This window comes from Mytilus trossulus, chromosome 8 (assembly GCF_036588685.1).
Source record: "Mytilus trossulus isolate FHL-02 chromosome 8, PNRI_Mtr1.1.1.hap1, whole genome shotgun sequence".
In the NCBI taxonomy this organism is placed as follows: Eukaryota; Metazoa; Mollusca; class Bivalvia; order Mytilida; family Mytilidae; genus Mytilus; species Mytilus trossulus.
In genome coordinates this window covers 18,421,594-18,493,682 of record NC_086380.1, presented here as the reverse complement: position 1 = coordinate 18,493,682, position 72,089 = coordinate 18,421,594, and the positions used below count along the sequence as shown (strand labels likewise).

Genomic DNA, 72,089 nt, shown 5'->3' with positions numbered 1-72,089 from the left:
AGATGGAAAAATTATCGCTAGAATCTAAGATGATACGTAGCGTTGCTAATGAAATTCACATGAAAGTGACAACATCGTCATAGGTAAAATAACGATCAACAGATTATTATTGGTCAACTCAACTCGATTGCTTTTCTCGCTTTCGCCGTGACCGGCTCAATCGAGAAAATCAATCTCGTTGAGATAACCAACGATAACCTATAAACATTACCATTATTACCTATTTATTATATAACTCAGTTAGTACCTGTGTAATAGTCCATCGCATCCCCATTATTACCGATATATTATATAATTCAGTTAGTACCTGTGTAATAGTCCATCGCATCCCCATTATTACCGATATATTATATAATTCAGTTAGTACCTGTGTAATAGTCCATCACATCCCCATTGTTACCTGTTTATTATATAATTCAGTTAGTACCTGTGTAATAGTCCATCGCATCACCATTATTACCTATTTATTATATAATTCAGTTAGTACCTGCGTAATAGTCCATCACATCCCCATTGTTACCTATTTATTATATAATTCAGTTAGTACCTGTGTAATAGTCCATCACATCCATATTGTTACCTATTTATTATATAATTCAGTTAGTACCTGTGTAATAGTCCATCACATCCCCATTGTTACCTATTTATTATATAATTCAGTTAGTACCTGTGTAATAGTCCATCACATCCCCATTGTTACCTATTTATTAAATAATTCAGTTAGTACCTGTGTAATAGTCCATCGCATCACCATTATTACCTATTTATTATATAATTCAGTTAGTACCTGTGTAATAGTCCATCACATCCCCATTGTTACCTATTTATTATATAATTCAGTTAGTACCTGTGTAATAGTCCATCACATCCCCATTGTTACCGATATATTATATAATTCAGTTAGTACCTGTGTAATAGTCCATCACATCACCCTTACTACCGATATATTATATAATTCAGTAAGTACCTGTGTAATAGTCCATCACATCACCATTATTACCTATTTATCATATAATTCAGTTGGTACCTGTATAATAGTCCATTGCATCCCCATTGTTACCTATTTATTATATAATTCAGTTAGTACCTGTGTAATAGTCCATCACATCCCCATTGTTACCTATTTATTATATAATTCAGTAAGTACCTGTGTAATATAGTCCATCACATCCCAATTGTTACCTATTTATTATATAATTCAGTTAGTACCTGTGTAATAGTCCATCGCATCCCCATTGTTACCTATTTATTATATAATTCAGTTAGTACCTGTGTAATAATCCATCACATCACCATTATTACCGATATATTATAGAATTCAGTAAGTACCTGTGTAATAGTCCATCACATCACCATTATTACCGATATATTATATAATTCAGTAAGTACCTGTGTAACGTGTGTAATAGTCCATCACATCTCCATTATTACCGATATATTATATAATTCAGTTAGTACCTGTGTAATAATCCATCACATCACCATTATTACCGATATATTATAGAATTCAGTAAGTACCTGTGTAATAGTCCATCACATCACCATTATTACCGATATATTATATAATTCAGTTAGTTCCTGTGTAATAGTCCATCACATCTCTATGCATTATTACCGATATATTATATAACTCAGTTAGTACCTGTGTAAAAGTCCATCGCATCCCCATTATTACCGATATATTATATAATTCAGTTAGTACCTGTGTAATAGTCCATCGCATCCCCATTATTACCGATATATTATATAATTCAGTTAGTACCTGTGTAATAGTCCATCACATCACCATTATTACCTATTTATCATATAATTCAGTTGGTACCTGTGTAATTAAATCTCCATGCATTATTACCGAAATATTATATAAATTCAGTTAGTACCTGTGTAATAGTCCATCGCACCACCATTGTTACCGATATATTATATAAATTCAGTTAGTACCTGTCTTATAGTCCATCGCATCACCATTATTACCGATATATTCGATATAACCAGTGTGATAATTGACAACCATTGCCTGTACAGGATTGGAATGCCACGAATCAGCTTTAGGATCAACAGTATAAATTACACCGTTTGTGTAAATATTGAATCTTTCTAGATTCCTATAATATCTGCCATAAACCTCACTAAATGCTACAAGAACGTATATTAACTTGATGATGAGCTTTTCTGAATTCTCCATTGCTTCAAAGTATAACTTTAAAATTTTAATCTGACCTGAAAATAAAAACGAAATTTATGGGTTAATTTCTTCATAACTATCCCTACGGCTATCATTCTATCGTTGTATTTCTTTAATTGCAATAGTTGTATGTCCTCTACATGTCAAAACAAACTATTGAACACGTTAAATATTTTAATAATTAAAGAAAAGTTTTATTCTGTGGTAATGTATTCCCCCTTTTATAAGTTGAAAAGGTTATATTGTTTCCTTATTTCAAAACCGAAGCTTGCTTGTAGCGTCCATATATGTCCCAACTGTTAAGGGTTCGACCTCTGCGGTCGTATAAAGCTGCGCCATGTGGAGCGTTGGTTGTAACATGTACAACAATCAAACATCAACTCGCACCAAACTGAATGTAATTGAAAAACATCTAGAGGTCAATATAGTCTCAAACTATATACAAAAAAAAAATGAAAAAATATAGCGAATTTTGGGGAATTTATATTATTACATGCACATGCATTTAAAATATTTAACATATATTGTTTCTAATTTCCTAGTTTAAAGTTCCACCTACATTGTAGCTAATATTTTAGTAAACTTATTGATTGGATTTCATTGCTTGTCTATTAGAGGGATATTTGATTTTCATTGGTTGTAGATATGAAATCTTTTTTTATCATAAAGTCAGATTCGAAAATGACTTTGGGAATGAAGATGTAGTAAAGACCCAATGTCAGTTTTAGTCTTATATACTGAGCCAAAAAAGTTTAGCAACAAAAGTTTTATTTTATTACAAAATCATAACAACATACAATTTTGATAATAGAAAAAACATGTCAGAAGCAACATGAATGTTTAACACTCATATTCCCCCGTTTCTAAGCCTCATCTTTATATCGTTGATATGTCAAGTCACTGCACTATTATTGTCTATTTATTTACTAGTTTTGAATGTTTCTTCATCAGTTGACTAAAATTAGGTGGAGGTGTGTTCTTATTTCCAACAGATGGGCACTCAACCTATATCAATTTGTGCATGAAGTTGCTAGATACTGAATGATTATACCACAAGAAAGTTTGAACCTGTGCAGATATACTTAAAATACAATAAAAAAAAAAATATCTTTTTCAGGACTTCTGATTCGACCATGTAGTATAGCATGTTATTGAGATATGGTTTTGGTTGATGAATGTTCATGAAGGACCTGTAGTATAAAGTTTATCCCTGGATTTAGCTCTTTGTCTAAGTGTGCCATCAAAGTATTTTGCTTTGACCTCAGTTCGTTGTTATGCAATTCATTCTTTGTAAAATAAAGATTTGACAGACAAATCTCATGTACAAGGATTTGTCAAAGTAATATCACCTATATGTACAATGTAAGAAATAGGGAGATAAAAACATTCTATTTTAATTTGAACCAACGTTATATGTCCATTGACCAAATTTAAAAAAAAAAAGAACAAATTTACCTGACAATGCTACTCCCGCTACTAGCAATATGATGCTAGGTTGTTTTAATACACCTATTGCCTACTGATGACTCGGTCCTGAGTGTAAATGGTCCTTCAATTATGTTATAAAAAACTTATAAGGCCTATCTGGCCTAATCGATTTCTAAAACTATATTTCATTATACATGTTCAACATTTTTCATTCACTTGTTTTTCTTAGTTTGTGTGAATTAACATTGTTACAGTAAATGTTATAATTACTACACTTTCATATCACAACAAATACTGTATTGGTATATGTATCATTTATATTTGTATCCATATAACAAAAAAAATGAAAAGAAAATAATTTTGCAATACCTTTTGAATACTATAACTTTTTAGATATTTAGACATATTAAGACTAAAAAGTAGATGTTGATAATACCCACTTGACATGCTTGAAATTCTAGCAGATTACATTTGGAGCAGCTATGAGTCTTTGAAGCATGCTCACAAAGGTCCTTTTGGTGAAATTATTTTCATATTAGTCAATATTTTCTTTGCTTCGACCAGCTTTGAGGGAGATATTATCAAAGACTTGATACTTATCATCACATAAATTTACTTCCTAGCTCATCTAGCCCAAAGCATCATGTCAGACATTGTCATTACTACAAACCAATAAAGTATTCTAATCTGAGGAACAATTCGACATTTTAAATGATACTAACGTTTGTAACAAAGTCTATTTACGAACAACATCTGCATGCATTATTAAAAGTTCAAACAGGTTCATTAACGACTTATTAAACGATGTATTTTTCTACTTTTGTAGCGTTTAGAAAACAACAACAAACGCGACACAACGTTTACAAAATTTTGGTTAGAAGGAAATGCACTCATAATCTGAACTTACCTGTTAACTGCAATCCTACATTTGAAGTAAGCTATGATTTTCTGACCTTTTATATAGACACATATTTTAAAATATACTTATACTTTTAACATAAATTAGTACATTTCATATTTAATGTGTTTTCCAGTTTGGATTTATTAACCAAATCACTGCATTTTGATACAATCTGAATGAAATATTGAACTTTTCAGGTTCAAAAAGAATATAAAAAACCAAGCGGTATATGATTCAAACTGTTATGTGATGCAGGTGAACACTTTTAGTTATGTAATAAAATAGTTAAGTACTAAGAAAACCAAATCATTTACTTTCAAAGATTTCCGCTTTTGGCATTACACGGGTAAAATTTGACCGAAAATGCACTAGATTTTTTTTATTATTTTCTAGCACTTGAACCATTCAGCCTTTTATTGGCAGATCTCAAACAAAATCTACGTTATGATTTTATGTTCCCGACAAAGTTATATTCAATAAAACGCCTCATAAAATGCCTTGCGTTAATCAAGTTTTGCTTTTACGTTCTATCAACATATCTAGAAAATGTTTAAGTCAGACTTGTGTGTTGACAATTTTCCTCATATCAAGACATGATATTAAGAATAAAATTTAAACGATTGATATCCCATATTTTAAAATAACCATATAAAAAAGAAAATTTGTAACTCAAACTTCCTGCTTAATTTGTTCTTGTCATGGTATCTAGATTTGTGTAGACAAGTCACATGGTACAGATATATGTGAAATTATAAGCAATATATATTTGATGAGTTTTCATATATCTTACCAATCAACACTAAAAAGACATTCTTCATTGTCATATAAACGAGTCAGAAATAGTTTTAAATGATGTTTTGACATTTTGTTTTGAGCTTGTCTTGATGCTTTTGTACTTGTTCATCCTTGGATACCATATGGTTCTTAAATACGTTCTCCTTGATATTAACTTCTTTTTCATAGTTTTACTTGTGATAAACAATGTTAAATAAAGAGAATGCATAACAAAGTATAACAATAAGACTGAACTTCAAGGTTAATTCAAAAAGGACAACTCAAATGTTATCAACGGAATAAGTGAAAACCAACTGTTGTTGATTTAGTATAAGCATTTTCCAAAGAAAACAGTAGTTCAAACGTTGTTAATTGCTATCTAAACGTCCCATGGGTATGACCGTTCAAATTGAACTGAATAAATCTAACAAAGACACAAAAAGAGTAAACTGTAAACTGACAAATACGCCGATAAAACATATGTTTGCAGTTGTTAGTTCATACCATGTATGGTAGAATGTTTCTCGATACAGTACAAATTAAGAAAAACAAACACAGTTTCAAGGATGAACAAAAAAGAAACAACACTGTAACAACCTCTTTCATCCGAATCTTAAATTAACAGACACGTGAGCAGTTGTTCAACTTAAACGAAAAATACAAACAGAAAAACAACAGTACGGAAAACACAACATAGAGAACTAACAGTTCAACAGTAATCCCTCCAAAACTGGTAGCGATCTTAGGGGCTCCGTAAGGTTAGCAGATACTGCTGTTTATCAACCATTTGAGAAAAAGGAGACGTCATGTTTATCTTTATTACGCAGTGCAATATCTCACGATCTTTCAGACAACTAGGTAAAAAGTAAAATAAAAAACAAAATAACTGAATTCAGAGGAAAATCTAATCGGAAATTCCATAATCATATATAAGTGACACTCTCTTGTACAAGCATCATTTGCAAATCATATAACGCTATGGATACTGAATGTATCAAATCTGCAGTAACAGAAAGAACTATTTGTTATTGTACTAGAATATAGATTGTGAAGACGAAAGCAAAAAGTCAGAAGAGACTACTTTTTAGACTTTAGACACAATTCATACCCCAGTAGAACGTCATTCAAATATATGAAGATGACCCATTTTAATCACTAAGAAAAAACTGAATACAAATTAGAAGATACGGTCTGATTCACAACTCTCCCCAATAGACCAAAGTACAGAGAAGATTACCAAATGTAGATCACAATACGTTCTACAACAGTGAGATAACCCACTAACCCGAAATGACAAACGTAAAATAATTCAAATAAGAAGACTAACGGCCTGATAAGATAAAAGCCTGGCGCGATATGTTAATACATAGAAAATTTCGTTTAGTTTCGTTTTGCAATCTTCTTACCTCGGTCACATAATATTAAACAATTTTTTTAAATCGTTATAACACATTACCTGATATTTGATCTAGCATTTAAATGTACAGATTGTATCGTTAATGACACTTTCAATGCACCTATCCTTGAACTAAAACGTTTAAAAACAGTCAACTATGTGCAAGTTAAGCATTATTTTGTCCTAAAACGTTTCAACAAAAAAGATGTATGGTTCAATATCATTATATTCTAAGTATGTCATTACAATATAGCAAACTTATTTCTTGATTTAACACTACATGTACATATAAGTAGATATTTAGTTATCAATGAACGGCACTTTTTGTATAATTTTTTCAACCGTTGTTTGTATCAATGTTGATTAATAAACGTTCTCAAGCATATGAAAAACATCCGATCTATAATATTAGTTAGCATTATCTTCTCAAATATGCAATATAGGATAAAACAACCATTTTGGACTGTACATTTTGTTGTTATCAACTAACAAGTCAAAATTTCGAATTATTTTTAGTAGTTGATGAAAGTCATATTTGGAAGGTATAGACATATGTAATCGAATATGTATATATTACTGAAAAAGATAATCATCCATATTTTCAATTCACATACAGTTTATAGGTAACACTTTATATATCTAGAATAAGAAAAATATAGGAATAAGATTATTCATTTCATTCAATAAAAGGGTCCGTTTCGGAGCATATACATATATTTGATAATATAATTCATGCAGTAATTTTAAAGATATATTAAATTAAACATCAATGATATATAAATATATAAATACCTATACTCTTTACCAACTATTGTTGAAAATAAATAAATACAATGTTTGTCTGTCTTACACATAATAACAATATCCGTTTAAAACAATGCAGTTGCTAGTTCAAGCCGTATATAGTAGAAACGTTTCTTGGTACAGTTCAAATTAAGTAAAACACAATGTCATGGATGAACAAAAAAGAATCAACACTGTAAACACCTCTTTCATCCGAAGTTCACCTCATGACCCAACAGCACCTGAAACGCCAAACGTAAACAAAACGATACCGGAATGCTTAAATTAACAGTCGCATTAAATAAAATGCAAAATACCAACAGTCTAACAACAATTCGTAAAACACAACCTAAAGAACTAACGACTGAGCAACATTAACCCCTCTAAACCTGGTAGCGAACTCAGGTGCTCCGGAGTGGTTAGCAGATCCTGCTTTATATCAACCGTTTGAGAGAAGTAGAAAAAGGAGACATCATGTTTACCTCTATTGCGCACGCTATATATTTCAGATAGCTAAGTAAGTGACAGTCTAGTGTATAAGCATCATTTGTAAATCATATTTCGCTATGGATACTGAATGTATCAAACCTCGAGTAACAGAGAGAACTACGTGTTAGTGTTATTGTATGAGTACATAGATCAGTAAAACGAAATTCAGAAGTCAGAGGAAACTGGATTCTCGACTTAAGACACAATTCATACATCTGGTTTTTTTTAAACTTAAATTAAACACAAATATATGATCAATTTGATATGCTAATTTCTAAGTAAAAACCTGTACAGATATAAGAAGATAAGGGACGAGTTACAATGTAACAACTCTCCTAAAGTGATCAAAAGGACGTAGAAGATTACCAAATATGGATCACAATACGTTCTACAACAGTATGCAAAACCGACAAACCGAAATGCAAAATGTAAATGCTTTGCTTAGCAGGATATGTTAAAAGACCGTGCAAGGGCTGTTAGCTAGTCAATTTCATTAAAAAGTTCATACATAAATATATGTTAATTCACAGATCAAAGATGATTTCGTTTCGTTTCGCAAGCTTCTATCCTTATTCACATTACATTAAACAATATTTGTAAATCGTTATAACACATTACCTGATATTTGATCAAGCAGTAAAAGGTACATATTTTATCTTTTAAACTTTCAATGTTCCTATCCTTTATCTATGTATAATACTGTTGCTTTTGTCTAAAATGTTTAAAAAAAAAAACCAGTCAAAACATGTATAAGGCCAGCAAATATTTTGTCCTAAAGCAGTTTCAACGAAAAAGATGTAGGTCGTATCAAGAGGGCATTGAGTTCTAATTCAATATCAGTATCTTCTAAGTATGTCTTTTTAATATACTAAACTTATTTCGTTGATTTAATCTATAAGTAGTTATATAAAAGTGTAATCACGGCACGACACTTTTTGTTTATTTTTTAAACCGTTGTATTAGTAGAGACTAACAATAACATGTCTAGCAGAGCTATCAATCTGTCGTTTGTGCATTGGGGACAATTTAGGGGTATTCTGAAAGTTTGAGAGGCAGAAAATAGAAGGGGATAACTGTAGAACAAACGCAGTCTTCCGTATTGAGAACAGGACAACAGCACAAATAAAAATATAGTGCGAGTCTTTTTGGGTCATCCTACCTGATTTTATCTTGTAAACATTCGCAATCTTTACCCCTAAACCATGTATATACTTTAATGGGACAATAAAACAAATAAAATAAAAATAATTTGGGGAAGTCTATTCGAAATTGCAAACGGTCGAGATCCCAACCTTTAACCATATTAATTCATATTTGGGACAATATAACAAATCAACTCGAATATAGGGGGTCCATGGGGTTACCCCAACCTCTCCGGTTCTAGAACTTGTTAGCGGGTGAGATACCCACTACTAAACCATATTTATTCCTGTTCAACATTTCAAAACGATTTAAATGACATACAGGGTCAATCTTCTAGGCATCACATATGGATATCACTTGACTTGACTAAACCAATATGTATAATACTTTGCCCAATGTCAGACGACGATGGGAATGACGAATTATGCTTAGGAGACTTCGTAGCCATGGTAGCAACGTCCTGTTACAGCTATTTCTTGTTGATTATAAAAATTGTATTGATGCAAAAAAATAGTCTAGTTTAATTGAATTTACTTTCACTATTTATTTTCTGGGTCTATATAATTTTTCATTCATGGCCAATTGTAAAGAAAAGAAATACATCTTTCTAGCCCAAAAATGTTTTACCAACTGTTTTATAATCACCACTTTTATTTCAAACTTGGTATGGAGTGACATCATGGACTTAAGGTGAAGGTGGTTTCATTTACAAATAATATGGGCAGGTAAGTCAGATTTGTCTGATTTATATAATTATGGCTCATAACTTCTGTGCTGTAGAACCCAAACTCAGTGTTCCTTCCAGGGAAGCAAGTTCATAACAAATTTGTACCATGTCAACTTGCAATTGTACCACTAAACGTCAACTGGTACCAGCCTTTACTATCAACTAAAACAAATGCAATGATTGCGAACCTATACCACGACAGACTAACAATTGAAAATATACATTGATATATGCCTTGCTCTTGAAAACCTTGATAAAATATTAATTAATATACCTTGATAATCAATTAAATAAACATAAATGTAGAAAATACGAATGTTTAATGTTTTTTCTTTCAAATCTTAAAACAAATGTGAAGCAACACCGCCAGTTTTCATGGTTAATTGGCTACAGCGCTACAGTTCTTTGAATTTTTATGGGACTTATTTATTATGTCTAGGTATTGAAACCTCATCGTGTTCTATTTTGCATAGCATAACCAATCTTTGATATTTTTCTCTGTCAGAGAGGCTGTGCCATTCAATGTTAAACGCTTGAGGTGTTTCTGTTTTTGTACAAAACGCGCAGTCCTGCTTTAAACTTTTTCAATGCTGTCCATGTCTTGTTGAAAGTATTGATTCCAAACATAGCAAGCCTTGATCCAAGAGCTGACCCCTGTGAAACCTCTGACTTCACTGTAACATTGTCATATATCCACCTCCAGAACTACTGTCTGTTTATGATTGCTTAAAAAAATGTATCCAGAAATTTAATTCCATTGTATCTTGTAACGGTGAACTTAATTAATTTGAAATTGTAAAACGATATCGAATGCTTTACAGGAATACATGACCAAAATGTCGTTTTTTTACTGTGAAATGTTACATTCAAGTAGTTATAATTCACAAGATCGACCTCTGTGAAATCCCTGTTGTAGGGGGTTATTTAAGTTGATGTGATGATCTGCATGTTTCATGATGTGTTTAACTACTATGTGTTCTAAAAGTTTGCAACAAATATATGTATGAGTGATATTGGGTGGTAGTTTTCGTGGTTATATGTTTGGCCTTTTTTTTTTATACAGGAGGGACATGGCCTGATTACTCAAAGATAATGATTTGTATTGGTGCAATTCATGTGAGTGTTCTATTAAAAATTTTGGTTTAATTTCACCTGGTCCGCCTGCTTTGCTAGGATTTTGGTTGTTTAACAGTTTTTGTATACCTCCTGTTTTTATGATTAATTTTGATATGGGTGGAGAAAAAGAATTTATGATATTGCTTTGCCATCTTGTATATGGGGATATTAAGATACACATGCATGCCATTAATAACTACACAGGTGGCTTGATTCGTATGCGTCATAGCAGTGTTAATGTCTTTTATCGAAATTGAATACTCGTTCACATTTGGAATATTGTCATCATTGTCAACATGTGCATGATGTAAAACATGTGACTTACAGGTATGTGATAGAGCTGTACCGGTGCTCTGGATTTGGGCTTTGTGGGGGTATGGACCGATGAATAATTAGCTTCTGTCCCTAGTGCTGGCCTACGGTTAGGATGATGGATTGAAGAGCAATGTTAGTGTGCAACTGTGATATTTCAGTGAAAAGTGTAAAAACAAATGATGATGGATCAGTCTTCGGACTGTTTATGTTAATATCGGAAGTCAATGGAAACACAATAAGGAACAACAAATCATGAGACAATTTTGGCCGTAAATTTTCGAGGTTCCTTACATATTCTACTAGTGGTCAATATGTTTCTTTTTTTTTTGCAAGACTGAGGTATCAAGTCACTACTAAAAATACTTCTTCTAAATGTTCTGCACAGTAAAATTTGGGAAAATATAACAACGACATTAGAGAAATTTTCTCTGAGCTAAGAACATCTGACTTAGACTTGATGCATGCGCCGCCTCATAAAATTAAAGTTTCAACCAATCATTTGCTGAGAAAAGATATTTCACTAGTGAGGGGACATATTTCTCTCACACCGATAAAAAAATGTGAAAATAGAATAACAATTAGAGAAACATAAGTCTTCCATTATCCGGGTTTTAAATACTTTTACAGTTCTTTCTGATAGGTAGCATTACATGACTTCCATCATCAGTGATTTTCAATACTTTCATAGCCCTATTTTATGAGGAGAATCGTGCGCCTTTCGTCGTCAATGTTTTTCAATACTTTGACTTTGTCCGATAAGGACCAACACATTACTTTCATCATCAATGCTTTTCAATACTTTGACAGCGTCCTTCTTATGATGAGAAACATACGTCTTTCATCATCAGTGTTTTTCAATACTTTGACAGCCTTTTCCAAGGAGAAGAAACATACGTCTCTCATCATCAGAGTTTTTCAATACTTTGACCAATTTTTCTTATGAGAAGAAACATACATCTTTCATCATCAGTGTTTTCCGATACTTTTACCATTCTATCTTATGAGAAGAAACACACGTCTTTCGTCAGCAGAGTTTTTCAATTCTTTGACCGCTCTTTCTTAAGAGAAGAAACTTACGCCTCTAATTATCCGAGTTTTTCAATATTGTTACAACCCTTTCTGATGAAAAGTAACATACGACTTTCATCATCAGTGTTTTTCAATACTGTTACAGCCCTATCTGATGAAAAGAAACATACGACTTTCATCACCAGTGTTTTTCAATACTGTTACAGCCCTATCTGATGAAAAGAAACATACGACTTTCATCATCAGTGTTTTTCAATACTGTTACAGTCCTATCTGATGAAAAGAAACATACGACTTTCATCATCAGGGTTTTTCAATACAGTTACAGACCTATCTGATGAAAAGAAACATACGACTTTCATCACTAGTGTTTTTTAATACTGTCACAGCCCTATCTGATGAAAAGAAACATACGACTTTCATCATCAGTGTTTTTCAATACTGTTACAGACATATCTGATGAAAAGAAACATACGACTTTCGTCATCAGTGTTTTTCAGTACTTTTACAGACCTATCTGATGAAAAGAAAAATACGACTTTCATCATCAGTGTTTTTCAATACTGTAACAGCCCTATCTGATGAAAAGAAACCTACGTCTTTCATCATCAGTGTTTATCAATACCTTTACAGCCCTATCTGATGAAAAGAAACATACGACTTTCATCATCAGTGTTTTTCAATACTGTTACAGCCCTATCTGGTGAAACAAAACTTACGACTTTCATCATCAGTGTTTTTCAATACTGTTAAAGACCTATCTGATGAAAAGAAACATACGTCTTTCGTCATCAGTGTTTTTCAGAACTTTTACAGACCTATCTGATGAAAAGAAACATACGTCTTTCGTCATCAGTGTTTTTCAGTACTTTTACAGACCTATCTGATGAAAAGAAACATACGACTTTCATCATCAGTGTTTTTCAATACTGTTACAGACCTATCTGATGAAAAGAAACATACGACTTTCATCATCAGTGTTTTTCTATACTGTTACAGACCTATCTGATGAAAAGAAACATACGTCTTTCATCATCAGTGTTTTTTAATACTGTTACAGCCCTATCTGATGAAAAGAAACATACGACTTTCATCATCAGTGTTTTTCAATACTGTTACAGACCTATCTGATGAAAAGAAACATACGACTTTCATCATCAGTGTTTTACAATACTGTTACAGACCTATCTGATGAAAAGAAACATACGACTTTCATCATCAGTGTTTTACAATACTGTTACAGACCTATCTGATGAAAAGAAACATACGACTTTCATCATCAGTGTTTTTCAATACTGTTACAGACCTATCTGATGAAAAGAAACATACGACTTTCATCATCAGTGTTTTACAATACTGTTACAGACCTATCTGATGAAAAGAAACATACGTCTTTCATCATCAGTGTTTTTTAATACTGTTACAGCCCTATCTGATGAAAAGAAACATACGACTTTCATCATCAGTGTTTTTCAATACTGTTACAGCCCTATCTGATGAAAAGAAACATACGACTTTCATCATCAGTGTTTTTCAATACTGTTACAGACCTATCTGATGAAAAGAAACATACGACTTTCATCACCAGTGTTTTTTCAATACTGTTACAGCCCTATCTGATGAAAAGAAACATACGACTTTCATCACCAGTGTTTTTCAATACTGTTACAGCCCTATCTGATGAAAAGAAACATACGACTTTCATCATCAGTGTTTTTCAATACTGTTACAGACCTATTTGATGAAATGAAACATACGACTTTCATCATCAGTGTTTTTCAATACTGTTACAGACCTATCTGATGAAAAGAAACATTCGACTTTCATCGTCAGTGTTTTACAATACTGTTACAGACCTATCTGATTAAAAGAAACATACGACTTTCATCATCAGTGTTTTTTAATACTGTTACAGACCTATCTGATGAAAAGAAACATACGACTTTCATCATCAGTGTTTTTCAATACTGTTACAGCCATATCTGATGAAAAGAAACATACGACTTTCATCATCAGTGTTTTTCAATACTGTTACAGACCTATCTGATGAAAAGAAACATACGACTTTCATCATCAGTGTTTTTCAATACTGTTACAGCCATATCTGATGAAAAGAAACATACGACTTTCATCACCAGTGTTTTTCAATACTGTTACAGCCCTATCTGATGAAAAGAAACATACGACTTTCATCACCAGTGTTTTTCAATACTGTTACAGCCCTATCTGATGAAAAGAAACATACGACTTTCATCATCAGTGTTTTTCAATACTGTTACAGACCTATTTGATGAAATGAAACATACGACTTTCATCATCAGTGTTTTTCAATACTGTTACAGACCTATCTGATGAAAAGAAACATTCGACTTTCATCGTCAGTGTTTTACAATACTGTTACAGACCTATCTGATTAAAAGAAACATTCGACTTTCATCGTCAGTGTTTTACAATACTGTTACAGACCTATCTGATTAAAAGAAACATACGACTTTCATCATCAGTGTTTTTTAATACTGTTACAGCCATATCTGATGAAAAAAAAAACATTTCGTTATCAGTGTAACGCAATACTTTTACAGCCTTGTCTGATGGAGGGAACAAACGCCTTTAATTATCAAATGCTTCGATATCTAGGTTGTTATATTTTTAAGAGCCAGTCTGCCAGAAAACCATGCAATAGGCTCCAAATGCAATGTTATCATATTGACCTGAAATTTTGCATACATGATACCTTCATAACAATAACTCTTTGTGCAAAATATTTTATAAAAATATTTAATGGTTGTCTCTGTATGAAGCGCCATCTATAAATAGCCGTTTTTGGTCAAAATAAAGCAGAAAATTAGGCAATTTCAGCAATTTCAGCTGAAAAATATCAGTTTTTATCATCATGTAACTGTTTAATAGGTAAGATAATGTTGTAATACTGTATTGAAACTGTCAAAATATGTTAATACCTGAGGTAAAAAAAAATTCCTATATTTGCGAATTCTGGTCTATATATCTATATATTTAGAAAATAGCCAAAAAGGTGAAATTTTCAAATTTTTAAAAGTGTATATTTTCTAAAGTGGGAAAAATATTTGAATGCCATTCGATTTTTCTTGAACCCTGATCATATATCTACAAAATATAAAAAATCCAATTTTGGCAAATGATCATAGTGCTGATGTGAATATAATTAGTTTTTCAGGATTTGTGGTTTTTCAGGAATTACCTTATATTATGGTACATCTATTCAAATCTGTCATTACCCCTCCACCCGCCCCCCTTATGGATCATTGTGGGAAATAAATGCATTACACACAACTACAATATTTAGTCAGTATCTCATATAACTTCACATCAAACCCTTTAGTGGTTTAGCATGAGTTGCAAGTTGCAGGGAGTTACATTACACTGCTACTGATTTTCTCCTTTTTGGTCCAAAGTTCCCCGATTTACCCTAAATGGATGAAAAAAAATACATGATGCACACCTTCACTTTACCCTCACAAGAAATAAAGTTATGTTAAAATCCATTCAGTTCTTTAAGAAGAGTTGTGGATTATAGATAAATAACGAACAAACAAACTGACAGACAACAAACATGTTTTTAACACCCCAAAGTATTGCTCTTATCAATATTCCCTAATGAATATCTAGAAAACTCGCCAGGAGCTATATCTTAATTGAAAGGAAGTGACATGTTGTATAGATTCATGCCAAAAAATACCCTAACCCTAACCCTAAAATTCCAGCAAATGAAAGAGCTTTTATTGTTGTTCTTCATCCAAAAGTTACATTGAGGTCTACAACATGGACTTAAACCTCACATCTCACTACTAGTTTTAAATGACCCCTAGAATTGGTTTATTTCATCCAGATTTCAACTGTCAGATCTTTTGGAAAATAAAACATGTTTCAATCATTTTTTATTTTATAATAATTCAAAATATCAAGGCATAATACTGGAAAGTAAAACAATAATACGATGACAGTGTGATTTTTTCATACAAGTTTCCACATAGAATTTTATAAGCATATGCATATCACAGGCATTTATTGGCAGATTTTAAGAATGTAGACAAAAGTAGAATACAAGTGTACTGGTTAACAAATTTTTAACAGATTTTTTATACAAACATGCAGCTTGGACTTCAAAAACTCCCTTCATTCATATATCGAAAATTTCCAAAAATCGTAACACTTATATATATTTGAATGCAAAATCATTCTCAATTATCACATACACAATTTTGACTGATCTTCAGCTGATCTAAAGGTTTAACAGCATATATACAGATATTTAATCAAAAGATGAAAATTACTGACCCAATCACAATTTACGTTGGTGAAAATGTAACCAATAGATATATATATATATATTATAACATATAAATGTAAAAAAACATGAGGAACACCTGAGCCTGTATTGCTCTTCTGGCGAAGAAAAAACCCACCAGCTTGCTAATGAGAACTTTTATATGTTCATACTTTACTTAGTTTTTGTGTTGCAGATAATTTTTGCAATTTACTTGTTTGACCTACATGTAGTTTTTTTAGACAACAAATCTGTAAACAAACAGTAAAAATCTAAATTTCACGGGAATTGACCTCAAAATGGATTGTCATAGTAGATATATCTTCTCATGTTGATTTTATTTTTTGGCATACCAAAACAGGTTGACAGATTACTCTTTAATTTTCAGGGTAGATACATCTTGTTATGCTGATCTCTTTTTGCTATCAATACTTCTAACCATAACAGCCACTTCAGCAACTGCTAAAATTTCCACCCCCCCCCCCCCAAAAAAAAAAAATCAATAAATTGGCAAAGGGCCTTCATATTTACAATGTACAAGTTACACTACACTGCACTGTTTCTGCAACAAGAATGAAAGTTAAGTTGAAATGGCTGCCATAATATCTGTTGCTAAGTCCTCAGAAATAGCATGAACATCAGCACTGTCCATTTCTGCCAAGGTGTTTTGCAAATCCTCATCATCAACTTCATTCAAATTCTCTATTTTAACAAGAGATGACTTTGTTGGCTCTTTAGATCCAAGTTTTACAAAGTTTGCAAATAAACTCCTCACTTGAGATGTGGTTAACCACTCATCAGTGTTAAATTTCTTTGTTCCATCATCGTTTCTTAATAGCTTCAAGTTGCTACAGATTTGATCAAAATTTGGTCTTTTTCCTGTAGCACTGCATTCCATATATATCTCATGCAAAAATTCCTTAACCTTAGCACTAAAGCGTTTCAATGGCTTAGAAATCTTAAGGGCCCAGCCTTCTGCAATATCTAAATTAGTTGTCATAACCGATTGTAGCAAAACCTTGTGCTCATGATCCACAGCTACACATGTCTCTCCCCAAAGAAGCTTCACTTTGTCATAACTATTTTCTTTGTTTGCATATAAATGCTTGCCTATGCATATATGTTGTTCTAAGAAGTGAGGTTTTGTGTAAACCTTTGTGCAATTTTGTTCTGGACAAGCAAATAAAGCTTCATTATCTGAATTATCAGAATTCCCTGCCATAACATTTGGTACATGTATTGGAAAATCGTCAGTTTCTGTTGTTACATCAGTGTTTTCAATGTTATATTTGTAATTTGTAACAGAGCCTGGCATGAATAACCATATTATCATAATTTATACTGAACAGTCAAATGGCATTTACCCTATATTTAACATTGATATACAGTACTGACCTTATATCTCCTTGTTTATGATATTGACAATGTGTTTTCATAAGGTTTTAACAATGACGTCAATGAAGAATAGAATTTCACAGAACTTTTTTTAATTGTCTGCTTTAAATTGAAAATTTATGCAATCGTATCAAGCAGTGCCCTGAGGAGCATTTTATTATTTATTTGCTGTTCAGTTCCAGTGGCATTTTTCACAAAAATAAAAACATCTTGATAATTTCAAAATTTACAGTTGAATACATAGGTCGAATTGACAAAGTTTGCATCGCCTTGTATTGACAACACAAATATAAATTTAGAGTGTTTTCATTGCTACACTAACTGCCCAAATTTGAACTCTGTCTATTTGTTGTAGTTCTCAGCATTGTGTGTTTAATAAAATTTAAATGACAAAAACTTAAGTTAGAGTGCAGAAACTGAAAATTTGTAATTTTCTAAGTTAAAAAGAGGCATAACTCTTGAATGGTAAATGGCTCACTACCAAAATTTAGAACTCTGTCTGTTTGTTGTGGTTATTAGCCATGTTAGCATTGTGTGTAAGTTTCATAAACTATGGTTGAGAAAAACTTGTAGTAGGAGTGTGGAGAAGAAGAAAAATTGCAATTTTCCAAGTTATTAAGTGGCATAACTCTAGAAGGTAAGTGACTCTGCGCCCAAATTTGAACTTTGGTTCTCAGAATTGTGTATGAGATACAAAAAGCTAAAGTAAATGGTAGGGAGAAAAGGAAAAATGAATAACAGATGGATGGATGGATGGACAGTCAAGTGTAAAACTTAATCCCCGCATTGCCTACTGCAGGGTATAAAAGGTATTACAATTCATTTCATTGATAAATATACCACATAGAATTAGTAAGGAATGTACAGTAAATTCAGAAATTATTGCATGGTTTTTATTAGTACTGTGACTTGATATCAATAGCAAGATAATAAGATCTGGCATTCTGATATCTGATGCATATATATCTGTATTTAGCTTTTCTTGAATAGCAATAATTAAATTTCCATTTTTGTTCATTCTTCAATAATCACAATAATAATTGCATGCAATAATTTCTGAATATATATACATGAATTAAAGCAACATTGTTTGACCTTCCTCTTTTTAGCGAGAAAATAGCAGAAAAATTAATATAGCATACCTCAAATCCTTTTAATAATTCATGATCTTTAAACTGGTCACTGGACATAAAATAACCTTTGCCAATACTATAAGCCTTTCTAAAGGTGACACCATTTGCCTCAAAGGTTATGTTGTTCATTTGACTAACATTTGGAATTTTTGTCTTCATCTTAACCTCTTCCCTCATGTCCACAGATACAACTGATGCTATCACTCCTTTTATTCCTCCATTTGAATAAATGGCAGTCAACATATCATATGGGGTAACTACATCATGCCCTTCATGTGAATACCTACAAGATAACATACTGTACTGATGAAGTAAGCATTTATATTAATATGTGTAAGTTCTCCATATTGAATCAAATATCCACCAATTATTAACTGGAAAAACAAATTAGTGCACTGTTGAAAATGTAGGGTAAATTAATTTGCTGGTTTTATTATATAATATTTGAATTAAAAAAAAAAACCAGTTTGATGTTAATGATTTTTATTGCCCTACCTCCGATAGTAGAGGGGCATTATGTTTTCTAGTCAGCGCATCTGTCTATCTGTCCCGCTTCAGGTAAAGTTTTGCCTGTCACAAGTCAGGAGCCTCTGATTCAGTGTTGTCATTTGTTGCTGTTTATCGTATATGTTTTTTTCCTTCATAGTTGAAGGCAGTATGGTGACCTAAAGTTGTTAACTTCTACTTCATTCAGTCTCTGATGGAGAGTTGTCTCATTGGCATTCATTATAACATCTTCTTATTTTTATATACATGATATATATGTACCTTATTATGTGCATCTTGCAGTGAGCTGTTTTGGCATCACATATATCTTTTCCAGCCTGAGGTTCACTGAAGTTGTACTCCATAACTGTAATTGGTGACAAGGTGTTTAAATGTTTTAAATATGCAATAAGTCCGGTAGAGTGGTAGCATCCAGCATTGTCACTTTTCAGGAAAACCTGTTTGAGACCGACATCAATACTAGACAATTGTTTTAACAAGTCTGTAAGAATATGGGCTACTGAAAACCATCCCTGTGTACCAAGTTCCATGATGTGAATATATGTATTTGCATCATACTTGTTCTCAGTATTTTCAGTATTTCTTGCCAAAGTAATGACAGATGATACATGCCAACCGATTCCTTTTTTCCCGAAGAAATCACTTTGAGCTTCACGATGTTTCAAAGGTAAAAATTTCATGGCCCAGTCCATGACGACTAATGCTTGATAGGGCTTCAGTTGATCAAGAATGTCATGCTTTGCTTGGTCCTGGTGTACAGTTCTTACACAATGGGCCTTCCATGCAAGTATACTGGTCCTTGATCTATCAATTTCATGTACAATTTCTTCAGATACATCCTGTGGAATAGTGGAATGTGATTGCAAGTTCTGGTATGATTCACTTAGTTCATTTAGTGATTTTTCCACTACTTCACATTCTTCACAATCTGTACAGTGTTCATGGTCACATTTCTTTTGGAATACAACAGATTTGGGGTCACTCAAACTATATACTGTGCAGTGATCTATGCATGGCGATTGCACTTTTAGGTGACCTTTAATTTCAAACTTTAGGTGTTGATTCAAGGATGCCATAAGATTGTTTAACTGATCTACTTTTTCTCCAGGTAATCCAAACATTTGTAGCTTTGAAACAATACCTGTTAAAACATCCACCGCTTTCATACCTTCTGCAGTAATGTTGTCCAGACCATGTAAATTTTTCTTTTGTGAAGAAATGCAAACATTTAATATGTTGAACAAAGTTGATCTACTGAATGTCTCAAAATTTTGATCCTCACAAAATGCAAGATAAGTTTTAATTAGTCTTGCAGAAATAATAAAATATCATTTTGAGCTGTTTTGTTTGTAATGACTAGTCTATTGTATGTGCAATATATAATAATGATGATTAAGACAACAGTTGCATATGGATCCTTGTAGATTGATGTTAAATTTGATAAAGTCATCTTTAACATAAACTATCGATTATAAATACATTTCTCGTTTGAGGGAAACTAGTGTGATAATCTCTCAAATCACCTACTGAATGAAATACGATTAACATTAGAAAGAGGTGATTGAATAAATATTTGATATAATACTGCTTTCCAAAAGTGGATATACATTAAAATAATTTTTTTTTTTATAAAACACACTGACTACTGTTGTGATCAAAGCACAAACAACCTATTAAAGGAATTAAGACAACAAAGACATCCTAAATACACAATAAATATGATGAGTTTGAACGTACATTTCCATAAATATCCTCTGTTTAAATTAAGTCATGATATTTACAAAAGGATTCTTTACATTCATTTGTATAGCAATGTAGAAAAAGTAGGATCACTCCAAGGGAAATTAAAAACGGAAAGTCATTAAAATGTTATCTTTGATAACTATTATCACTATAATCAAACTTAGTTTACAATCCCGAATGACCTTGATGGTGAAGAAAGGTGATGGTACATGCAGTTGAAAATGTGCAAACTATTACTTTTGCACCATGTTTTAAATTTGTGACACCGTTAGTTCAAGCGGCTGTAAAACTTTGAAAACGTTACGATGTTCAAAGGGAAATAACCCCGTTCAATTTTGAACGTTGCTTTTTATATAAATAAAATATTTGAAATAAGATAATACATTTGTAGCTATCCACCATACACCAAATGGCATATAATTGTACAGCTTGGGAAACCATATGACCTTGAACATTGAGCTAGACGCATCGCGGATAGTAACCCATAGTTGTAAAAAAATCATAGATGCACGGGTGAAAACCAACGATCTGGTTTATATACGAAAAATTAGCGCTAAGCCAATTTTGATATGTACACCAACAAAAGAACATATCAAAATCACAAAAACAAATGAGGTCAGAGGAAGATTCCATACGGAAAGTCGCTAATTAAATGACTAATTATAAGCTCAAATAAATCAAGCTAATGGACAACATCTGGCATATCCCTGACTTGGTACAGTCATTTTTCGACTCAATTATCTTACTTTGTGCAATCACATACATAATGCGGCATGGTTAAACAAATTTGCGATTTGAATGCCTTACCTATGACAGTGGTACCGGTGTACTAGCACAACATAACAACAAAAGTCAGTTGACAAAGGCTCCTCCGGTACAAACCGACCAAAGAACATCTATAGGGTACTTGTGTACAAGTCTTTAACTTAAATCTCTGAGGCATATAAACATATTTTAAATGTTTATGCTTCGTATTTTGGCAGTTTATAGTACAACATGTACAATGGGATAAGCCCTGTATCCATAAACTGTTAGATCTTACAGACTTTATATATCATTCTGTGGGCGAGTTCTTACAAACATTATGTATTATTCTGTGGTGAGTTCTTAGAGACGTTATGTATTATTCTGTGGCGAGTTCTTTCAATTTAAAACGTTATTAGATTTTATATAGTTATGACGAGCTTTGTTCACATTTTAATTTGTTTTCTCTGTTAAAAATACATGACGGTCACCATAATATTGCCTTTAAAGTGATTTTTGTTAAGAATTGAAGGTTTCTGTTATTCTGGTGGCGTGTTTTTTTTTAACGATACGTGTATTACATATACAGGTAGTGCTGGTTCGATGGTAAGTTTGGTTTATCTAAACTCTTTCATTTGCAGCAGATGCACGTCATGAATCAACACTCACTACCAATTTAAAGAATGTTTGAAACAGATCAAACACTTTTTTCTGACATAAAAGATATTTCATTTCATTTGCATTTGGATAGATGTGAAAATGAATGATAATGCTAGCTTTACTTCATGCTGCTTCATGACTGCTTCTTGTTATAAAGGAATAATTCAGTCATTTGCCTAGTTGAAGACATAACCATCTTGCTTAACACAATCTTTTTATTTTACTAGTAATTTTTTTCCTATTATGATAGCGTTTAGAGGTTAGTTAAGATATACCCTAGCAAGCGTGATGTCCCTCGTAAATGGTATTCAGAGTTATCAAAACTCGCAGCTACATTGAAAGGAAAAGTGTTGTCCCTACGGTAATCGACTTTGTATTTAGTGATATAAACAGTAGCGTATACTTCTATATATAGCAAACGCAAAGTATCTCCGGTCTCTTGTCCAACACAAAAGTAGATATTACCAATGTAATTTCAATTGATCGGGCTTACGCTTTAAGTCGCATTATGACATTCTATTTGAAGATGTGTGTGACAAGGATGATTGTCCTTATGATTATTACTGATTTCTAATCACCTATCAGTTTCATCAAAGGAATTGTTATTATAATAATAATTGCTAAACACTTCTATGATGAGTTTATCCTAAAACACCTCCTATTTATAGATGGACTGGTTTATTATGAGCGAACCGGGTTACTCCGCCTAGTCAAGTGAAATAAAGTAAAACACCCCAAGAAAAGTACGGTCTTTCACGGAAGTTACGTGATAACAAAGGATATTAAGACTAGTATACAATAGTATTAAAAAAAAAGCAAAATCCTTCTTCAAATCTTCTTTCAATGTTTTTAAACTATCACCAATACCCTAAAAGGAATATTGAAATTCCACAGAACAATAAAAAGGTATTTATCGTTATCAAACGTTTATTCTACTCAATATCATAAATAATTAATGCTTTATAATCAATATATATATTCATAAAGTATGTAGGAAAGTATTCAGAAATTGCTTAGATTGTTTTACATGCAATCATAAGCTCAGAAGTGTACGTTCTCGTTAAATACAGTCTACTACTATTCACAGTCAATATTTTTTTTTGGTAAATCCGAATTAACATAAATCGGTGAACGATAAAGTATACAGTATATAGTATTTATACAATATAGTACATTCCGGTCATAGTTAACTTTTTGTAAATTACTTGATATAATAAAAAAAACACCAATTTGTGTGTACAGGTGTTAGTTCCGGTTTTATTATGATCTTGATCTATTGAGTTGCAACAATTTTAAAGCTTCCGTCTTCCTTTTGTTATACAGGTGAATAGTATATGTTTTATCATTAGAATGAAATTGATGTCGATTTAAGGTGAGTTTTATTTTAAATTATGTGTTCACATTGTCGGCATTAGTCTTTTTAAATTGGTTTATGTGTCTTGCACTTGAGCAAAATACATGCATGTTTTTGTGCTTATACAGTTTGCATTCTTGAAAATATAACAAATAACATATCACAGTTTACAGACTATGTTGGGTGTTTGTCTTTTTAATTTTAAATTTGGCGTTGTCAGTTTATTTTCGATTTATGAGTTTGATTGCCATCTTCTATCTTTCGTCTCTCTTTTACATTTGTGCAAACATTTCTTTATTTGACTAGGGGTAGCTATCGGGAACAGCTAGTTACCTCAGATATGTGTGTTTTTATTTGTTAGCGATTGTTACGATCATCTATTTCATTTAAAATAATTATCACATGTTGATAGATTAGAGATAAAGAATACTTTTATTAATTCATAAATTTGGAACTATAATTAAAGATTGTCAGCGGCTTGACCGCAAATATTTATGTATCCGGTATCTTGTTTATTTTAACCACGTGCAATATGAAAATGTCAGGGTTTTCCCATAGTTGTAATATTTCAATAAATCGTTGTCAAAGTCTATCCCAGCACCCAAACTCCATAGATCATAAGGTGTTTCGAACATAGAAAAATCGTACTTTATTCAAAACGCGCTTACGATATTACTGTCTTTCGTTAAACTCCGACGTTATAGAATGGGTAAAGTCTTGCGTAATGTGCAGCCAACGTAAGCGACCACAAACATTAACAAAAGCTAAATTAATGTCCATGCCTGTCCCCAGTCAACTATTTGAAGCCGTTAGTACTGATATTTTAGGACCAATGCGTAAGACTGTAACCAATGGAAATAAATATGTACTTGTATTTATTTGTCACTTGACCAAATATGTGGAACTTATACCTGTGAAAGACATTACCGCTGTTACTGTAGCAGACGCCTTTTTAATGAATGTCATATGCCGCCATGGTATCTGTAAAACTTTGCACTCTGATCGTGGAACGAACTATTTATCGAACATTGTTCGTGAAACTTGTCGTCTTTTAGATGTAAAGAAAACACAGACAACTAGTTTTCATCCACAGTGTGTAACGGTCAGAGCGAGAGAATGATGTCAACTATAGTGAATTCTATGTCCAAGCGTATTGATGATGACGAAGACAATTGGGATAGATTTATTCCGTTCATTCAATATTCGTACAACAATACCCCTTGTCTTGACAGTACTGAATATACTAGTACACCATTTTTTCTTACACATGGACGATATCCTAGATCCTTGCTTGATATAAGTTTTGACAATTTCGATTTGCCAGTGACTTGCCGTGATTATATAATTCGTTTATTGGAAAATCTGGACAAATCACGAGAAGTAGCCGTAGAAATTCTCAAGGAACGAAAACAACAAATGGTAACAACAGCAAACAGAAAGACACATGAACTACAGTTCGCTGTCGGCGATATTGTGTACATATATCGGCCAGTTGTAACTCCAGGAAAGCATTGAAAATTCATGCGACCGTGGATTGGACCGTACTATATTACACAAAAACTTTCAGACATTCATGTTGAAATCCGGCGTAAATCAGATGGAAAACTGGTCAAGAACCGTGTTCATGTCAATCGTTTGAAACATGGGTTTTTGTGGCATGATAGGCCACAGGACCCTGAACCTCCCCAAAATGTAGATGCCACTGAGCCCGCTATTTTAGCAGATGAAGAAATTCCCCCTAATTTTGTAGATAACACTGAAATACCCCAGGGTGTTGATAATGTGTCTCAAAATGGTAACCCTCAGAATGATAGTATTTCTGAAAAATTGTATGAGGTAGAAATTTTTTAAGAAAAATTGTTTTTGATGGTAAATGGTATTACCGAGTGAAATGGTTAGATTTTGACTCTACGAATAATTCTTGGATTTAAATGAGAAATGTAAAAAATATGTGAATGACATGCATAAGAAAATATTAACTGATCGTAGAAGTAAAAAGAATCATCGATGATTGGGTTGATAAGTTTGGAAAAACCCTAGGTTATTTTTAGATACATGTGTACTAGCAACTTTCATATTTGTAATCTATACACATTAACTATAGTACGTGTTTACAAGTTTAATGTGGAAAACTTACCGTTCTGTGTATATATTTTATTATTTGGTTTTATAGTGTTAGTTTTTTTATTTAGTTTTTTATTTAGTATATATAAAGATTAGAAGTTAGATTTTTTTTTCTTCAAGTTAATAGTAAATTTAAAGATAATTTTTCTCTTGGCTAAGAATATTTTTTTTATCATTTCCGAGGAATTGATCACTCCAATGGTTTTGACAGAAAATGTAACTGATAAAATGTGATATTTTACAATGATTATTTTTAGCTACGATTTAAAATTATTCCTTTAGTCATTTCTAATTTAATTTTATTTTGATTTATCAGAGAGTGGTACTCTGTTTGAAAACCGGAGGTAATGTTACGATCATCTATGTCATTTAAAATAATTATCACATGTTGATAGATTAGAGATAAAGAATACTTTTACTAATTCATAAATTTGGAACTATAATTAAAGCTTGTCAGCGGCTTGACCGCAAATATTTATGTATCCGGTATCTTGTTTATTTTAACCACGTGCAATATGAAAATGTCAGGGTTTTCCCATAGTTGTATTCTTGCACGTGGTTGCCATGAATAATGCAGTTCAGTTGTGATAATATACTTAAATAGTTAACATCATTAATAAAATGTAGTCTCTTCATTAGTCTGGATTATTTAGGTTCCTAATGGAACTTGTCCCCACATTGGCCACGCAACAGCGATGTATACATACCCTGCCACGTCCTGTATATGTATTCATTACATTTTTATGCCTTGTATCGTCATGATGAGTTAAATCTTTTGTAAACAATTTTAATATGTTGTTCTTATATTGTGCTGTCCTAGGTTAGGAGCCGGTTGAACGTTACACAAACATGTTTAACCCCGCGGCACTTTTCTATTCACGACAGTAACCTGCAGCATTCGTCTCCACTCGGTCGATTCCTTACCCTCATCTTAAAAGAGTAACGGATTCTACCGAGGATATCCGAATGTAACCTGCAGGCGAGTGGTTGTCGTAGGTTGATATGGATCTCATAACGTTTATTCGTAAATTGTATTTTTATAGTAAAACCATTAGTTTTCGCAATTGAATTGCTTCCTATTTTTCATGTCGGGGCCTTTTATAGCCAACTTTACGCTTGAGGGTGTCTCATAGTTGAAGGCAGTGCAGTTACCTATAATTGCTTACATACACATCATTGGAATTTTCCTGGATATTTGTCTCATTTGCTAGCATAATAAATATCCTTATTGTTACAAAATGATATGGAATAATACAGTTTGCATTCTTGCATTTATATGATATGATATGACTAATCCAAGTTCTCATTTTTGGAAACATACATATGACATATTACAGTTTACATTCTGACACCCATGGTGTTCCATATGATAGTTTTGGCATGAACTTATCATGAATGTAAGAATGTTTATCCCGAAATAAGATTAATTTTTAATATTAAAATATTTAACTTGAATCGCTTTTATTTTATTGTATCAATATGAAGAACATTATAACCGATATATATATATAAGGCTTTGGCTGTATTTCTGCTCTCCTTTCCTTCCATATCAATATATTGAATGGCATGTTATTTTATACATAACCTTAGTTTATAAACTCATCATACGTACATAGCCTAAAACTTGTGTACGATAGACTTCGCTCGATCATTTACCAACAACTTATCAGTGATGCTTAAAACAAGAAAGAGAAAAACATCAAATAAAGTTCGATGTTAATGTAGGACCTAAATATATGAATGGTTCTGTGCGATAATGCTGTTACAGTAGTCAATCTATTTTTAAGGGAATAATAATATTGAAAAATTATATGATTGTTAATTTGATTTATAATTATTACCATATCAATGATAAAAGAGGGACGAAAGACAACAAAGGAACAGTCAAATTAATAAATCGAAAACAAACTGACATGGCTAAAAATGAAAAGGACAAACAAACAAACAATAGTACACATGACAAAACATAGAAAACTAAAGAATAAACAACACGAACCACTTTGTTAACCTATGTCAACATTGAAGTGATGATTACTGAGTTTGTGGTACCATCGTGACATACAATGTTGTTGAAAACAAATCAACATCATGTCTTTGCTTTTTTTTCGCACATCGAATAATCCATCTATCTATAAACACATTTTTGGAGTGCTTTTTTTATGTGGTTAGTTTTTGTCACGCTTGATATTCTAAACAGGTATATCATGTTAAGGAGGGGTATTTGCGAAAAATACCAGTGGAGAGAATGTTAAATTTCACGAGCCGTAAGGCGAGGGAAATTCATTCTCAAGACTGGTATTTTTCGCAAATACCCCTCAAGAACATGATATATCTGTTTAATTACACCAAATGTTAATGTTCTAAAACACATTGATGATCGTGACGTTACAGGCGTCCAATCGGATAGAGTATTTTTTGGGCAAATACCACGGCAGAAAGGGTAAAAAAGGCAAATCCTTTTGGCAAATACCACGGCAGAGAGGGTAAAAAAGGCAAATCCTTTTGGCAAATACCCCGACGGCATTAAAAAATGAACGATATTCGTTTGATAACAGTGAATTGGTGAAAAATACACTGGCTATCAACCAATCAAAACTCAGGAATCTTACATAAGGTGTAATTATCTTTAATATATCATTCACACTTATAAAACAATATCAGTGCCATATCATAACTGAATACGTTGAGAATGACCAATTCCATGCCTTTAATACATTAATATGTTTGTTTGTCAAATTCAATCATTCATCGGTAAATTAGTTGTCATAACTTTGTATTATTTGATGACGAAATTGACTTCAGTTTAAAACATTCGTCATGTACGTAAAATCAATCGTAGGCAGAACGTTACAAAAAAATATAATGAACAAGTAAAAACAGGTGATATTTTGAGAACTGAAAACATACAAAATCACACGAGGAAATAGCACTTACAATTCTACACAATTGCTAAATTATGAAAAAGAAGAAATTCTCAGAAAAATCTAGTATAATATTTTGTCAAAGAACTATTTTAGTGACAACTGAGACTGTGTTATCATGATAGCATTCTCTGGTGACATCAATGATGTCCTTGTATTGTGACAATATAATAAAAGTGCCTTCACAAATTCGAATAAACCGCATCTCAAGTTTCCGAATTACAATAGATATTTTGTCAGCTCTAAGATTTCGCATGCAGTCTACTAAGAGGTTTTATTCAGGAATTTGCATTATTCTAAAGGAACCGAAAACATTTAAAGCCCTTTTTATCTCAATTAAACCATCGAGAAAATGTTCCCAATGTCTTATTACAATCACCCTATCTTGTGACAGATAAATATTGTCCTGATTCAGATAGCCTTTGTTCTATTGTAGTATATATTGTCTAACTGGTTTGCAAAATATTCAATACAACAGAGAGAGATTTACTGATTATCAACCGGTTGGCAGTCAGTCGACCATTGTCCATCATTTAGACTATACCTTATGTGATTCATCCATACTTTTCTTTGAATTACAGCCCCCAGTTGACATAAAGTGATATGATATAAAAAATAAATAAAAAAAATGAAACTTTTTTAATTTGTATCCTGCGTTTTAATGAACAATTGATTTTCCCATATTTCGTAAATATATTGTGTCCGATTAGCTGAATTTTAATCCAACAAGGAAGTGGGGAGTTTGTTTTTTGCTTTGTAGTACCTTAGTTTTTGAACTATGTGTAAATAAATTAATAAGGATGATATCAAAACTGATCAATATGTCATTATAGAAAATAAGTTGAACTGCAAAACACCTACAAAAGTTGTGCATAGCTACACTAGTGACAATGAAAAAATGTCGTCATTAACATCAAATTCACAATTGGATGAAAAAAACATAAAAACTGAACTATCGAAAACAATTATTGACACGATTCCTGACTTAGGAAAAGCAATTGAACCCATGAAAGGGGTTAAAAACAAATCTTCCAAAATATTAAGCATTTTTTATTTTCAAACAACTCATCAGATCTGTTCTGAAGACTTAACTTCTGCATTATAGAATAGATAATTTTTTGTATTCAAAATAAGAAAAACAAAAAAATCAACGAATACAATTTATTCCTGCTCGTTGTTTGTCTCCTCATTATAGAATTAATCACTGTAACATACTCGTACAGAAATTGGACTATGATTGAAATTGTATTTTTTGTTTTACTGAAGACAAGAACTTCTTAAAATTGATAGACCATGGAATGTGCATTATTAAAAACTGTTTAAGTCAAAACTCAAGCCGTAAGTCTTTTTAAAATGATCTGTTGTACAAGGTTTTTGCCTGCAAGAAAATCCGAGTAGTGAAAAGGAACAACAAACATCATAAACAGAGAAATTTAGAATATGTCACTAATTTCATTTCTACTTTAATTTTGAGTTAATACACATCCGTATTGGAGTAGCATACTTCCATTTTCTAAAAGGCCCATCAGCTAGTTTGCATTTATTAAATCATTTTGAGAAGGGTTTCCACCTGAAGTTCTGTGGATCATTGTGACCTATATAAAAACCTTGAGATATTGGGATCATGGTTAATTGTAGATTCCAGCATTTCAAAATTAACTTCAGCATTTATTTCAAGGTAATTGTGTGAGTCTTTAATATCAACCCCCTTATCAACATGAACAAAACACTTTTTGATACGGCTTCAAATTCGAACTTTATTTGGCTTTTTTAACGTCTTTAACTTTTTATTCAAGCGTTACTGATGCGTCTTCTGTAGAAGAAACGCGCGTCTGACACAAATACAAAAAGTCAATTATGGTATCTATGATGAACTTATGTATTCAATCTTTTATTAGATGGTATAAAGGACCACCATTATATGAAGAGCATACGGAACTGGATACATGTAACTCCGTTGTTAACAATGACAATCGAATTTCGGAAAATACAATGTCCACTTCATCCTTTTAGATATAATAATCCTCACCGGTTCAGAAGTTATGACCATGCATGGATACATTATTTATATCCGGTTCATATTATTATGTATATCAAAATGTACCTTACTTATAAAGATTTTTTACTGATTGTAACATTTTGTGCAATGTCCTGGTTACTAAGTTGTCAATGATATTTTATCGTGCATATCTTGTTGTTTTTTATTGGTTTATGTAGGCGGCTTACTTTTATAGTAATTGCGCCTAAAATTCATATCAAATACTAGTAGTTTATATACAATTCCTAATTATATAGTTTTAGTATTACATTTTGGCGAGAAATTTTATTAAATTGTAACAAAGAGGGGTGACATTCATTCGTTACTGTTATATAATCAGATATCGAAGTAGCTTATAATCTCCAATAGACCTTCTTTACTTGTTAAAAACAATTGCGTGCCAACGTGGCATTTACGTACATATGATTAAAAGAAAATTTCACTAATGTACAATACAGGAAGAAAAAAGTCTTTTAATGACGCTAAATGGACCGTCACAAAATTTTAATTGTGCAAAGGACTTATAGCTTGCGTATCGTTATTCTATGGATATAAAAAAGCTTTCAGATTCGTGTTAGTGTTTTTCTTTTATTGTGCTTGTCTTGTAATTAATAATCGAACTTATTAGACTACCTTAAGAAACACATCATGAATATTTGTGTTACTTAAACATTGTAATTTTGTCTTAAGACAAATGATATATTCATATGAATATATTATTATACTTATCTGAGAACCTTCTTTATTTTCTGAGAAGAAAAAAATTTCCCGTATATAGTAATGCAAGGACTAAAAATGTGGGTGTTTCAACAATCAGTGACTGTTTTTTTTTAACGTTTCAAACGTCAGTTTCCCTTACGAATCTTTGCTCTCAGCAGACTAAACAAGAATATGTCCATAGTACACAGATGCCCCACTCGCACTTCCATTTTCTATGTTCAGTGGACCGTGAAATTGGGATAAAATCTCTAATTTGTTATTAAAATTAGAAAGATCTTATCATAGGGTACATTTTGTTCTGACTTCAACTTAATCAACACCTGCCTTGACCGAAAAACTTTAACCTGAAGCGAGACAGGCGAACGAACGCACGGATGAACGAACGGACGCACATACCAGAAAACTTAATGATCCTCTATTTTCGCAGGTGGGCATACAAATCATTGCGATTATAACCCTGACGAATTTTAGTTGGATGATTGTCATCATAACTACATGAAGGATTTTGTACATTCTTCGTAATATCACCTATTGTTGCTTGCAGTCTACTGGATGGCTATATTTTCATATGCAACTTAACACATTTGATGAAATGGTCTTTGTAAACTTTACATTCGTAGTCTATTTTAGTGCATTATATATTTTTCTAAAGGATTAAATATGTGCTTCTCATTTAGTGCCAGTTCGCAGTTTAATGCAATTTAAGACTTTACTGCATTTTGTCAAAATATATTGCATATGCATTAAGCTAACGTACTATCAAAAGTTATTTTTAAACATTTCACATCATTGAAGATTTCTATTAAACTGGATCCAAACTTTAAAACTTCATTCTACTAAACATATTCACACAGTTTTTTAGGGGAAAATAAGAAATCAGCATTTATCACACCAGTTCCATTGAATATGACCAATATTATTACCACACTACCATATAGCAAATTGGAACAAAGAACAGCTGTCAATGAATTATCATATATCTTGATGATCAACTCATCATAGATGTAATTTGATGCGACTATCATACAAGTGAGAGGTTTAGCTAGTTTCCAACCCAGGTTCAAACCACAATTTTCTACATAAGAAAATGTCTGTACCAAGTCAGAAATATGACATTTGTAGATTTTGCCATTTGATTCGAAACTTTCTTTTTTGAGTTTTCCTCGGAGTTCAGTATTTTTGTGATTTAACTTTTTACAGATACCAGGATTGACATTTGGTATTTGCGCCAGACGCGCTTTTCGTCTTCAAAAGACTCATCAGTGATGCTCGAATAAAAAAGTCAAAAAGACCAAATAAAGTACGAAGTTGAAGATTATTGAGGACCAACATTCCTAACAGTTTAACAAATTCCAGCTAAGATAATTTATTCCCGAGGTAAAAAAGTTAGCATTTCAAATATTATTCAAAAAAATGTTTTCTAAACATTTAATTATAATAATTAAATAGATATTGATGAGATATTGTCTCTTATTTATACATAAGATGAGTAACTATTGTCTCTTTGATGTCACATTGGCAGTAATAAATTATGAATAAAACGTTATGTGGCACAAATTAAACATGTTAGTAAAACAATAACAGACATTTATGAAACTGAGCCAATTGACAGATTTCTCTTGTTATATTACCAAAGAGTAGAGGTGCAAAACTGTTGTTCTAAAGTCAGTTTTTCATTTCTGTTTAAAAAACCAAGTTTTAGTTCGTAACCCGTATATGTTTACTCTCAATCGATTTATGACTTTTTAACACCGATATAATACTGTTGCTTTTATTTTTAAACTACAATGTCTTTGTTATTCAATTATAAGTTTTCTTCTTACATCACAGTTATAACGTTACTATAGGGGTTATGAAAATACAACACGAAAACTCTGTCAGTAAAAAAAAATGTTGAGGTAAAACACAACCAGATACAGGTAGACTAGCCTCCGAATGATAAGTTGTCACAACTATTGTACAATTTAAATGGACGAATTTTTGTGTCAATTCTTTAAACTGTTCACACAAAAAGGTATTACAATAGAACAAAGGTTACTTGATAAGGACAGAAAGATTGATTTCTATTGACATCGCTTAATAGAGAACTGTGTAATTCGTCGTCAATGCAACGACACCAAGCATAAAACTAAAAACCACGGAAAAATTCTTGTTTTACTTCGATACCTTTTATCCTTTACGGTATCGAGTAACTCTGTTGAAAAGACCTCATCATGTTCATTGATGGATATATTATTTCAATTTTATATATAACAATAATCGTGGACACTAGATCGGTTATCAGGAGTTATCTTGAACGGACAAAGTGAACATTCTCAATATAAGCATTGTAGAAGGAGTCACGTGTAACTGATTTGTAAGTTTTAAATTTTGTGCGTTTAAAAAAAAGGAAAAAATCTTTTTACGGATACCGGATAATAAGTTTATATCCAGCATATATCATCCTCGGAATCAAATATATGCCACTACAGGCTAAGCTAATATTAATCAATGAAACACAATATCAAACAATAACGACAGAACAATAGTAAAAACGTAAGATTTGAAAAGTATTAAATGGTATTTACTAAAAAAAAAACCAAGCTGAATCCGACGGATTATGATAAATAGTCTAGTGCTTTAAAACTTCGTATTTAGTGAATCACATGCTGTTTCGCCTACTTTGGTTATTACACGGTATCTTTAAGAAAATGCGGCGTCAGATTTGCAAATGAGTGTTTTGCACATTTAAACTGTTCCACACCTATAACTAAACCTATAGATACAAGTAAGGTTATCTGGCACAATAAAGAAGCGAACCTTCAAAGTTTAATCACATATTATTAAAAATAGTAGATATTTCACTGTTCGTATTTTTTAACTTATTTTTTATATACTGCAAGATAAAAGTAAGTGAGAAAATAATGAATACCGTTAATGTTATTACCTAAATAAACTCATCATAGATATCAGGACTAAATTTAGTATATACGCCAGACGCGCCTTTTGTCTACAAAAGACTCATCAGTGACACTCGAATAAAAAAAAAGTTAAAAAGGCCAAATAAAGTACGAAGTTGAAGAGCATTGAGAACCAAAATGTCCTAAAAGTGTTGACAAATACAGCTAAGGTAATCTACGCCCAAGGTAGAAAGTCCTTATATAGTATTTCAAAAAGTTAAAAAATTTGTAAACAGTAAATTTATAAATACTAAGTATAACCATATCAATGACAATTCATGTCAGCTAAATGCACCATGTTATTTGTACTATGGTTGACTTTACTGTTTTTTAATTGTGTGACATTTCATTGAACAGGAAAACAGAATGAAGAATTCCTATGTCCACCAAAAGACTGGATCACAAGGCAGTCTAACAACAGCGTTACTTGTATCAAATGTATCCCTTATGAAGAACCTACTACAAACAGGAACATGTGGAGATAACGATAAGTGTATAGCTGGAGTAACTTTGTTGTGTGTGTCTATTTTATTACAAGTAGCAGCTGGAATTATGCTTGTTATATTGGCACCTAGAGAACAGAAAAGTTCAAATTTGAAAAAGAAAGATAGGCAATCTTACGCCTTGGAAACAGAAGATATAATACAAGAAAAGGCCAATATTAGAAAATCGAGAAAAATTCTGAATGACCGAATCAACACAACAGTTCTGGTACTGACATTCCTTATTGCAGTGATAAATATTGTTATAAACGGAATTGGTATTTAGATTCAAGTTGAAGTGTATTTTAAAATTACTGTTGAACATATTTAGTTAATTTTTTAGCACTTACTGTAGCTTTTGATAGTAAATATATTTGTAAATGTACTTCTCGTGTAGTATATTCATACAATAATTCTGTTGAAAACGTTCATTAATTCAGATGCAATCGCTATACTACTACTGTTGACCATGTTGAAATGCTATATTGTACGTAAATCGTTTACTAGTACTACAATTTTTTCGTATTTGGCACAACTTTTTGAAATTTTGGATTCTGAATGCTCTTAAACTTTTTACTTGTTTGGCATTATAAATATTTTGATATGATCATCACTGAAGAGTTTTATGTAGTTGAAACGCGCGTCTGGCGTACTAAATTATAATCCTGGTACCTTTGATAACTATTTACTACACTTACAAAAGAGCTATAATATACTTTATCTTCAATATTTAAAGGTAGTTTGTTACTCTCATAACACTTTATCCTAATACGATCTGAATTCTGAACAAGTGCATTGACTATATACTGACATTTTATCTATGCCTTATATTCTGTTTATTGTATATTTTGCCATGTTGGTTGATAAGATGAAAAATGGAGAAAATCTTGAAATAATATCTTTTTATATTGCACTGTTAAACTTTTGTTAAAGTTTGTTATATGTATGTTCACAAGACACAATGCCCCACCCACACTATCATGTGTCATTGTTAAGTCAACCAAGAACTTGCGGACCAAAGTCTTATTTCAATTACATATTTAAAAGTTGGACTCAAAATAAACATGTATATAAGATAAATTATTGTAACCACTACTTCAAGGAAAACTATCATAATCAACAACTGAACCTAAAATTGTAGTAAAGAAACTTATCATAGATACCAGAACTAAATTTTGTATATACGCCAGACGCGTGTTTCGTCTACAAAAGACTCATCAGTGACACTCGAATCCAAAAAAATAGTCCAAATAAAGTACGAAGCTGAAACGCATTAAGGACCAAAATCCCTTAAAGTTATGCCAAATACAGCCAAGGTAATCTATGCCTGAGGTAGAAAAGTCTTAGTTTTTCAAAAATTTAAAATTTTGTTAACAGTTAATTTATCAATATAACCATATCAATGATAATTCATGTTACCACAATAAGTGCCGACTACTGGGTTGGTGATACCCTCGAGGAAATAAATCTCCACCAGCTTTGGCATATATTCACATCAGAAATGACTATGTTTAGTGAACCATGAAATATGGCTACATAATTTCTAAAGTTTACATACTGTACTATGTTCTTATTTTTAAGTTGTTGTGACCATTACCTCAGGGTTAACTACCATGAAAAAAATACACCAATATATAACAGACACACATGAAGACCAGAAATCTTTCTGCCTCTTTACCAAGTTAATGATTTGACACAAAACTGACAGATCATAGAAAGACGTGAGACACAATTGATGCAATAGCTCACACTGGTTGTCTGGGCTGTGCACTACAAGTAAAGTAGTCAGAATTATAGAATATATCAGGGTAGCTTGTAGCACATCTACATTAATCCAGGCAGATTTGGAGCATTCAATTACCGGGGTATGCAATATAGTTATAAGTATATTATTAGGTATACTCAACACGACGGGTGCCACATGTGGAGCAGGATCTGCTTACCCTTCCAGAGCACCTGAGATCACCCCTAGTTTTTGGTGGGGTTCGTGTTGTTTACTCCTTGGTTTTCTATGTTGTGTCATGTGTACTATTGTTCGTCTTTTGGTCTTTTTCATTTTAAGCCATGGTGTTGGCAGTTTGTTTTAGATTTATGAGTTTGACTGTCCCTTTAATTTGGTATCTTTCGTCCCTCTTCTTTTTTTGTACTTTCAGATTTCATTCATGCTCAGATAATGTTCCCAATTTATCTAAATATTTTGGTTTTATCGTTTTCAAATTTCAAGGTCTATTTTTTTTATTGGAATTTTGCCACAACCATTGGACAAATAAATAGGGTATGTAACAATAGAACACAGATGATGATGATGGTGTACAAACAAAGTTATAAAGGGACAGAACGTTAAAACAATTAAAGTGATATTCTTCATCTAACTTTTGTGTACAAGTTTCATAACATTCTGTTGAGGGAAACAAAAGTTAAAACAGAAACAAGGAGTTCATAATTTTTTCAAGTTGCAAAATTCTAGGACGGTAAAAGTGACACCACCAAAATCAAAACTGTAGTCTTTGTTGCATGAATGTTTTAATAAGTTTTTATTGGCTTTGAACTAGCTGTCAGCAACTTTGAAATCTCTCAGATCTAATCTTAATGTCTTTTTGTTGCTAATGTCAACTCTGTTATTGTTTGATACATTTGCTTTGTATCGATTTGACAAGCAGTTTTCAATTGATTTATATAATATGTTCTTGTATTGTACTGTTCCAGGCTATAAGGAGAGTTGGCATGCCTTCAAACTAGTTTACCACTTTTACATTCTGTAAGTGACTGTAATTCAGCAGATGTCATTTGTTGCTGTATATCATTTTTGTTTTTCATTCATTCTTTGTACATATATTAGGCTGTTAATTTTCTCGTTTGAACTATTTTACATTTGTGATTTAAGAGCTTTTAATAGCTCACTGCAGTATGGATTTTACTCATTGTTTAAGGGCCTACAGTGAACTTTTTCATCATGAAAACCACAAAATCAGAATAAATAAATTTATAACCAAATGTTCCATACATTGATGTTGTAAATAATAAGCTTACTAGATTTATAGACAAAATGTATTGATGGAATCAGATTTGATAATGCCACTACACAAATGAAATACTAATGCAAACAACAACTATTCTCTTTTTTTAAGTTTGAAAGGAATATTTAAACCCTTCCATTTTTGTATGTGCCCTTCTTAAGTCAGTGGTCTATATTTAAGAAGTTTAATATCATATAGATATAGGAAGATGTGGTGTGAGTGCCAATGAGACAACTCTCCATCCAAGTAACAATTTAAAAAGTAAACCATTATAGGTTAAAGTACATGTTTTTCATTTGTTGTTTTGTACGTCTTTTTTTTTTATGTCAAGAGACTTTTATAGCTTGTTTTGCGGTACTGTAAATAAACTCATCAAAGATACCAGGACTAAATTTAGTATATATGCCAGAGGCGCATTTTGTATACAAAAGACTCATCAGTTACACTTGAATCCAAAAAAGTTAAAAAGGCCAAATAAGGTACCAAGTTGAAGAGTATTGAGGACCAAAATTCCTAAAAGTTTTGCCAAATGCAGCATATAGTTGCTAACATCTATGTCATTATTGTCTTTTGTAGATAGTTGTCTCATTGGTAATCATTTCAAATCTCCTTATTTCATATTAGTATAACCAATCAGTGTAAAGTCCTCTTAACAAGTTTTATTAAATAAGACATTTTTATTTAGGATGTAGATTTCCTTTTTCTCTTTCTCTCTGACTTTTTTGACAGTTCAATAGATTTCCTTTTGTCTTCTAAAACCTTGGCCTGAAAAAAATGAAAAAATAATGAAGGAAAACCGAATGCAAATAAGAGGAACAAAATTTCATAAATGGCATGAACAAAAGATGCACAGCCCAAAAATTAAACCAATCACCTGTAATAACCTATCCTAAATCTTAATATTGGTCACATCTTTTACAAATGACCATTCATATGATCTTGTTTTGGTAAGCTACAATACAAGTGTCCTTTCCTCAAAAGTTCCATCACAGAATGTGACTCGTCATAAACCTTTAACGGCCATGAGGAAAACTACAGATGCTACTAGTGGAGCAGGATTTGCTTACATTCGAGAGCACATGATAGTATGCAATGTTTTTATGGGCATTGGGAATCTCTAGTTTTCTGTGCAGTGTTTTGTGTATATGTTGTCGTTTTTCTTTTTTCTTTTTAGGCTATGAAATGATATGTTTTTCTCTGACTTAAAGATTATGTTTGTTCCTAATATCTGTCTTGATTCACAATTTATATTTTCATATTTCAAGAGTAAAATATTGATATTTGCAATTCTCACATAAAGCAGTCTCAATTATAAACCAAAATAGAGCAACTGTGATTTTATCTATTATTGTAGGTACCAATTTTAGTGATCGAGAAAAAATTGAATTTTCATCAATATTTTTTTTTAAATGTTTGGTAATGCCAAAGTTTAAACATGTCTATGAAAAAAGTGTACTTTGTTGAACATGTATATTGGAAGTTTACATTCATCCAAGAAATCTACAAAAATAGGTATCCCACACATAATAATGAATCCACAGAGCATTTCATATATCATGTCAATTAGGTTAGAGAAGACAAAAACTACTCCTCTGTTGAAAAAAATCCTAATATACCTCCTGTGTTTTCTTCTTTTTAGAATACATCATCTTGTCATATAACCTTTTCTTCTTTTTAGGGATCATCATTTCTGCTAGTCGTTTTTCTTCTTTCGTTTGTCTTTGTAATCTCTGATCAACATTGTCAACCTCCAATTCTCCTGCTTTCACCGACATAGAACGAGTGTTTAACCCCTAAAGAATAAAACAAAGTACAGCGTTAATTGACATAGAATGAGTGTATAAATCCTACAGAACAAAACAAATCATTACTTTTACTGTCAGAACTGATGTTTAATTCCGTAAGAATTATTTCATAAAAGGTAAGATGAATAATAAGAATGTAAAAAAAACTACCTTAAGACTAATTGAGTCAAATTATATGTATCTTGCTTAAATCAGTTTTCTCAAAAAATTAGCTCAATTGATTAGTATTCATTTTATAACCCTCTATCTGCAGTATAGATTATTTAGGAAATATATATTTAAGATTCAGATAGCATTTATGAATCTTATGTAGACAAAATATGCAACTGTTGTACAAATTATAAGCCTGGTATCTTAGTTAATTCTTTATTCCCTTCATTTTTTATCAATCATTGCTTAAATATAAAAAAGAAGATGTGGTATGAATGCCAATGAGACAACTATCCACAAAATACCAAAATGACACAGACATTAACAACTATAGGTCACCGTACTGCCTTCAACAATGAACAAAGCACATACCGCATAGTCAGTTTTATAGAATGTCAATAAGAATTACACCGTTTACTATCATCTTACCTTTGTTGGTACTTCTTTCTTTACACTCTCAGAAGTGTCAAGTTTTCTCTTCTTTCCTTTCTTTGTTGGTTGTTCTTCTTCTGAAAATAAGAACAAAATAATTACAAAATGCTTCTTAATTTGTTCATTGAATACAAGAACATTGCTTCTTCAACTTTTAAGTCATACAAGACTTCTGGTTTTAAACTTGCACATAATTTGCATAAGAGATACAGGGACAGGACAATAATTTTTGTGTTGATAGAGACTCTCTATATAATATGAAGCAGTGATTGTTGTGGCCAAGAAACTTGAAATTGATAGTTAAAAGCAAATACACTTTATTTATAACATATGTATGCTAATAGTATACAGAAACACAAAAATGACGGAATTTGACAGAAAACAAAAAAATTAACAGACTTCGGAAAAAATGAGAAGGCTTAAAAAATTGTCCCGTCTCCAAGTACCGATGAATTTTGATTAATTTTCTGAAATTCTTCAGACATAAAAATCTTTTTCAAAAATTCTCCCAAAAACAGTTTACTTTATACTTTCAATGAAGCAGTAAATGCCTTGATTTTTTGAAGTGTGTTCTTGTAACTATAAATTCAAAATTTGGAGATGTTTTAATTATTGCGAAAATTGTGACTTTTTGAGTTTTGCAAAACTAGAAGCACACATTTTATAATTAAAAGGCTTTTTTGTTTGAAACTTCACTGAACTTACAATTTTTAGTATAAAGGTATTTACATATTAGGTATTTAGCTGAATTTTGTCTCTAAACGACCTTAGAACATTTCGAAATAACCTTTTGACGTCAAGCACCGATCACTTTTAATTTTGACATAAACTTTTTAAATTGTGATGTCAAAGTTACCAGAAACCAGTGTTATCTTGTGTAATAGAGGACAAATTTACATACAAGTATAAAATAGTTCTATTTTAGTTTCGTGTGTACAATTTGAAAATTAGTATGGCGTTCATTATCTCTGAACTAGTATATACTTGTTTAGGGGCCAGCTGAAGGACCCTTCTGGGTACGGGAATTTCTGGCTACATTGTAGACCTGTTGGCGACCTTCTGCTGTTGTATTTTCTACGGTCTGGTTGTTGTCTCTTTGACACATTCCCCATTTCCATTCTCAATTTTATTCTATTGCATTATTAAATTGTTACAGATAATAACCTTCACTTTCATCTTCTTCCTCTTCTTCATTTTCTTCTTCATCTTTGTCTTCCTCATCTTCATCTTCACTATCTTCTTCATCTGACACAACTTCTACACCTCAAAAAAGGAAATAAATGTAAACTCCTATACATATTATTTTGTCATAATTTAGATGTTGAACATGTTAAGACCTTTCTGTAAAATTTAAGTATTATTTACTTTAAAGGTAGAGTTTGTGGTAAACTTTGTCCACAAAAAAAATATGAACTTATTATGTAGTCCTATTTAAAAATATCCATGAAATAAAAATCAAGTGGTAGTTTCTGGATTATAAATCATAATCAGGATTAAGTCATTTGATTAACACATAAGAAAACTAAGAATGAACAATACAAGATCCACTGGGTCAATTACAGTCGATTGCAATGTTAGTATTAGCTTAAGGTTATATCTTTGGTTAGCTTGCTTGCTAGCTGAACTTTGAAGTCATTATGAGTTAAGGCATACAACCCTCCTTCCAAAGTAGTCTAGTCCTACATACAGATAGATTGGTTATCTGTTGGACTAGTCTACTCTTAAGGTCAAGGAACAGTAAATGGGCTATGTTGCAAATTTTGCTAAAAATTTGCATACAACCTTGGCTCGTTGAACTACAACTGAAAATCGAAAAATAATACATTTATCTCTTTTATCATGTTTATTATCTGAAAAATTGCAGATTGATTTCTTTTAATATGAGTGAATATTTGTATAGAAAGCACATAAAATCGGCGAAAACCCTTCTAAAATTTGTCTTAAAATCGCCAAATCTCTAATTCTACTCCATAGAGTTTTCTTAAAAAACTATATATTGTTGACACATAAATTTCTGTTTTAATGATATAAAATAATCATAGGGTCACCGACTGCGTTTTTTGTCTAATAATCAATTTGTTACCTTGTTGGTAGTGAAAAACGTCAAAAATAAACGTTTTACGGCCTGCAACGCAATAACGTTACGATAATTTCGACATTTTGTTGGATTTTTTCACAAATAACGCAACTTTGAATGATGTATACCGTAAAAACAAAGTCAGTGACCCTATCTTTATTTTGCATCATTATAACGAAAATTTATGTATCAACAACATAGTTTTTTTAAGAAAAATCTATGGAGTAGATTTAGAGATTTGGCGATTTTAAGACAAATTTTAGAAGGGTTTTTGCCAATTTTATGTGCTTTCTATACAAATGTTCACCCATTTTGTAAGAAATCAATCAGTAATATTTTAAATGATAATTGAGATATACTGTGGATTCATTTATTTTCGTGGGTACCAATTTTCGTGGTTTGAGAAAAACTTACATATTCGTGGATATTTAATTTCGTGGTTTTGGCAAAGTCTACACTCATTCCTTTACAAAATTTGTATTTCGTTGAACATTTGAATTCGTGGTTCTCTTGTACCCACGAAATCCACGAAAATTGGTATCCAACGAATATTAATGAATCCACAGTATACATTATTTTTTCTATTTTCAGATAAAGTTCATCAAGCCAGAGTTGTATGCCAAATTTTACGGAAATCTGTGACATAGCCCATTTACTGTAACTTGACCTTAAAGGAGGGTAGGTTAACTAATCTAATAATGACTTCATGGTTCAGCTCGCAAGCCAGCTAACCTAAGATATTACCTTTAGCTACACACTCATTGAAATCAGCTGTAAAGATTATTTATAAATACATATTAAATGTAATACCAGAGTCCGTAGCTGCCTGTCCAGTCAACTGTGATCTCCTCTCTGGAGGTACGTAATCTCCCTCCTCTTCCTGAACAAATGGTGACAAATGTGGTGGAAGGACAGCGCCAATAAAATAGTCCTCAACAGGAAGTAGTGCTCTGGAGTTTATACAATCAAATACCCACTGTGGCTGGTTATAGTATCTACAGAATAAATATCATATTTGTTTTAAGTTTAATTTTTGTTTTTAAGTCCTCTCCAAGAAGATGTCACTGAATATATATATTAGCATTTTAGCTCACGAGTCACGAAATATGACATGTTAGTTATTGTAAAAAGAATCTTTAAGGCCGTTCAGTTTATCAAAGACTTTTTGGTTTGGTGAAACACTTAAAAAAAAAATTAATTTATTGCTGTTTATTTTGTTATTGAAATCCTGTGTGATGACCTTATTATTTGCTATTATTCTCCCTTTTCAGTATAACATCCAGGGGTGTGGAAATGCTATGCCCGACTCATACATTTGAACAACCGGACAAGTAATTATTTTTGCCTGGGTTGCCCATGGACAAGTAAACAAATATAAAAGACAAAGTTCAAATCCAACAAAAATATAGAATTAATTTGTACATGTATCAAAATGTATAAAGATGTTAAATTTATGTAAAAGAAACCAATGGTCAGCGAGTAAAAACACCAATGTTCATGACGATAAATATTACATAATACCGAAAATAGATCGATTAACAAAATAAATAAAAATAAGTATGCGAACCCGAGTTGTGTAACATTGCATTGGTTTTGTCCATTGATACGGGATCAACGATTAGGTTTTATCCATCATGTACCGGAAGTGTCATTATATAATCTTATATGATTTTGTATCGAGATTCAGATTGATAAATACTTTATAAAACACCGGGCAAGCATGACAAAAGAGTAATGAGTCGAGTAAAAAACCTAAAACGCAAATGGAGGATAAGGTGTATTAAAAAAAAATACGGAAGCGAGAATTTCAGACATCGTGAATATCAGATTGCACCTGGCAATCTAGGATGGAAATTCGGAAAATAAATTATTTTTTTGTCTTTATATTTATAGATCAAAGTTCAACATTATTTGTTATCAGAGTGGTAAATAGAAGGGATGGTTTAATTGCCCATCAAGACAATTATAAAAAAAACCAACAACAACAAAAAACAAGTGTGTCAGTTGAGAGAAACAGCAAAAAAATCAATTTTATCCATTATTTAATTTCAATTTCTTCACTCACTGTCGTCTAATTTAAATTAGTATATCATTATATGTACCTAGGCTACTGGCTACAATTTTTATTCAAAAACTGCTGCAAAAATTACCTTTACATGTCATTTCATTGGTTGGTTTGCTGTAAGGTTTCTGTCCCATAGATGTTAACCTACTTTCCTAAATTTTACACATAATAAACAAATGGATTTCATTTGTTTGTGATGCAAAACAGTGCTAAGAATCATATACTAACTACAATCAAAAATACTTCAATATTTATTGGGACCATCAGGGTAAGTAAATTTGTTTCCAGACAAGTGAACTTTACAATTTTACTTGCCCAGGGACAAGTGCCCACAGCAAATATTTCCACACCCCTGACATCATAGGCTAAGTGATTACCAGTTTTTGTTTTTTTAGGAAAACTTTGTCTTGAGTAATTGTTTAGAACTGATTTAATATTCATCAACAAACAGTAAGTAGGTGTCTTGATGGAACATTATATTTTCTCTCAATCAACAGTATGGTGCATAATTGTTTTACTATATGGAAAGGTATAGATCCTAAATTTCAATCAAAGAGCTGAATAGCTCTGAGGGGAAAGACGGACCTTGTTTCTATTTAATTATGTTTTTGGAAAGGGGGGGGGGGATCTTTTGATAGTTTTCATATGAAGAATGAAAAAGAGAATAGCTAGAACATGTAGACAGGTTGACAATATTGAAATCAACTGTTGTTTATGTAATTTCATTTCCTTAGTTTAGGATTCAATTTGGACCAATGGAAGAGATCTGCATCTTCTAAATCTAAACATTTGATTAAAGTTGATAGCTAATTATCTAAAACTCAACTGAATTCTGTCATTTCACAACAACTACAATATTTTTTGAAATCTTGATTGTGTACCAATGAATTGCAGGCTAGGGCCATTTTCCATTTTTTGTGACAGTTCTCTTGGATTTTTAAGTTTTTTCTTTAGAAAGTGTGGACTGAAAAATCTATACAGTTTTAAATTTCCATTGTTAAAGTTCTGAGTTACAACTCTCATCACAGGGAAACAGGTACTAATAAAAAAAACAATATGAGTGATGTAAACTGTGTGAAGCTTGTTTCCAAATCTTAATTTTGAAATATTTGTAAATAATAAATATGTTTAAAGTCATAAGAAACGAGTGACCGGTGAAAAATTATGTTCTTCCAATTCTTGAACCAATGCATACACACATCATAAACTTAGTCTTCTGTGCACGAATTTGTCATTTTTTTCTTGTAAATTTCGTATAATCGTCAATTTTTTTTTCAATCGGTCAGTGTTGTTGTGAAAATATGGCAGGTAATTAAAGTTCGTGTTTTGAAGCCGAAGTTTAACGATGGTCACCTGTTTGTCAACAATCGACAAAAAATAAACAAAAATGCATGGAAAAAGAGCACGTGTTTAACATGTGTATTCAGATAATAGTTTATTTTAAGGACATCCATGCGTATTGTGATCACCGGAGTTTTACGAGATGGGTTACACTGAGGTCACTTTGCATGCGGAAAATATGTCAGGGGAATTGGTTGCTGGAAGCAAGCAATTAAAATAAAGTAAACTTCTTCTAAAAATGAATAAATTAAAGAATTTTCTTCAGAAAAAAGTATATGTACATAAGTTTTATAATGAAAACTATCCATTGAGTTATAAAAAACATTTGCATTATTTTTTTTGATTTGAGGTTTCTTATGACTTTAAACTACAAAATGCAATTTTTTTTTTTACCATTACAATGATTATGTAGGTACACAAAAATTTAGTTTTAATAGAAGAATACTAATCCAATGAAATGCCACATTTAAAGTTTTTAAATACATTAACTTTTAATTTAGTGGATAATTACTCATCAATTGAGGTTCTCCTGAATTGGAGGAAGATTCTCAGAATTTTTACAGAAAAAAGTGGTCTCACTTATTAGCGACAAGAAGAATTTTAGCGACAAGAAGCGACAAGAAGAATATATTTTTTCTTGTCGCTAAATAGTCTTCTTGACGCTTCGTGTCGCTTTTTGACGCTTCTTGTCTCTAATTAGTGAGACCCGAAAAAAGTAATAAAATTGTTCCTTTCCCCTGTCTCATGTAAACCCACGATCTTTGTTTATTTTGAAAGTTGTTGACCTACAAATTAAAGTATTGCATGTTGATGTTTAAATCATCTACAGTAAACAATATTATGTTTAGATTTAACAAATACAAATTTGTAATTAGTGCACAATCTCTAAGAATGATTTAAATAACCAGTGAACTGGTGAAGGATATCCCTGCTTCTTCCAAGAATGACGTCACTATAAAATACAAAGAAGGTTGGATATATTTAGAATATCTCGTCATACTAATTTTTCGGATTGTAAAATAAACGTAAATAGTGTAAAGGAGAGTTCAAGTTACCATAATTTCGTGAGAAACAGAAGGGAAATGTGTAAAAAAGTGTTTAAAGTCAAACTATTCATTTCTGGGTCTCCTTCTCTTCAATCTAAGTAAGATTTGTTGGGGGGTTTTCCACACTATAACATGTATAAAAACAAAATGAATGATGTGAGGGAGTGTCACTCTGGTCAACCCCATAGGGGATTGACGGTTTGAAGCCGTCTTTCCCCAAAAACATACAGTTTTATATCTTGCTAAGTACTTATACTGACTGGTGATTTCTGTTTTTAATTACTATATTACCTTGACAGATACTGGTTTGGCATTTCTGTTCTATCAACAATCTGATGTGTAATGGTTTCATCATCTTCTTTATATGTAGACCCCACACTAACTGTGTGACACCATGATACTTCACCACCAAATGACCTGTTATAATATAAATAATATGTTTAAAATATTACACTGTCAATATCTAATATAACTGATAAAATAAAGATATATTTACATATACTCTACATCTTGTACCTACAACACTGTAAATACAGTGTCTTTTTCAACTAAAATCAAATTTTCATTTTTGTAATATGGAGAAAAATCCTGTTTAATTCCTTTAAAAAATGTAAACATACAAGTTTAAATTATTGCCATTAATACACTGTTACATTTATTGCAAAATTTAAAACACTGCAATAATTTCTGAATTCACTGTATTAACCCATTCAAGGCGTATGATGCCATAAGGCATCACCTTGGTACCGCCGTATGATGCCTTAATGCATCACCTTGCTACGGCCGTGTGATGCCATAATGCATCATGGAAAACGAAAAATACTCTGACCTACTTTCAGTTTTAATATCAGATCAATTACGTAAAGCTGTAAAGCGTACGTTACCACAATGTGTTAACAGGTTTCAATTATTAATATTATGTATATTTGCGTTCATGATAAAATAATATGCCGCCATTTTTTCAATTTTGTTGACATGTGTAGTCAACATGATCGCTTTAAAAAATGAAAGGTCATTACCTTAAAAACAAAATATTTAAACCATGTGTGTACCGCTGTTTTAAAAATTAATAATATTTACTTATGACTGTTTAATAAAAAAGATAAGCCGGTAATGGCTGTCTCTTTCTTCATCATCTTCGCATGTTGTTGATTTACGCTCTGTTGACGATCGAAAGTTTACGGTTTTTTGCCGACAAATAAATTTCACACGACCTGTAGGTGTTCTCCCAAATAAGGAAATCCATATTTGTATGCAGCCAATCAAATTTTCTAGGCTAAAAGGCGGTTCTATAGTAAAATTGTAGTGAAAAACGTAGTATTGTCGTCTGGGAAAATTAAAAAAATGTCTGAATCTTCGGATGACGAGTTTGACGGATTTTCGCCAAATGAAGTTGATTTAGCTGCACAGCGGTACAATGATAGGCTTGAACAGCTTGGAATAGGTGATTTAGATGTTGTTGAAAGTGATAATGAATTTTCTGATGAAAATGACCCACTTGTTGATGAGGCTGGTGACCGTCCTGCTGAAGCTGATGGGTGGCATACAAATTTTGATTATTATGAGAGGGGATTACCACACATATTTTTACCACGTGGAAATACTGGTCCTACCACAGTTTTAGATCCAGATAACGAGCCTGTTGATTTTTTCTCATTGCTGTTTACCGATGCCATTTTGCAATACATCATACAGGAGACTGACAGGTATGCTAATAAACAAATTCATGATCATCCTGATGAAAACAAGTCTCCATGGATTACACCAACTGTTGAAGAAATGAAGGCTTTTCTAGGTTTATGTTTCTTAATGGGTATCAATGTAAAACCAGACATAAAATCCTACTGGAGCACAGATGTTATGCTGGAAACCCCCTACTTCAGTAAAGTCATGAAAAGGGATCGCTATATGCAAATTATGCAATACATCCATTTTTCAAATAGTGAGCAAGCCCCACAGCCAGGGGATCCAAATTATTCTAAATTATACAAAATTGAATCACTAATGGATATGTTCACAGATTCTATGGTTAGCCAGTATATCCCTAAACGACAACTTTCAGTTGATGAGGTGATGGTTCCATTCAAAGGACGACTGTCTTTTAAGCAGTATATGCCAGCCAAGCCTACCAAATGGGGATTAAAATGTGGGCGATAGCAGAAGCTAATACAGGATATGTTTCCTACTGTCAGGTATACTGTGGGAGAACAGATGGTGCAGCTCCTGGTCTGGCAAACCGAGTAGTCAAAAATTGTATTGAAAAGGCAAATATTATAGGGCAAGGGTACCATGTTTATATGGACAATTACTTCACTTCTCCCACCTTATTTACAGACTTGTTTCAACATTTTAACACTGCTGCATGTGGTACTGTACGAATAAATAGGAGAGAGCTTCCTAAAGATATAATGAAGAAAAACCCTGAAGGTGTAACTAATCGTGGGGACATGCAGTTCAGACAGAAGGATGCAGTGGCTGCTGTTGTATGGAAGGACAAAAAAATGTAAACTTAATTTCAAGCATACACGATTTCTCAGTAGGTGCAGTGCAGAGAAATGTGCAACAAGCAGATGGTATTTTTCAACAAGACATACCATGTCCACAGATGATCTCTGATTACAGACAATACATGGGAGGGGTTGATAGGGCTGACCAGTACATGCAGTACTATGTTTTCCAACACAAAACACTGAAATGGCCTAAAAGGATTTTCTTCACAATGATAGAAATGTTGAAATTTGATGCCTTTAGGCTTTTTCTGGCTACTCCTCATCATCAACCAGGCCCTGGTAAGAGACCAACAACCTTTTTGAAGTTTTCTAAGGCAGTGGCAGCAGAACTGATAGGTGGATACACAGGTGGTTCAGTTCGTAAAGGCCGTCCAACACTTGTCCCGTTGATGACTGTCTTACACAGAGACACTTGCCAGGTTCCTTTGGAAATAAAAGTTGGTGCGATGTCTGTCACATGAGAGTGAAAAATAATCAACAAGACACGCGTAGACAAACAAAATTCGGCGGTCTAGATTGTGGAAAGCACCTCTGTCTACCAGAGTGTTTCACGGTGTTCCATTCTGTTAAAAATTACTGTTAGTGTTATAGCTATGTTGTTAGTTCCAGACAATTTTGAATTTATTGACTTTACCATTTCAATTTGCAAATTTATTTATTTATAAACTATGAAAAAAAAAAAATCAAAGAGCTGAAAGCTCTGAAGAAAAATGACGCCACTGTCTCTTATATTGGGATAGTTTTTATGCAAGTCTTGATTTTCACATACCGTAATTAGTTTAACAATGCAACATGTATTGTAAGCATATAATTGATATTCGTATATGTGTGTGTGTGTGAAGTGAAGGTGACAACTGGCTGTTTTTTTAAGACAAATGAATAGGTCAAGACTACCTGAATTGTACAAATAAATACCGTAGAAAGGCTTGTATATTTCTCACTGGTACATAGTCTGAATCCGGGTCCGTTCGCTTCCATTCAATTTGGGCCCACTCATGTTCACCCCCTTTCACTTTCACACCCTACATGTTCGCACCCAATCTTAATTGGTTTTGTGTTTAATAACTCTGTAAGCAAGTGTTTTCTTATAAGTATAATTGTTGTCATTGTCTCAAAATAAAGTGAGACAGCATTTTTTTTGTGTGTTGAATAAATCTTAATCATGTTTTGGATAGCGTATTGTTAAAAATAATAATAATCCTTTCTAAATAAAGTGGTATTTTGTCAACGTTTTATTTTGTGTTGAATAACTCTTAATCATGTTTTGGTAAGTGTATTGCTATAACTTTGTTTCATTGACTTGTTTCAAAATGAAGTGAGATTCTGATTATGTTTTTTTCTGAGTGTTGAATAAATTTGATCATGTTTTGGTTATATTATCAAAGGGACCAAGCTGTTAAAAACAATTATCTTTTGTGTTTTTCCTTTAAAATCTTCAATGTTTTATTCATACCAAGCTATAAATACATTCAGTATTTACACCAAAGCAATTTAAAACAACAACCATGATTTTCCAATTATTCAACTTGAATTTGAATTAAAATTGGGCGTGAATGAGTAGAGTGCGAACGGACCTTGGGTGCGAATGTGCGAACGTGTAGGGTGCGAAAATGTATTGGGAGCAAACAGACCTGATACCACATAGTCTGAACCCCCTTCTCCCACAAAATATTAAGTAAATAATCTTTTAGTTACGGTTATCAAAGGTCTAATGAAACTCAGATAATTTGAAACATTTGTCAAAGAATTCTAGTCAAACCGGCACCTAGTTAAATTGGCACCTGGACAAATCAGCACCTGGTTAAAATCGACACCTGATATAGTCAATTCGTCACCCATGTTAAATATATATTTTTAACAGTATTTTAAGCAAAAAGAGTAAAAATAAGAAAGGGGTTGCCTGAATTTTTTTCAGTATTTTAGCAAAAAGAGTTAAATACTAACTTTCACATTTTTGGGTGTTCATGTACATTTTGTATATATTTATTTTTCTCAACTTAATGACTTTTTTGGTAAATTTTTAAGATATATATATATATGAGTAGTCAAAATAATTATTACGTCTGGCAAGGCTTTTTTAATTTTATTCTGGAACACCTTCCTATGACAGCAAGGCTATGTAAATTTTTTTCTGGGACGCCTTCCTACGAACGTCGCAGGAAGGCGTCCCAGACAGAATAAAAATAGCCTTGCCAGACGTCATAATTATTTGGACTAATACATGAGATATTGGATATTTTTCTGCATTATTTTAACCAGTTGAGCATTTTACAGGATTGTTGGTTTAATGCTGTTTAAACTTTACTGAAAAAAAACCCTTAAATTTGCTAATTATTTGGCATGAAAGTTTGATTTAACCAGGTGCCGACTTGACTTGTACGTTTCAATTCCTCTGCGATCATTTGCGGTATTTTCTTGAGAAAACCTATTTTCCATCACCAAAGAGAAGAAGACACTGCTTTAACATGATTCTGGAACGCTTCATGATTGTTAAAATAAGTTTAATTCACTCAAAAAACATTTTTAAAACTTGCGATGTTTAAATAGGAAGTTTCAAAAGCACGTGTAAAAGAAGAAATTAACCGGTGAGAGTGGAAATCCGTACATGACCGATATCACTATAGTACGACTTTGAAAGTAAAACAGTTCAATCCTTTTGTAAAACGGCCTTAAATATACATATCACATTAATGTTTGAAGGGTCTTAAGCTTATTCAAACCATATAAGTCGGTATGAAACACCAAAGTGGAATGAACAATAACCGATTACATTTTGTAGTTTACAAATTCTAAACTGGTTCCCGTCAAACTACAACACTTTGCTCGAGTGTAGTGGAATACAAGCAGAAACCAGTTAGTTTGTAAAATAGTAAATATGAAACCGAGTGTAATCTGGTTCCTGGCTGATTACTACACAATGATCATGCATAATGATAACACAAGCAGATTCCAGTTTGTATGGAAAATAGTAAATACGAAACCAAGTGCGGTAGGCAGAGAAATGCAATGAAGTTCAGGTCAGCAGTAATGGAACAATGACTGCGTCATTTTCCAAAAATGACTGATGAAGGATTAATTTAAAAAGATGGTATCAAGAGACATTTTAAAATAAAGAAGGAATTTTATAGAGAGATCAGGACAACAAATAGTAGTATACTGGACAATGAAAAAAAATTTAAAGACTTGAAAAGAGGCAAGTAACAAAAAAATTTTAAACTGTTATTTTTGTTTGTTACATAACCTTATAGCAGTTTAAAAATTAAATCAAAATAATAGTATTTTTTTGTCAAATATCTAATTGTTCATTTGATTTTGATTTTTTTAAATGTATTTTTTTTTTATCTCCTTAAATTGCTATTAGGTTGCATGCCTGTTACTTAGTTTGAAATGAATATTTTCAAGGAAGGTAATTAACTTTGACAAGTACAGAGATTATTTGTTTAATCATTGAACAAGTACAAATTTTTATTTGTCATAGAACCGTAACAAAAAATTCTGTTTTACCCAAGTGACTTAAAAACATACGGCAACGTATTTAAAAAGAATTGTCGTCCGCCAAATTACAATTGAGTTATCTCTCTTTAATTGTTGTTGACATGAACGACGCTTTGCAAATGGCGGATTTCAATCGCTGGTAATTCTCGTGTTGTCGTTTATCGTCTTCCGAATCAGTTATGGTGTTGTCATAGACATTTCATCTTATTCTTTGTAACAAAAAGAAACATAGAATGTAAGTTAATATCTCGGAAAGGGAACGGTCAGAAGAAACTCTCCCCTTCGCAGACATGTATTTGTAAACATTCAGTTATAAAAAAAAATCGTTCGTCATAGAGCTAAACTGTTGATATTTCTTCCGTTTCATATCACTCTAACCACACCACAACTCAAAACAAGTAAGGTACGACTTAACCTTTAAATATTTTAACGAAAATCGATCTCAAATAGCGTTTATTGCTGTTTGAAGTTCCGAGACGATTTTTTTACGAGCAAATGTCAAATTAATCCCGGCCACGAAACTGCTTGTGCTAATAAATCTCCGGCTATACGAACGCGCCAAAAAAAACAATTCTGTACTGAAAAGTGTAAAACATAAACACATACAGATTGTGCAATTCAGATTTTATCACAATTTCTTCCAACTTCATATACAGATATTTTATTTTATTAAATAAATATGATTTATATAAGAATGAATAAAATGCTAAACTAACTAAGTAATTTGTGTGTGTTACTTTGCTTGGTTTTTATCAATTATAAAAACCCTTCTTCCATGCCATGTTGTATATGTAACTGTGTTATGCGTAAAAACTATATCTACCTTATCAAAAATACTAAGGTTTCTCTGGGAACTTCCCTACTCAAGTAGAATTTTAATCCTTTGAATAAATGTTGTAATTTTTTCAATTTTTCTGCCTCCACCTTGACCTGTTCTAATCGATCTGGATCATCTGTCTGAAAAAGAAGAAGAAAAAATAACTCAGTTTTACATCTTTCTTTTACACATGATAAATATTTAACTACCTTTATGAAAGAGGATACATATAAACAAAATAAATTCTATTTAACAGGGATAAATTTTTCATTTTTGTGATAATATTTTAAACTAGAGGCTCTAAAGAGCCAGTGTCGCTCACCTTGGTCTATGTGCATATTTAACAAAAGACACAGATGGATTCATGACAAAATTTCTTTTTGATGATGGTGATGTGTTTGTAGATATTACTCAACTGAACACATGGAACACTCTTGCTGTTAACAATATATCTATCTATAATGCAATTTGACCAGTAGTTAGAGAGAAAACATTATGTAAAAATTTACCAAAATTTACATAATTTCTTACTTTGCTGAACATTATTGCTGTTCACAGTTTACCTGTATCTATAATAATATTCAAGATAATAACCAAAAACCGCAAAATTTCCTTAAAATTACCAATTAAGAGGCAGCAACCTATCAATCACTTGTGCGATTCATCTGAAAATTTCAGGACAGATAGATCTTCACTTGATAAACAATTTTACCCCATGTCAGATTTGCTCTAAATGCTTTGGTTTCAGAGTTATGAGCCAAAATCTACATTTTACTCCTATGTTCTATTTTTAGCCATGGCAGCCATCTAGGTTGGCTGGCTGGGTCATCGGGCACATTTTTATAACTAGATACCCCAATGATGATTGTGGCCAAATTTGGTTCCAGTAGTTTTAGTGAAGAAGATTTTTGTATAAGTTAACAGTCGACGCTGGACGCCAAGTGATGAGAAAAGCTATATATGGTAAAAAGGAAAAAAAAACCCTAAAAATTAGGGAAATAATGAATAGAAAATTGGAAGATTGAAATTTATCAAGATTTAACTTGTGTATTTCACTCAAATCTTACATCACTAAGACACTAAAGATTAAAAAAAAACATACATTTTCTGAAGGGAACTCGTCCATTTGTATTTCTTCTTCTTCACTGCCAGCATGAAGTGTCTGTAATGACTGACTTAGAGCTGCTAATCTCTGAAAGACAAAAACATAATCACTGAAGAGAAGCTGCCAATCTCTGAAAGACAAAAACATAATCACTGAAGAGAAGCTGCCAATCTCTGAAAGACAAAATCATAATCACTGAAGAGAACCTGCCAATCTCTAAAAAGAAAAAAACATGAGAACTTGTTAATCTTTATTAACCACACTTTCTCCCCTGCTTTACTGATCACGATCATAAGAATTATATTTTTGTTGAAAGACTTTAGCTTCTAGATAAAGGTTTTACACAAGTATCATGAAAAACTTACTGTTCGCCAAAGAACCATGAAAATCTGGTCCTTCCCATACATATCTGCTCCTTTAATTGTATCATCTGTTTTGGTTAAGTTATGTAATAAAATCTTGATATATTTTTTTTGTGTTTCATGTTGCATTGGTATTGATGTACATCCCACATTTCATTGCATACATATAATTGTTACCTCTTCATGTTGTTCTCTGAATTCAGCATTCATCTTTGTTTTGACTTCTTGGTCTTCCAACTCTAACTAATCAAATATATAATTAAACATCAATAAAGACTGAAAATTAATTGTGATTTTTGAAAGTTCTCTTTTCTTTACTTTGCAGAGCTCCCCTGGCGAGTAAACTGTTATAACATAAAAAAAATCTCAAATTCATATGCAAAAGGAAAGGGTTTTAAAATTACTATTGAATTGTTCCACTTTTTTGCATGACATTTTTTTTCCAATAGCTTACAATAATTTAATTTGATGTTGCTCATTGTTCAAGGCCATAATTTGACCTATAGGTGTTAAACACATGTCATTTGATCTCTTTTAGAGAGTAGTCACATTAGCAATTATACTACATCTCCATTTTTTTGTATTGGCTTAAGTTGATGGATGATATGCCTTTATTTAAAAAAAGTAGGAAAAACTATCATTTGACTATCTTTTACTGTGGATTCATTTTTCTTCTTTAGATACCAATTTTCCTGGATTTCGAGGTTACCCTGCACCCACAAATTTCAATGTCCACAGGAATGAATGAAGAGTTTGGCAAAAACAAAAAAAGTAAATGTCAACGAAAATTGCTAATTTTTCACAAAACCATGAAAATTGGTACCCACGAAAATAAATGAATCCACAGTATATAGTTATCATTAAGTCCATCCTTTGCTTATTATTCAAAAGGAGTTTAATTGAATGGCCCTTTACTAAGTCTACTTATCATGCTAATGGCTTACCTTTGGGGGGTAGTGAAGGTTGAAATCTGTGTATAACTTGTAATTTACAAATCCTAATAGTGTGGTATAAAATTCTGTAAACGTCTGCATAATCTTGTAATCAACTTCTGTTGGGTGCTGGAAAGACAGAAATAAATATTTCTACTTTTAGTATGAGTTTATAAATCAAAATGCACTGTCTGAAAATTTGAAACAAGTGGATAATGTAATCTCTTTTCTTGTTTTTTATTGGTTCAAATATTAGCCATTATGTAATTTACAGAGAAAATAGGCATTTCAACCATGTCAACAGTAAAATTGCAAGTCTAACTTCTTTTTTTTAAATTGAAATTTATTATTTGTTGAACATAATGACAAAAATTTGCGATGAACTATTTTGTTCAAACCAGACTTTTTCTTTAACATGTTTAAGTGTTGTCCATTTCAATAAATCCTGATGATTTTGATATATCTATGTTCATTTTTAATACCCTACTTACATCATAACCCAGTTTGTGTGGTACAACCCATGATATCGTCTGTCCCATTATCTCTGCTTGGTAGTATATTCCTTTGATAGATATAAATACCTACAAAATATGAAAAAAAATCTAAATCTAAATGTTTTAGACGTATTTCAATTTCAAATAAACCTAAAGAAAAGAAAAAAATTACTGTAACCTAGACAATAAATGTCTTTAAAATTAAATTGCTTTAGCTACGAAAACGAACTACCTGTCAGACTGAAAATATGCTTTAGTGCATTTTTTTTAAGAGACTTTTATTGTTATATCCAATCTGAAAATACAAACTACTCTTAGATCTGTACTTAGTGTCTCATTGTTGTTGGGACATACATATATACAAGTTCTCAGCCATGTCCACACTGTGTATTATTTGTATTTGTATCCAGCTGATGAGTAAGCCTTTTTAAACTGATTTTTATAGTTCGTTGTCATGTTGTACTGTTAAACCACTGTCCCAAGTTAGAGGGAGGGTTGGGATCCTGCTAACATGTTTAACCCGGCCACATTCTGTATGTATGTGCCTGTCCAAAGTCCAGAGCCTGTAAATCAGTGGTTGTCATTTGTTGATGTGAAACATAATTGTGTTACATTCATTTTTTGTTCATAAATTAGGCTGTTAGTTTCTCCGTTTAAATTGTTTTACATTTATCATTACAGGGCCTTTTTAAGCTGACTTTGTGGTATAGGCTGTGCTAATTGTTGAAAGCCGTACAATGCATAGATGCCAACCCCCTTTTGACACAATCAGTAACAAACTATGAAATTTTCCGTATTTTTGAAAAGTCTTCAGTAATCATTCATAAACATGCACTTACCAATAAAAATTACTGACGAGTGGTTGCAAGGTGATGTGCACTAAAATTTGTCGTTTAAAATGTTGTCTGTAGTATGTATTCCATTAATTAATTGTTCAGATGTTCTCGACTCGTACATTTTCGTTTTGTCAAGGAGAAGTAGAGAAAGGGTGAAAGCTACTCATAAAATGCAAGTTTGCCTTTTCGGAAGTCAGTTAGTTACTCGACAATAGGTTGATAACTCCTGAGAAACCGGAAGCATTACATTGGCGTTTTCTAAATACCGGACCAGGACGGAAAAGTAATGATAAAAATCCGCGTTTTACAAAAAAAACGGCGATGATTGGTAATCTGTAACTATTCGACTTTGACCGTAATAGCGTAGTTTTTATAGCATAATCGGAGAAACTACGCAAAAATCGTAATGGTTGGCATCTATGTACAATGACATATAGTTGTTAATTTCTGTGTCATTTGGTCTCTTGTGGAGAGTTGTCTCATTGGCAATCATACAACATCTTCTTTTTTATATTCAATGAATGAAATGGACAGATTTTTAGAAATGTGAGTCAGGTCACCTAAGAATAGCAGCACTAATTTTAGTGACAGTGAAACTGAAATGCTTCTAGAGTCTTGCCAGGTGTTTGACATATATAAAATCTAACTATCTAAAGCAAAGAAATAGTTTTTTTGTACAAGTATCTTGAAGATGGGAATGCAAATTAGTTTTTCAATTTTGATGATCTGCATGTTATTTGTATCACTAAATCATCATCAGATTGATTTTTTCATGACATTAGGACAATCTGAGTAAACTTTTTTGTTATTGAATTAATTCAGATGAAAATTGGAAATCACATACTGATTAAAAAAATTCTTATTAAAGTTCACGGAAAGTATAATATAACTCATTAGACAAAGCAAATGCACCACATATCTCTTTTTCATCTTTATCTAAAATATACTTACTTTTCTCAATGATTTTGATGCAATCACATAATGCATAAACTCCACTACAAATACAATAAATATTGTTATCTTAAAATAAAACAAAACATGTTTACTTCTCTAAATCTTAAAATAAATTGATTCAAATAAATATATTTTTCTCTCCTATGTTTTGTTCAATAATGGACACATATGGAATGTTTTATCATGCAGAGTAGTTTTATTCATTTTCTGACCTAGTTTCATGCAAATATGTAATCAAGACATTCAATTCCTTTTTATCATTCATACAATATACAACAGGTTGCCTTGACAATATCAATAGACCACTTTCGAGTTCATCCGTCACCGGAAAAAACTCCTCAATTATACGTGCCTTTGTGTGTATTTACCAGATAGAGGGGGTCGCCTGTATCCCTGCACTATTTACGTTCATCAAGCGTCTTTGTGATCATCATTGTGCAGGATAAACTAGAAATAATGGTTGTTCTGTAGGTACTTAATGACAATTCCCTCATGACAGCAACGCTGATTGTCAATTTTGAGAATTCAATTGGCCGAATAATTCGTACAATATAGAATTATAGTTTTCCAACCACTGGCTCATTGAAAGGGAAGTGACGACGCCCCTAAACGCACAAATGACGTTCACTAAAACCAGAGTTTTTGACGGAATTGCATCGAATGTTGTCTATTAAAAAGTGTATTAATCAACAAATTCTGAGTATGTTCTGTTCAAAATTGAATCATACAATGAATTTTCCTGAATATATTTTCAGAAGAAAAATTTGGTTCATTGCTATCTGGTACATACCTGTTAATCTCCTTGACAGCAGTATGAAGTCATATGACGTATGTGCTGTTTTAGGAAATGTGGCAAACAAGAAACACATGGACAGACAGTCATCAACATCTCGTAGGGCATCAATAAAAGAGGGATACCTGAAAAATGATATAAAATTATTTAGAATGTATGTACTCTTCTTAAAATGGAAGAACTCATGTATAAATTACAATGCATTTGTTCTTATCATAATTGAACTATTCATTAAACATTGTGAATAAGTTATGTCCTGTGGTCGAAATTTTCATCATGCTTTAATACATGTAATATATGGGTCTTATAGAAATTTTACAGGCCTCAAGTGTTAGAAGGCCTTTGACCAAGTGGAAAGACAAACTTTATATTTCAGTTTAATAAGCCCGTTTGTTATTTTTACCTTTCTTTAACAATGTGATCAAGTTTATATTTAGGTTTGTTAGCCCTGATTCTGTTTGCAGCATCTGTATTCCTCTTGTTAATGGCTTTCTTCAACCTTCTCACAAAATGCTGAAAATAAATAATGATTTTTTTTTTTAAATACTCTTTTGCTCTTACATGTCATATGCACATATCATTAAATATTTAATAAACAATAATTGTGTATGTAGGTTATTGTATCATCAGAACTTACCATAATCATGATAATGGATAGTTTGAATTCCAACTGCATGTTTCTTCTGGACTTACATGTACCCTCAGCTATCAGACATAATTCTTCATCTATTTATAGATGAACACAATAGAGGATTTCAGATAAAATGTTTGAGAAGTCTGATTTCATTATAAAATGAATATTGAACATTTTATATCCTTATGAATTGATATTCAAAAGCGAATTTGAGCACTTCACTTAGAAAATCATTAGACGTTTTGGAAACACTCATTTGTGATTAGAAATCAAGACCCAAAACTTGATGCACCCCTATGAAATCACAATTTTAAGCACTTTCAAAGGATTTAATTCTGCCTTCAAGGATGTTGATAATTTATACCTTTGCATTTGATATGTCCACGTCCACTTGTATTTGTTTTATTTGTATTTTTATTCCTCTTTTGAGTTGAGTCTTTTTCAACTAATTTTTATGTTGTACTGTTACACTACTGTCTCATGTAAGGGGGAGGGTTGGGATCCTGCTAAGTGCTAACATGTTTAACCCTGCCACATTCACTATGTATGTGCCTGTCCCAAGTCAGGAGCCTGTAATTCAGTGGTTGTCATTTGTTTATATATTACATATTTGTTTTTTGTTCATTTTTTGTATATAAATTAAGCCGTTAGCTTTCTCATTAGAATTGTTTTACATTGCCATTTGAGGGCCTTTTATAGCTGACTATGTGGTGTGGGCTTTGCTCATTGTTGAAGGCCATACAGTGCTAATATTGTTAATTTCTGTGTAATTTTGGTCTCTTATGGAGAGTTGTCTCATTGGCAATCATACCACATCTTCTTTTTAACATCATGTGATATATATATTTACCTTGAACTCTCTGAACTTGTTTATGATTGGTTCATGAGATATATAGATTTACCTTGAACTCTCTGAACTTGTTTATGATTGGTTCATGAGATATATAGATTTACCTTGAACTCTCTGAACTTGTTTATGATTGGTTAATGTGATATATAGATTTACCTTGAACTCTCTGAACTTGTTTATGATTGGTTCATGTGATATATAGATTTACCTTGAACTCTCTGAACTTGTTTATGATTGGTTCATGAGATATATAGATTTAACTTGAACTCTCTGAACTTGTTTATGATTGGTTAATGTGATATATAGATTTACCTTGAACTCTCTGAACTTGTTTATGATTGGTTCATGAGATATATAGTTTATATCTTTAGCGAAGTAGTATGTCTTTGGTGCTGTACTGCCTTTACCTACTCTCTTCTTGTGTCTGGGTTCATGTGGGTAGATACCTTTCAGTATACATAACCGCCTGAAATAAACATAATTATTTATTGTATTAAGGTGGTACCCAGCACTTGCACTAAAATTAATTTGGCTCATTTAATTTTCATTAAATATTGTCAAAGTACTTACTTTGACCCTTTAACAAAAATATAAAAATTTCAAAAATTTTGAACCAACCGTTTTGTCAGAAAAATTACACTAGTTATATAGCAGTTTGACAAACACCAATTTTGATCATTGAGAAGCTTAATAATCCTTTTACAACACATACATGTAGTAATTAAAACGTTTAGCTGACTTTACAGAGTTATCTCCCTGTAGTGTTAGGTACCACCTTAAGTAGGGTAACATACTTAGTAATTTAGTTGTTATCAACTGCTGTGTTATGTTTGTTTTTGTCATAAACTAAGCTTGCTTATGTTCACTATGCTTCTGCATAATAATGAAAACTAAGATTTGTCTGTCTTTTTTTCAGAATTTCCCATCTTTCATTCTTTCAGTGGATTGTTACATAAATGGGGATCATTCAATTAAAGTAATAAGAAACCTCAAATAAAAAAAAAAATGCATATGTTTTTTATAACTCAATGGATAGTTTTCATTATAAAACTTATGTACATATACTTTTTTCTGAAGAAAATTCTTTAATTTATTCATATTTAGAAAAGTTAACTTTGTTGTAATTGCTTCCTCCAGCAAGCAATTCCCCCGACATATTTTCCGTATGCAAAGTGACCTCAGTGTGACCCATCTCATGAAAATCTGGTGATCACAATACACATGGATGTTCTTAAAATAAACTATTATCTGAATTTACATGTAAAACACGTGCTCTCTTTCCATGCTTTTTTGTTTATTTTTTGTCGATTGTTGACAAACAGGTGACCATCGTTAAACTTCGGCTTCAAAACACGAACTTTAATTACCTGCCATATTTTCACAACAACACTGACCGATTAAAAAAAAAATGACAATTATACGAAATTTACACGAAAAAAATGATAAATTCGTGCACAGAAGACTAAGTTTATGATGTTCGTATGCATTGGTTCAGGAATTGGAAGAACATTATTTTTCATCGGTCACTCGTTTCTTATGACTTTAAAACAAATTCCTGATGTATAAAGCAATCAGTCTTTTACACATTGTTTCATTATGCATGTAATGTTGTTTCTTTTTCTCCCAATTTTGTATATCTTTTAAGTAACAGATGGACTATAATTTAAGATGGACATGATGGAGGGGCACAATAGCCATAGTTCTGACATCTAGCATCATCATGATCATTCATACTGTAATCAAATTTTATTAGCAGTATGGATTTCAATATGTTTTTCATTATTTTTATTCAAGTGTCTATTATATAATTGTATAGAAAATGTAGCAATGAAAACAGTTGGAGTATTTAAGTTTTTTTGTTAACATGGTTAAAGTCATGAAAGTGTCATTTGCATAATTACGGAAGGCAACATGTTCCAAACCGGATTTTCGTAAAGTTTTTAATTAAATTTATTTGATGATTTCCCTCCTTATGTTCTATGTACACAAAACAGTAAAGGATGAGTAGATTAAAAGTCATGTTGTTATGTTGATGTGTAATGCACATAATCATGATAATGAATCAAATTATTTTGCAAGCTTTTGGATCTCTGTTGGTCTAAAAGATCCTTGTGTATTCATTTTTAATCCTTGGCTTTAAATATCTGGGTTTAAGGTGGTACCGAACACTTTCACTAAAATTAATTTGGCTCGTTAAATTTTCATAAAATTTTGTCAAAGTATTTACTTTGACTCTTTAACCAAAATATATAAATTTCAAAAATTTTGAAACTACCATTTTATCAGAAAAATTACACTGGTTATATAGAGTTTGACAAACATCAATTTTGATCATTGAGAAGCTTAATATTCCTTTTACAACACAATGTAATTAAAACATTTAGCTGATTTTACAGAGTTATCACCCTGTAGTGTTAGGTACCAACTTAAGTGTTCCTCATGTTCCTGGCGGTAAATCTTGAATAGCAATAATGATGCATCAAATGTGTACGTATTATTTTTCATCATATACATTTTCAACAGAAAATAACAAATCCCAAAACCTGTAAGTTACACACAAACCTAAAATCAGCCAAGTTGAGTTGTAACTTTTTAATAGCTTGATTCCTTGAAATATAGGCTGTTGCTGAACCACTTTCATACTGAAATTAAATGATACATATTTATCAAATGACTCTTCGATGTGTCTTCATTTCTACATGTGTATAAAAAAAAATTTGTAAGACACTTACCATGATATCTCTATCTCCATGATCTCTAATCCTACATGTATATAAAACAATAAGAGTACAATGTAAGTACTTTCCAAAATTTCAAAGTTTCTAAGTGTTTTCAACAGTGAGTTAGTTGTACTAATCTTATTATTAGCTCACCTGGCCCGAAGGGCCAAGTGAGCTTTTCTCATCACTTTGCGTCCGGCGTCCGTCGTCGTCCGGCGTCGTCCGTCGTCGTCGTCCGTCGTTAACTTTTACAAAAATCTTCTCCTCTGAAACTACTGGGCCAAATTTAACCAAACTTGGCCACAATCATCATTGGGGTATCTAGTTTAAAAATTGTGTCCGGTGACCCCGCCAACTAACCAAGATGGCCGCCATGGCTATAAATAGAACATAGGGGTAAAATGCAGTTTTTGGCTTATAACTCAAAAACCAAAGCATTTAGGGCAAATCTGACATGGGGTAATATTGTTAATCAGGTGAAGATCTATCTGCCCTGAAATTTTCAGATGAATCTGACATTCTGTTGTTAGGTTGCTGCCCCTGAATTGGTAATTTTAAGGAAATTTTGTTGTTTTTGGTTATTATCTTGAATATTATTTCAGATAGAGATAAACTGTAAAAGGCAATAATGTTCAGCAAAGTAAGATCTACAAATAAGTCAACATGACCAAAATGATCAGTTGACCACTTTAGGAGTTATTGCCCTTTATAGTCAATTTTTAACCATTTTTCGTAAATCTTAGTAATCTTTTAGAAAAATCTTCTCCTCTGAAACTGCTGGGCCAAATTATTTGAAACTTGGCCACAATCATCATTGGGGTATCTAGTTTAAAAATTGTGTCCGGTGACCCCGCCAACTAACCAAGATGACCGCCATGGCTATAAATAGAACATAGGGGTAAAATGCAGTTTTTGGCTTATAACTCAAAAACCAAAGCATTTAGAGCAAATCTGACATTGGGTAAAATTGTTAATCAGGTGAAGATCTATCTGCCCTGAAATTTTCAGATGAATTGGACAACCTGTTTTGGGGTTGCGGCCCCTGAATTGGTAATTTGAAGGAAATTTTGCTGTTTTTGGTTATTATATTGAATATTATTATAGATATAGGTAAACTGTAAACAGCAATAATGTTCAGCAAGGTCAGATTTACAAATAAGTCAACATGACCAAAATGATCAGTTGACCTCTTTAGGAGTTATTGCCCTTTAAAGTCAATTTTTAACCATTTTTTCGTAAATTTTATATATCTTTTACTAAAATCTTCTTCTCTGAAACTGCTGTGCCAAATTGATCCAAACTTGGCCACAATCATCTTTGGGGTTTCTTGTTTAAAAAATGTGTGGCGTGACCTGGCCATCAAACCAAGATGGCCGCCACGGCTAAAAATAGAACATAGGGGTAAAATGCAGTTTTTGGCTTATAACTCAAAAACCAAATAATTTAGAGAAAATCTGACATGAAGTAAAATTGTTAATCAGGTCAAGATCTATCTGCCCTGAAATTTTCAGAATTGGACAACCTGTTTTTTGGGTTGCGGCCCCTGAATTGGTAATTTTAAGGAAATTTTGCTGTTTTTGGTTATTATATTGAATATTATTATAGATATAGGTAAACTGTAAACAGCAATAATGTTCAGCAAAGTAAGATCTACAAATAAGTCAACATGAACGAAATGGTCAATTGACTCCTGTAGGAGTTATTGACCTTTGTAGTCAATTTTCAATCTGCTTCCTTTGTTTAATATTCACATAGACCAAGGTGAGCGACACAGGCTCTTTAGAGCCTCTAGTTTATAATCATAATTGACTGTACAAACTTCAAATATATATTTAGTGAAAGCAAGCTCAAAATAGAGGAACTAGAAATGCTCACAAGAGATATGTGCTACATTTGTACAAGATGCATAACTTGAGACTAAAACTGATAAGGCCAAATAAAATAATATGTGTGTTTCCTGTTTCATCTTTGAAAAAAATAGGGTAGGTAGGTAGGGATTTTTTTTTATTTTACCATTTTTTTTTACATTGAGTCTATGGGAGAGAAATCCTGACTTTAACAGTGCTTATTGAAAAATGACAAAAAAAACTTTAGGGTAGGCTATTTCTAAGCTTAAAATATAGGGTAGGTAGGGAAACAGGAAACACACATGCTTTTTTTTTTGGCCTAAGTGTTGACAATTATCACTTAACTTAAAACCTTTTATAAAGTCTATTTTAGATTTAAGCAAGTGTATATATTCACGGAGTGTGTATAAAGTTAAAGAGGGGTGTTCCTAACAGAGAAAGCTCATACACTATATCAATAATATCATACCATCCATACCATATCTTCTTATTTTGATATAATGAGTATTATACCTAAACGTTTATTTTTTTATAACTGTAAATTGAAAACTGTTCTTGGAGGGTATAATACACTACCTTCATCTTACTCTTAGAACTGTGAAAAATGCAATTATGTTTTCATCTCCTATTTTTCATCATTTCATGCTGGTTTTTTTAATGTCCATTTTACGTGATTGACTTCATCACAAGTTTGTGTAAAGTTTTTATTATAGAAACAAGTCTTAATATCGACTTTTTGTTCATACGTACCTTCTTTTTCTTCTCTCCAACCATTTTTAGTCTGTTAAAACACTACGACACGTGTTTGATGTCAACACACTGTTTTCAAGTTCCGGTAAAAAGGGAGGTAATTAGGAATGTAACATAATACCAACAGTTTATTATGCAGTTGGTATACAATAACGGCCATTAAGACTCACAGTTGAAAAAGGTTACTGTAAGTAGCAATTTTACCTGACCATATCGGGAAATAGGTATTTAGTCGGATCTTAACACGTACTTGTTATTTGGTTAAACCGGTTTTTCTATAAATAAACGAAGATTGGTCGAAATGTTCAGGGCTTAATTAAATTCGTATTTCAGTAGGATGGTGCAAGCATACGATTTTTATTGCGTCTTACACTTTGAGAAGCGAATAATCTTTAACTACTTTATTCAAATATTGTGTAAAAACGTTAATTTTCAGTTCTGAAAGTCAAGTGACTCGATCATTTTCCTGAGGAAGTTTTAAAAAATTGCAAAGAAATATGTTTACAGTGGGTTAGCTTTCATTAGTCTTCACTATCTATAGATTAACAACTTTTGGTTATATTTATAATTTAGAATCATCATTGAAGGTGGAGCTCGATTGCGCAGTTAATTAATTCTATTGTATTTAAAATGTGTCATTTGTATGCAAGAGTGACATTCCGTTGTATTATGTGCCAATTCGAAAAAGTTATGCGAGTATTCTCTCCCCTTAACAGGTTCATTATTTTATAAATAAGTTTACGTTTCTGATATAATTTTGAATAATTACAAAATGTATACATTCAATATATTTCAGTTTTTGTTATTGGTGTATCAAAAACATTGATGTACGTAAATAATTTCCTTAAATTGAAACGTTTAAAATGATTACATACCAATATAAAGAACCGTTCATCATTTTTGAAAAAGACTCTGAACGAAAATAGCATTAATTATCTGCGCTTGATGATAGATTGATTGGCAAATGAATGTTTTGACTAAAATCACTGTTTACAGAATCGAATACGAATCATTAAGTCTTATTTGATAAGAGATAGTATTTTGTTGGATCAAATTGGAAAAAAAAGGAAAAAAAAAAAGGAAAAAAGAGAAAAAGGAGAAAAAAAAAGACACATTTTAGAAGTAAATACATGTATATAAAGTATATAACTGTAAATATAAATGGATATTTTGAAAGAAATATATAAGGTATATAACAGTAATGATGAATGAATAAATAAGTAAATAGATCAAGTCTATTACTGTCAAAATAAATGGATATTTAAAACTGTGATAATAATGTATATAAATGTGTGTATAAGGAATTGCTATGTGTGTATATAATAATTGTATGTATGAAGTATGATGAATAAAGATAAAAAAAAAGATTGGCAAATGAACATGCGTTATCTAATGGCAATCACAGAAACGGACCGGCGAGCAATTATTAATTGTAGCTTAATCAACCTTAAAACAATTTTCCACCAGTAACGAATGTTACTTTATACAAATATAAGGACTAAGTTAGCTAAATCTACCAATTTTATTAGATATTATGATTTTTTATTGCAATAGATTAATATGTAAGTATAAATTAACATAAACGTCTTAAAGATTTAAATGTTTCTATTATTGGTGTATTCTTCTGAAGTTTCAGTGTGGTTGAAATCTCGTTCCAAAAAAGGTGATACAAGTGGAAAATATCAATGATTTAAAAAAATATATTCACTCTTATGCCTGAAAAAAAGTATTTCAAATAACTTGAGTAGTTTTTGAGAAAATGAAATTTCAACTTTCATAGCCATTCTAGCCAGTATCTTAAGCCAACATTTTGAGAAAATGGGCGAGGGATATAAGAAAAGATACAGAATTTACCAGAAACATATTCATCCTGAATATCAACTTTTTTTTCTTTTCAAATTTCTTAGATATTTATTTTTTCAATGAGAAAAAGAAGTTGAAATAATATGCTTTTTATTCTAAAAAAAAAAGATAACAATCCCAAATTGACAAAATTGACAGCATAGGATATTTGACACGAAAAACTGGCAATAAAGTTTTATATAACTTTCTTTATGGATGTTTGCTCCTCAGTCTTGTTTTTTTTTTTTTAAATTTTGCCATATTTTAGGAAACTGGCCTCTGCTTTTATCCATTTATTGCCATTAAAGAAAGCACACTTACCCGCTTTTTGTTTTCATAATTGTATACCATATACTATTTAGTATTAGTTTTAAAAGCTAAGTTTGAAAATGTTGTTATTTTTTCAAAGTTTTTGAAACAAAGAGCGGCAGAAATTAAAAGTATGAAAAATAAAAAAAAGAATCATTTCCCGACTAATTTTTTATTGCTTATATCTCGAAACCAACCACACAGACTTTTTTCTTCTTTTTTAGTTTCTTTTTTTATATATTATCAGTTGTACTTCTAGGAACAACACGACGGGGTCGATACACTAGCCAGTCGAACAGGAACTATTTTTTCATTTATACTGCACTCGTTCTATTTGAGCAGTCAAAATACGTTGACTGTATATTTCTATGTCATATACAGTCACTGACCCGATATCACTTTTCCTCATGAATATTTAAATAGAAATAGTCGAAATAATATTGAATTATGCATACGACCTCTTCGACCTGTTCTTGTTTACAATGTATACAACGATGCGTGGAACGACTCAACCTTGCATTGTTTCTTTTGCAATTATTGGAAAACATATTTAATTTGTTAATATTTTTTGTTTGCAACCTATAAATCATTATGTTCTATGCTTATGGTTGATATTCAAGTCCATACTCAAACTATTTCGTTCACCATCGAGTGTTGGTTTCAACAGGTATTAATGTAAATTTCATTGTGTTGTATACTTCTCCGCAAGCATGATGTGAGGCCTTTTAAAGGGAATTCCCCCCAATATTTAAATAAAATAAATAACCTTAACGCATTAAACAACAATTGAAAATGCTTTTTTAGATTGCAGTATCAAGACAAGTAATAGTGAATTGACTTGACATATCAACGATTTACGGATTCGGGCCGAAACGGGGAAATAGCTCGGCACAGCCTCGTATTTCCCCTTTTCTAAGCCTCATCCTTATATCGTTGATGTGTCAAGTCAATGCACTATTATTTTTTTACAAATCAAAGATGGACATCTACACAAACTTTGCCAACGAGAGTATTTCTAAGACATCTTTATATAAAAAATGAACAGTTTACTGGTGTTTGAGTTTTAAAAATACAAACTGTAAATCGAAGGGATTTGATGTTGTCAACAGTGGTGTTGATGCCACATAAAGACACGCATTTATTATGCTTACGCTGATTATGTATTCTGTCTATCTCTGGTGTCAACAACCCAGTCACTCTTACGATTCTGTACATACGATTCGCTGTTTATTTTTTTTTCGCTTGCAATCAAAGTAATTAATATGGGTTCAGATTGTCCAGTAGCTTCTATTTACCTGTACACATCTTTGTTTGGATTTTGTACACAATTAGAATGTACAGTATTTCACCATTGTAACATGCACTGTTTTTCCCATATGATTTGTCAATAAAGATGGTGCCAACTATCTTTTCTTAATTATTCAATTGGAAGAATAATTTTCACTGATATTATTTTTATCCCTCTGCTGTAGCAAAAAAAACTGAATCACAAATCAGTACCGACGGTGCAAAACCGTGCAAGACCCTTATAGATAGTAAAACAAACCTCGATATCGTTAGTCAGTAAAACATACCCGAATACTACAAAGAGTCTATCGTAGATCTATTTTTGTTTCATCTTATGTTCGTGTACGACTGACGGTAGAATAAGGCAGATAATAAACAACATCAATAAACCGATATAGGGGGAGAATTGTTGAAGTCAAGATTTGTAAGTCCAAAGTAATGCAGGTCTAAAAAAGCATATAAACGATTCTGTTGTATCCAGTTAATCAAGTTCATATGTTTCTGGCAAATAACATTGGTTTGAAAACAAAAACGTTTGAATTGATTTTGAAGCAACAGTTTTTAGGAAAAAGAAAAATATTTTTTTTGTCAAAATATTTTGTTAGAATATCAACAAATAACTTGGTCCGTTCTCTGTACATGTAGTTATAAGCATGCTTCTTAGTCTAGAGTTGTCTTTACTGTGTTTTGTGTACTGTTATTTGTCTGTAAAAGTTTGTATTTTCTTTTTTAGCTATGGCAATGTCAGTTTACTATTATATGGGTCCTACATGTGAAGTAGAAGATGCCTTCTTTTCGGAGCACCTTTGGTCGACCCCAGGTTTTTAATGGGTTACGCGTTGCTTGAAGCTTTTAGTTTTCTATGTTGCGTTTTGTATAGCATTGAATATTTTCTTGTCATTTATCGTTTTTGCCATGACATTGACAGTTGTTTCAGACTTCTCTCGTTTCAGACTTCTCTTTTGTAATAGGTTCTGGGATAACAAAAAATATATAAGATCGAATACAAAACAGACAAAAAATTTTCTTTTCCCCACTAACAACTATGCATCTATCTTTCTTAATTCATATCTTTTAATCAAAAACTGTAAATGCCCCCAATAGACTGACTTTACACATGAATTGTACAGCTATGAACATTGCTCATCATTCTTCCATTCACACTTGCCGCCTTGTGCTCTTCTGCATATGGCAGTCTTCCCGTAACAAGATTTCGAACTGTTTGACAATGTACAACTCCTTGGCGTTGATGCTTCACCCTCTTCAAGAACCTACAAAAAGATGATTTGATCAAATAAGTTATAAAGTAAGTTACTATCACGATTCAATTAAACCAATACCCATGCTGACCGTCGCATTTGCTTATATGTTGACGAACTACATTTTCTACAGGAATATGTCTTAAGCTTTAGTATGAAAACTACAATCGATAGAGCTAATTGGAGTTAAGCAATAAAAACTTTACATATTTTATTGATATACTCCCTTGCTCTCGAACCAAGTCGGGTTGGCGATGAATTTAAATGTGGGTGAATCAGTCTAGTTGCAGCAGTTTTATTATATTAATGCCAATGTGTTCAAATTAGTATATATGATCATATATGAGACCTACTATATTTGTTACAATTTCTTTCATTTGACCTGAAATAGGCCATGCACTGATAGATCTATATGAATTCTTAGAGAATTTACTGCATATTTGTAATAGGCTAATAAATATTTTGACATTCAATTTGTTCCGATTTTATCATAAAACAATTTATTAGAATAACCCTCATTTGTTAAAGGATCTTCAAGTAGTCATACATAAACATTTAGTTAACGTTTGCCAATTAAAAAAAATATATACACCAAATAATAATTTTTATACCCTTACTCAGTAAACTTTTAGTAGTAACAAATTTGCATACCTTGCATCTACAATTTCGAATGTAAGAGTTTCTTCCCCTTGTAAGGAGATACACCCAATTTTCAAATGTCCTAGGAATAAGCGTGTTGCAAATTCTGATAGTGTTTTCACCTCTAGAGCTCCCTGAAATTAACAGAAATTAAAGAAATCAAGCGAGATATCTCTTTCCAGCTCCACACTGTTTACTCGGCAAACATTATTCATATGACTGTTAATGTACAGTGTACAAATTCGACATGCAGTACAACCTGAAAAGTGTGGTGTCCGATTGCCGTGCAGCCGGATGTACAAGTTCACAGCCAGGTGAATCATTGCTAAGAAAATTTTCCATCATTATCCAATATAGTGTTTTCGTCTT

The 72,089-nt window shown here is 32.0% G+C and overlaps 3 protein-coding genes and 1 long non-coding RNA gene across 5 annotated transcripts in view; 1 reads left to right on the top strand and 3 right to left on the bottom strand.

Moving 5' to 3' along the window:
• Nucleotides 1-2,185, bottom strand: part of LOC134727416 (putative amidohydrolase YtcJ) — a 4,180-nt gene extending 1,995 nt beyond the window's left edge. Inside the window, exon 1 of the mRNA XM_063591798.1 lies at nt 1,942-2,185. Coding sequence (XP_063447868.1) covers nt 1,942-2,185 — 244 coding nt within the window. The remainder of the gene's footprint in view (nt 1-1,941) is intronic.
• A 15,777-nt stretch (nt 2,186-17,962) lies between these two features.
• LOC134681702 (uncharacterized) lies at nt 17,963-20,340 on the bottom strand. Its single transcript, XM_063541343.1, has 2 exons — nt 19,889-20,340; nt 17,963-19,403 (listed from the first exon to the last, which is right to left on the bottom strand). Exons 1-2 carry the CDS (start codon nt 20,317-20,319, stop codon nt 19,016-19,018), a joined length of 819 nt encoding a protein of 272 aa, XP_063397413.1. The 5' UTR covers nt 20,320-20,340; the 3' UTR covers nt 17,963-19,015.
• Nucleotides 20,341-24,036: 3,696 nt separating this feature from the next.
• Nucleotides 24,037-35,737, top strand: LOC134681701 (uncharacterized). Its single transcript, XR_010100666.1, has 2 exons — nt 24,037-24,146; nt 35,228-35,737. It is a non-coding gene; the product is annotated as an uncharacterized LOC134681701 (long non-coding RNA).
• Nucleotides 35,738-39,008: 3,271 nt separating this feature from the next.
• Nucleotides 39,009-66,494, bottom strand: LOC134680654 (pescadillo homolog). Of its 2 annotated transcripts, none has more exons than XM_063539782.1 (17): nt 66,385-66,494; nt 63,630-63,709; nt 61,380-61,533; nt 59,987-60,096; nt 59,581-59,708; nt 58,788-58,831; nt 56,998-57,087; nt 56,519-56,635; nt 55,752-55,817; nt 55,210-55,299; nt 54,114-54,247; nt 47,577-47,702; nt 43,644-43,828; nt 41,921-42,019; nt 40,754-40,833; nt 39,986-40,162; nt 39,009-39,134 (listed from the first exon to the last, which is right to left on the bottom strand). In XM_063539782.1, exons 1-17 carry the CDS (start codon nt 66,406-66,408, stop codon nt 39,051-39,053), a joined length of 1,788 nt encoding a protein of 595 aa, XP_063395852.1. In that variant the 5' UTR covers nt 66,409-66,494; the 3' UTR covers nt 39,009-39,050. The 2 variants fall into 2 exon arrangements, with proteins under 2 accessions (XP_063395852.1, XP_063395853.1); XM_063539783.1 differs by having other exon boundaries at nt 41,921-42,013.
• Between the last annotated feature and the right edge of the window lie 5,595 nt (nt 66,495-72,089).

What these genes read in the sequence shown, in the direction of transcription:
- LOC134681702 (XM_063541343.1), bottom strand. Translation starts at nt 20,319, where the DNA reads ATGGACTGGGCCATGAAATTTTTACCTTTGAAACATCGTGAAGCTCAA. An exon ending in TGCAAGATGCACATAATAAG is followed by an intron (nt 19,404 to 19,888) that starts GTACATATATAT and finishes GTTATCTTGTAG; the next exon opens with GTATTCACATGAAGGGCATG.
- LOC134680654 (XM_063539782.1), bottom strand. Translation starts at nt 66,408, where the DNA reads ATGGTTGGAGAGAAGAAAAAGAAG. An exon ending in ACAAGTTCAGAGAGTTCAAG is followed by an intron (nt 60,097 to 61,379) that starts GTAAATCTATAT and finishes ATTTATTTTCAG; the next exon opens with CATTTTGTGAGAAGGTTGAA. An exon ending in ACGAGTTCCCTTCAGAAAAT is followed by an intron (nt 54,248 to 55,209) that starts GTATGTTTTTTT and finishes CTTCTTTTTCAG; the next exon opens with ACAGATGATCCAGATCGATT.